Genomic DNA, 71,576 nt, shown 5'->3' with positions numbered 1-71,576 from the left:
AGCTCCTGCTAGTGATCTTGCCAGTTTGTTTACTGTTTATCTGCCTGCCTGCCTGCTCGCCTCAACTAACTGCTGCTCTCCACCCTCCAGAAAAAACTTCCTTCCGCTTCAGCTCATCCAGCCCGCCAGTCAGCTCTCTTCCTGCCCGCCTGCCAGCCCACATCCCCAAAACCCCCCTTTCCCTTCACCACCGCCAACGCCAGCCTGCAATATCAAGAACACCTATAATAAAATACCTTTATACCTACCTGTTGTCCTGTATCTGCATTTGGGTCCAGCCACAGAAACCCTGACGATAGAAATCTATAAGAAATGGACCCTACTTCTCACTTGATTTATTACCTCAGTAAACATTGTAAACATGAGTTTATGGTCTCAATCACTAGTTTCAAGTCTTCTTCAATACAGCATGATGTTCATTGAGTAAATTATGGTCCCATTTAGAGTCAAATAGACAATAAAGAAGGATATGCTTTGGAGGCCTATATGAAAAAAACCTTTGTTAGCTGACATTACTGTCTTTAAGAGGCTGTAGCAGGCCCAGTATTAAAGCTAGTGAAGATACTGATATCATTAGAAACTAAAAACAACTAAGGAATCCATTAGTACCAACCATGTCATATAGCTCGTCGTGAAGGAGGCTAAATAACGCTCCAAAGTTACGCTACATTTTGGCAAGGAAAAACTGGCATGGCCATTTTCAAGTGGGTCCCTTGACCTCTGACCTCAAGATATGTGAATGAAAATGGGTTGTATGGGTACCCACGAGTCTCCCCTTTACAGACATGCCCACTTTATGATAATCACATGCAGTTTGGGGCAAAAGTCATGCAGTTTTTTGCAGCACGACTGCTGGATTCCATCACTACTGTTTTCTATGAACTGTGCAGCAAATCAAACAAACAATTTATATATAAAGGCGGTCAGACTCAGCTGGAGTTATTCGCCCTCTGCAGCTCATCTCACACAGACAGACAAACAGGTTGTTTACTGCAGTCTGCTTCCCCCGATGCTCGAGTCAAGAAAGGAAGGAGAGGATGAAATGAGGAGGTAAAGAGGAGAAGAATATGTAGGGAGGAAGAGGATGAAAGAATGATGAGGAGGAGAGCAACACTTCAAAGTGAACTTATTCAGATGATTGATGGTAAATGGAAAATAAATGAGTGAGATAGAGAGAGCAGAGATGGAGAGACTGCGTGTGCTTCTATCATTGTTAGGACCAATTACAGTTTTAGAGATGGAGAAAAGGACATTTAGGAGAGTGAGGGTGACATTCTGCTCTTCACTTCTTTAAAGGGCTGTTTTACACCTTGCCAACACCAGCGGCTTCAGTCGTCCCTCAGTGTCACACTGGATACGTTCAGAGTGTTAAGTTTGGTTTCAGGCAATGAAATCTGGGGTTCTTCATGCAGACAAAAAAAACGTAAATAATAATAAGTGTAGGCTGCATTTATAAGTTTGGCTAATCATTTCAGCTGTAGGCAACTTGTATAAACTGTTGGGTAGTTTAATTCATAACAAAACATCATATTTTACAAACACTTCATTATGTTTTGTGTGTGGCATGAAAAGAAAAGACTCAAGTAAAGTACAAGTATCTCAAATTTTGTACGTGTAGTTCTTGAGTAAATGCACTTGCACTTCCCCCCCCCCCCCCGTCTTCAAAAGTTATTACAGACTCTGACATATTGAATCTTCAGCTGAACCTGGGTTACCTTCTTTTAGAGTACTGTGATTGACGTGTAATTTATTTAGTCATGACATAATTTAGTGGCGTTTTTTAAATATTAATGAATGAAAAAGTACTAGAATTAATAAATGTTAACAAGCTAATAAAAATGAAAAGTTAAATTAATCAAATATGGAGAAACTCATTTAGTGGTGGGCAAAGTTGAAAGTCATTAGTCTGTGTCAGCTGGTGTCAGTGTGAGATTTACTGTAGATGAAACTTTACATGAAATTCTCCATGGACTCTTCACGCTCTTTCCCGTATGTGCTCTGTGCAGGATCTCTCCAATAATATCAGAAGTGAGAGGACGTATGAAGGGCAAAATTAAATTTTTCTCTAACTTGTAATATTACCTCATAAATATCATCTTAATTTAAGCCAGACCAGTTTCACACATTCACAACAGACCACATACAGTGACTGTTTGATGAAATATTTTCCCGGAAACACACTTATCACTGATGTTTTATAGACTGCTGCGATTCTCTCTCTCTGTGCCATCTGACCTCAGCAGCTCATCCATCACTATACCTCACTCCTTTAGACTCTGCACTGGCTCCCAGTGGCTGCTCCCAATCCGTCTCCAGACACTGGTGCTTGCCTATCATGCTGTGAATGACTCAGGCCCTTCCTCCATCCAGGTCAGGGTCAAACCATACACTACAGCCCGTCCGCTACTCTCTGCTACTGCTAATCAGCTACTCCATCAATATGAAGGAGGCCCGGCTACCGCTCTACAGAGTCTCGACTGTTTGTTGTCCTGGCTCCACAGTGGTGCTACAAACTCCCCACTGACATCAGGAACTCTACACATCTTTGGACTGAAAAATCATCTGTTCAGACTGCTCCTTGGCCCAAAGACTTTCTCTTTCTCGTATTGCTTCTAAATGCAGCACTTGAAGCAGTTCATCATATTTAATGAACTTGCATCACTTTTTGGGGGTTGTAGCAAATCGTTGAATGCACTTATCGTTAATAACTTTGGATGAAAGCGTCAGCTAAATAAGTGTAATGTCGTGACTGAATGTTGCGTTGATGCAAACGTGCGTGCAGCAAATTGCGTGTGATGACAGACAGAGATCATATCATCTTGTTAAAAGCAGGTCGTCCTGATACTCCAGGCCAATCAGCTGGCCAGACCACTGGGAATTCTCCCAGTGCTCCCAATAGCCAACCCAGTCTTTCAGGACTTTATGGGCTGTGTTAGGACTTTTCATGTGAAATCCAGGGTTTGAATAAAAAAAAGTAGCATAGAGTCGTCTGAGGTCTATTTGATTGTGATTGTATATCAATGCAATATAAATAGTGCAGTCTTCAGTGTATTTGCCTGTCAGTGTCCCTACAGCCTCCATCTGTCTCGCTGTTTGTCCCTTAAGTAGTGACTCATAAGTGCACATGTGACTCACCGATCCCTGCTGAACAGTAACTGTCTGTCTGTATGGGCTTTGTAAAGAAAGTGAGACCACAGAGGGGTCAGAGTTGTCACCGAGATTTTCTCACTCATGCATTCATCTTTTTCTCACTTCCTGTCGCTGGAGTATTGAACTGACAGATACTTGTTTTGTTTTTTTTTCCTGTCTGAAAGCTTCGTCCCTGAGTGGCACAAAATCAATCTGTCTTTGGTGCATACAGCACAGGAACATGCAGACACTTATATCGCTGTTGTTAGTTTAAATGATGTGGACGTGCCACTCTTATCTGCTGAACATTGGTTCAATGGTGCCGTGCCACTGTTCCAACGACACATTATTCCGAAACTCCAATAGTCCGAAAAATGTGCGATTGGACTGAACACCCATTTGTCCTACAGCCCCTTATCCTGAAAACAAACATCCAGTAAGAATACACATCTCTCACATTGTTTTTGTGATGGTTGGCACAAACTCAATTCGTAAGTAATCCACGTAATTGTGAACCGGGAAGTATAATGAGCAACGAACGCCATGTAGGGAGGAGGTCGAGGAGGACGGTTGGGTCAAAAAACACCAGACTTTTGCCCCGGAGACCGGTGTCCGTGTCTCGTGCGAAACCACAAGTCAAAGTTGATTTATTAGTCACGTAACTTCCCTACTTAAGCACTTCCAGTGTTATTTAAACCCAAACCATGATCTTTTCCTAAAGCTAATTCTAACGAAGTAGTTTTCTTGGCTAAGTTTAACCAAGCCGATCAATTCCTAAACCTAAGTAGTTTTATTTTAAAAAATACGTAGTCGAGCGTCATGAAAAAAAAGTGTTGAAATTCGTGTCTATGTACACAAATCAAATAGATCAAATTTCGTGAATATTTCACAAACTGCTGTGAGACTGTGTTCTGTGTGTACCTGGAGCGTTTAAGAGCCATCACAAATGTACAGCAAGTCTTTCTTGCCAAATGTTGTAAGAATGCTGAATGCATATACAAACAATCACCCTAATCAAATTTTATTTATTTTTGCTGTATTTATGTTTCTGTAAATCATGTTTGTTGATACTGTGTTTGATCTCCTGTGTTTGTTTTAATTCTATGTGTTGAAGCTGGAGACAATTATCCCAAACATAGACAATAAAGTTTCCAACTAAGTAACAAGTTTCTCTTCCAAACTTTCCTCAACTGTCGTTGAAGTGGGTCGCTGCTTTGTTTTGTCGTGGACAACAGGAAAAAGAAGCAAGTCATTTTCTTTGATGAAGAAATGGATGTTTACTCATAACAGCTGTGACATTTTCCACGTTCCCAGCAGCGTCCAGAGGTGACAAGTGTTAACTTTCTACATGGTGAAAACATGACTTCTGCATCTATAAAACAACTTGAGGTCCCTCAGGTCAGTCAACAAACTCTGCAAGATCTCAGCTTAAACTGAAGTGGACTACTTTAGGTGTATATTCCCAATAAAACAATGATTCGACGAGTATTTTTTTTTTCCTTCTACAAAAAGGATTTCAAAGTTTCCTTAAATGAAATGCTCAATGTTTCCCAACAGAGAGACACAAAAGTCTCCTGGATAGTTTAACAATACAATACATCAATGTTATGACTATCAGATTCAATTATTTCAATGTTGTTTCTGAGAAATAATATTTTTTAATCAATTTGATATGGTGAATGGCTCTAATATTGGCTTTAATATTGCACCTTATTTGTCTTTTGCACATTCCTCTGAAAGTTAAATACGACAATACTCGTAATGCTTCAAGTACCGCTTTCACAATATGAAGAAGTCACTTTTCTGGACATTCGTAGGAAAACGAACAAAAAAAGAGGAATAACTTTTTTGTAAAATATCATACAAACCATTGTTATAACACAGGGATAAAAATACTGGGCCACATTCATAAGATAATACTGAACTCTTTTAAAGTTGATTCAGAATCCAAGAGTGGTCTAAACTGCTGAATGTTTAAAATTCAATATTTTTTTTCACAATAAAAGCAACAAACACAAACAACAGCCCACGTCAAACAAACACACATTAAGTGGGATTTCAATACTTGTGCCTCATACATTTAAAATGGTATTAAAAAATGCATGTCCTAAAACAACCTGACACTTGTCTGTGCAGAAAGTGAACCAGATTACTTAAAGAACCTTGGAAGCCCAAAATGTAGAAAGAAGTCCAATAAAGAGAGAATAGATTTCGTAATTCTCAACAGCTGGTCAGTCAATTTGCTACAAGAGAGACAAAGTGAAAAGGCGATCTTCTGCTTCTAGTTCACTGAGCTTTTACCTCAAATGGCAGTCTTCTGCTGCTGCTGTGTATATCTGGACTGTTAGTCTGATGAATGGCTACACAGGGAGCGGAGCTATTTCCAAGAAAAATGACTAAACATTTCATGAAACCAGTCTAAATAACGCTGCCAGTATGACCCAGAGCAGCATCGTGTCTGGGAGTAAAATACATAATGCAACAGGAAAAACACATAATTAAAAATGTAAAGTGGTCCAGCTGGTATTCTGTTTGATTTATTTATTTGATTTATTATGTAGCACAAAATCTAAACCTGCAAACTGACATACTAGAACACGTGGCGAACACAAACACAAACACACGCAGCAGATATCTCAGGTGTTGGTGGTGTAGGACCACCGCAGAGCGTGAAGCACCGCAGGCTTCGTCTGCACAGCGAGATAAGAGCGAGCGATGCATCTCTGCCTCCCAGACTCCCTCAAGTTCTTTCAAGAGGTCTTACAAGCCTCGGGGCTGTCTTCTTCACTGCCTGTCACATTTCTGGGACACCACACAAACACTTGCACAGTGTTTTAAGTGCTTATATAACATTAGAGACACTGTTGCCTGCCTCTCAACTCCTCTGAAAAGCTCACACATCTGCTGTTTTCTGGATTAAAGTACTGGAGCTCCTCTCTGCCAAGGGCTGAATTCTGAATTATGGCAAATACAAGACCATTTGACGTCACTTTTCTTCTTGTCAACAAATTAAAAAGACCAAAAACAAAGATTTTTTTACCTTTGGACAGAACCACATCTAAACTACCTGGCTGCTTGTCGTTGCTTCATATTTACTGTCCAACATGGGAGTGATATCGATCCTCTCATCCAACTCTCTGCAAGGAAGCGAGTAAGTAGGTGTTGGTGCAGCTGTTCTTCATCGGGTCCTTTGTCGTGCACTCTACCTCCTCCCAGCTCCTCTTTCTTTACTCTGCCTCCTCCTCACCTCATCTTCTCATTCTCTCAATTACCTTCAAACACCGAAGCAACCTGCTGCTGTATGGCAGCTGGATCACTGTAATTGGACTAAATATACCTTCAGCAGCACCACTGAGAGAAGGAACTGGACCCTTCATGCGGAGGCTGGAGTCATTGATATTACTGCAGCAGGACTACCAGCTTTATGATCATTAAACTGTGTGTAGACATATGAGCTTTTACAAGCATGAACTGATTATTGTGATTTATGTGATCAGACTGGAGAGGCTGCAGCAGAAGAATGTGTTGGTCGTATCAGCAGGTCAAGTAACAGCCAATCACATCATCTACTTAAAATGACAGAGAGCTCAACGAATCAGAAGGAGATTCCACGCCAAGTTCACTGGCATGGAAAAATCTGTAAACAGAAATATTTACACAAAATGTTAGCATATAAAACCCCAGACATTTATACACAGCAACCCAAATATTTATGTAGAGTAATGAGAAATGTATGTACAAAACCCCAAATATAACACCCCACATATTCATATACAGCAGCCCAAATATTTATGTACGGCACCACAAATATTCATGTACAGTGGTATTTATGTACAGCACCCCAAATATTTATGTACAGCATCCCTAATATTTTATACAGCACCATAAATATATATGTACAACACCCCAAATATGTATTTACAGCAGCCCAAATATGTATATACAGTACCTTAAATATTGATGTACAGCAACCCAAATATTTATGTACAGCGCCCCAAACACTTATGTGCAGCACCCCAAATATTTATATACAACATCCCAAATACCGTATGTATACCATAGATGTTTATATAAAGAACCCCAAATATTCATGTACAGCACCTCAAATATTTATATACAGTACCTTAAATATGTATGTACAACACCCCAAATATTTATGTACAGTACCCCAAATATTACTGTGTGTAAAATGACTGTGCCTAATTGAGAATTGAAAGTTTAAATTGTAATATTCTGCAACCAAAGCACAGCACCACAAATATTATGAACTACCCTCAACCTACAGTCCTGCAACTTATGGAAGCAAATGTCTGAATGTCTGAGTATCAAAACAAGAAAATGCTTTTAAAGTGAAAAAATAAATAACTCTCTGTTTCCCTCTCAGCTGCAGTATATCAGTGCTGTTATAATATTCAGTCTGTATCATGTGAGCTTGAGTCTCTGACAGCTGAATGACGCTCTGTGTGGCAGATCTGGATATGAAATATCTTTCTGTCACAGTGACAGTTATTCCTTGTCGCTTCGGTTTCCCTCTGCAGCGTCTCAGACTGCAGCCTCGGTGTCTCCAGCCATAAATTCAACAGATTTCCATGTAGCCTACAGTATGGACTTTTCCAAACATACATTTCAAACAACAAACGCTTCATCAGTGTGCTGTCAAAGTGCCTCCTCAGTCTACGCATACGTGCTTTAAACAAACAATTTCTGTCAGAGTGCTTCCTCAGCCTGCAAACACACACACACACACACACACATGGATGTATATACACACAAAAACAAGCTCCTGGAGTCACTCCAGCTGGATTCATCTCTTCTCTCCTCATGTAGAGACATCACATCCTGAGGAGAATCCATCAGATTTTAGCAGGTTTAACTCATCATCTGTACTGATTTACCGAATATATATTTAAACATTTAGAGCTAAAGCTTGGCTCCACATTAGTGTGTTTAATTTGGCCTGTAGCCACACACAGTACGGAGAAAGTGACTACATGTAAAAGTTAATCACTTGTAATAGCTTATTCCTACAGTATATATAGCATGCTTATATTTATATTAGACAGATATTTACAGTGTGTATTTAAACTATGAAAATATGTAATTTAATCATACAGTGGATGCTTTGTGTTACAGGGTTATTACACACTGATTGTTCCTGGTGTTATCCACATCTACATAATCCACATCATTCATGGTGACCAGAGTTTCTTCTTTAAAAAAAATACAAACTGCTTACAACTACGAACAAATGACGACAACAGTACTTGGCAAATAGCCAATCAAATTGCAGCAGGTGCAACAGGTCATCAGCCCCATCTGGTATCAAATTTCAGCCCGTTCTCATTCCCAAGGTGGCTTTGTCACGGCCGTCGGCATTCAGTACCGCCGCACAAGGCACCCCTTTGGCACCACTAAGAAACGCACCGGACGTTCCATTAATTATAATGTAAAACCATCTGCGGTAATAGTAAACACTCTGAGAAATGGCTGTGGGAGTGTGGGTGAACAGCGAAAGACACACACTGGGCGGGTGGGAGGCGAGGTGGATGGGTCCAACAAACACAAGGCTTCCATCCAGGAGACCGCTGTTTGTGTCCTCTGTTCATAACTTTCAGTGTCATTTTCACTGCACAAACGTAGCAGTTTTAAACCCAACCATGCAGTTATTTCCTCAACGTAACTAAAGTGGTTTTGATATCAAGGATAAAGTGACGCCAAGCGGCAGTACGTGTTGCACATTTAAGCCATCCGCTTTCACTAAGGAAGGTTTTAGGCATATTTGCCCCAATTGACCCGTCACCGCTACGTACAGCTCTTTGTGATTCTGATGGTCTTTGGTGGTGATTTTTGATATTTATTTTCTTCTCCTGGCATCTTTCATTTCAACCACCCGCTGGTTTGTTTTGCCACTCGTCGGTGAAGAGTGTCAGGACACACCTTCAGCTACAAAGGGAGATCACAGAGTCCAGCGTGTTACGGGATGTTTACGCTGGAGTGGATGTAAAGACTGAAATGAGTTGCAGACGTCGTGGTGCTTTGGACACGATTCCCTCCGAGGCTGCAGGTTTGTGAACGCGTGATGAGTCGCACATGAGTGTGCAGACAGCTCAGGGTAACAGTTCACAGCATTAAAGCCCGACATAATGAAATACCTTTTTCTTCTCTCCCGCTGCTCTGACAGACGGAGAGCGCTCAGAGCCAGAGAGGGAGCTGTCAATCAAGCAAATGGAGAAGGAGTGTGTGTTAGCTAATAAAACCATCTGCACAATAAACTGTCTTCCTACATTCGTATAATGTGTGTGAGTGTGTGTGTGTGTGTGTGTGTGTGTGGTACAGTAGCATACATCTACAGATACGTTCGCTGCTGTCTGGATGTCGTGATGTGGCGTTCGGCTGCCATGGCAACTGCTGCTGTCCCTCTGCTCCTGACTGACATTGATTGGCTATGATTGGCTGCCCAAATCCTGTCAGACGAGCAGGAAGCCGCTGTAATTGGCTGTGACACGAGAGCTGAGGGAGGCAGGTGGGGCTCTGCTCTCAGTGACCAACGCAAAGGTCAGCATGCTTATTGGACGTGTGTGTGTTCTGTTGTATTTCCATCTTTGTGAGGACCGATTTGAGCTTCAGACTGACAGTGAGGACCTGTTTGTGTGGTCGAGGGTCAAGACTTGGTTTTAGTGTTAAGGCCAGAGTCAGGTTGGGGTTAGGGGGCTAGGAAGCACATTATGTGTGAGGGTCCTTACAAGTATATAAGTGCAAGCGTGTGTCCATCCTGTCTGTACTCACCAGAGCTGGGAAACTCCACACTAATTTACAGCCACACCGGTTTGTCCACCACTTTGGTCCAGACTGAAATATCTCAACAACTGTTTCATGGATTGTAATGATATTTGGTTCAGACATTCATGATCGCCTCAGGATGAATTGTAATAACTTTGGTGACCCTCTGACTTTTCATCTAGCGCCATCATAGGGTCAACATTTTAATGTGTCCATTATACGAGATATATGACCAAATACCTGCAGAACTAATGACATCCCCATCAGCCTTTTTTTTAACTGAGACCATATTATAACTGTATAGGAACCAGTGTGTTTTAAAAAGAGTGTAGAGAGTAAAGAGTAAAGAGTGAAGCAAGTAAATCCGAGACAGGACAACTACATTTAGAATTAAGTTAAGTAAAAGCTTGAAAAAATGCACTCAAATTGATAGAAAACAAGACGTGGACATTAAAATGTGCCAGAAAGCTGAACGTTTTAACAGATGGATGATACTGTCTCCCGGTCTGAGTCCATCTCACTCTCCTCCGCATGCATCCCAAACAACATCGAACGCTGCAGGATGACAGTTGAAACCCAATTAGTTCATTCATTCAGTGGCAGCTGATAATAAACCTTTAAATTATTAGTTCTTATTTCAAACACAGATTGGCAATTCAGTCAGACTACAGGATGAGTTTCTTACACATTGTTTAATTTATGTCTATGTTTTCATGTACAGTACACTCAGTGGCCACTTTATTAGGTACACCTGTGAAGTCTAATGCAATCCAGCTAGCCATAAATTCTACTTTTACAAAGATGATAAATGCTCAGTATAATAATGTTTGGTATAATTTCACTAAATGTTTATTATTGAGGTTGTAGCCTGCAGTGGTGTTGAACTGGACAATATTCAGAGCAACATGCGGCGAGAAGACTATTGAAAACAAATTTCACACCACCTCTAACTACGACCTTAATTAAAATGTACTTTGGCCGGTCTCCTAATCGTCCTCCTCCATCAGCTCTAAAGCTAAAGCCAAATCGACCATCTGAAGCCATTTTGTTCTCCTCTCAGTTAGAAGAATCAAGCTGAATACAAATAGGGGGCGGCAAAAGGTCAGAAAAGGTCAGAGCTCTTATTGAAAATGTCCGTACGTGTTTACACGTGTTTACATGTATTACAGCATGTCAGTGACATTCTTGCCTCCCTTCAGCTCCGTCCACAGGAGAGTTGTTTCTCCGAGACTGAAAACTGTTCATTGGGGATTTTGTGACTAATAGAATCCGCCGAGTACTTCTCTGCAGCGTCTCCGGCTGTATTGTGAGATACGGTCTCTGTACTGGTAACGATAGAAAAGTACCAAGTTCCTGCAATTGACTCCCCTTAAAACCACGTCCACATTTATGTTTCTGTACAGATTAAACAAACAAGATACAAAGTCCTAAAGAAACAGAGATAAAGCAAATAAGCAAACTTTTCCTTTAAATTACTTCAGCATCATAGCGTTCACACACCCCTCACTTCCCTGGAAGGCTTTTATTATGAATCATCCACACATGAATCATCCAATAAACAAACAGAACAGATAAAAGTTAAAAGTTAAATAAGCGGGTGACATTAATAAAAGGCTTTAAAAAGAGATCCTGCAGTTATTTGAGAATCTGTCATTATTTGAAAATCAGCCTTTATTTGATAATCTTCCTTAAGTGCTGTTAAAGCATGAGACTCCGTCTTTGGTTAGATGAAATTGCAGCATTCAAACAGCGTAGAGAGAAAGAACAAGAAGGTAAGAAGGAAATTGAGGAAACAAGGAAATGAAAAAAATAAATATAAGGAAAAAAAGAGACAATAAGAAAGCACAGAAAAAAAGAATGAAATAGAGATATAATATAGAAGTAAAGACAGAATATGGCTCCTGCAAATGCAGTTTTGAATGAAACACTTTCAGAAATCCTTTGAGTCAGAGGCAGCAGATTTCTATCTGAGAGCGAGCGATGACCTCAGTCAGCCTGCTGCTGAAATAGTTCCTTCAGTCTGGCATTATTCAGCCCAATGTTGGAAGAACAGACGGATGTCAGAGGCAGACTGATGGAAACTTCAGGCAGATGATCCCAGAATTTAACAGGCTTTTCTTTCCGATTCCCACCTTGAAAACTGAAGCGTGGAGCTGACTGGAAGTTTATCTTCCCGCAGTGATTCCCTGGAATTCACGGCCACCGGGAGCAACTGTGGTGAATGTATCCTGCAGAAGTGCTGCGTCTGTATGCAAAGCCAACCACTGGAAAACATCCACATTCATACAGTTAACTTGCAACTCTCTTATTCTGACTCTGCTGACACCTCTATGATAACACATTGTATTACTTTTAAAGGAATAGTTTGACATTTTGGGAAATACGTTGGTTCACTTTCTTGCCGAAAGTTAGATGAGTAGATTGATACACTCAGTGTATTATCAAAATGTCAAACTATTGCTTTAGATAACATCCAGTTTAAAGGAACAGTGTAACATTTTGGGGGATCTATCAGCAGAAATGGAATATAATAATCATAACAATGTTTTCTTTAGTGTATAATCACCTGAAACTAAGAATCACTTTGCTTTTTTTAGCTTAGAATGAGCCCTTCATATCTACATGGGGAGCGGGTCCTCTTCACGGAGTCCGCCATGCCGCTCCGTCATGTTTCTACAGTAGCCCAGAACAGACAAACCAAACACTGGCTCTAGTGAGAGTCTTTCGCGTTGTTACATTACCTGAAGGCCGGCGTAGTTCTCCGGCATGCTTGTGAAACTGCGGTAACGTGAGCCGCGGGGTGCTAAACCATGGTACCGTCAGCCGCCGTCTGACTTCCGTTGCTCCTAAAGTAGTGTTATTATGTTAAAGATGGCCTCTGAGCTCCCATTGCCGCAGTCTTGTAAAAGGAGGATTGAGCGGAGGGGTACTCCGTTGGTTGCAATCTGCAAACACAACACTACATGCCATCAAATCCTACACACTGTAAAACCAATTCAAACTAACTCATTTCGACTATGAAGGTTGTTGATGAAGGGTACTCTGATGGAGGTCCATTAAGGTTCCTGCTAGACACGTTCCTGTCAATGATGTTGAATTTGTGGTAGTTGCGATACTTTAAATTGTTCCTTCGAAGGTATTAGGTGCTTGAAGAACATCCTCTCTACTGTCTCAGATACACTTCTGTACTTTGATTTCTGCTTCAGTTGTCACATCATTCCCAATTTGTGAACTTCTTCCTAATGGTGCAGCAGCAGCCATTAATCATTTAGTGGACAGAAATGACTCCTATAGCAGCTGGATGTACTGTAATGAGTCGAGCACAGTATGTTTGAATTTAACAAGTCCCTCTGGGCTTGAGTCCATGTTGCCTCCACCTTCCACTTCATTAGGACCCTGTTTGTATCTTTAAGACGGTCATAAGGAAGGAAACCCTCTGAGCGAATAAGAGATGGCAAAGTGGAGAAAAATGAAGTGGAAATGTACTTCATTACTACGTTTATGTTTCTCCTCAGAATCTTCCTCTCTTCCCAGAAACTGCTCACACACAGCGTGGCTGGCGGTCACATGTGTTTTCACACCTATGGCTCATAAACCTCAGAGACAATCTATCACATCGAGTGACAAAAAGGAATTTTCACCAAGCGGATGTTCGGAAATAAATGTAGACTGGAGGCTTTTTATGTCACATGTGGAAAACCGCGTCCTGTTGTACAGTTTCCAGCAAACTGACCCCCGAAGCCTCCACCAGTTCTATTATAACCCACCAGGTAGCCACAGCGGAGGGCCTTTAATGAGCATCTATTCTGCATTAGTGCTGCAATAACAACACATTGTTCTGTCATTACCACCATGGCTTAATAGTTGTGCTATCACTTCTCAGAGCCATAACTTGGTAAAACCTCAACACACAGAGCATATTGAAACACATATGTATATCATTCAGTGTGACTTAGACTCACAGAGGATCATTATCTCTGAAGTCCATCCTGAATAAATGTCCATAAATCGGCTTAGAAGCAGGGGAAAAATGAAACTCGCCTGAGAACCATGAGAAATAATAATAAATGTGTAATAATACGGAAAGACAGGGTTCAAATGAGGGGTGAAAATGACCCACATACTGTAGCGCTCTGAACAGAATTAATATCACTGATGTTGCTTTAGTCTTGTTAATGTGCTCAAGTATCAAACATAATATTACTCGTTGAGAAGAGTGTGATAAAAATGAAAACCTCAAAAATATTTGTGTTTTAAAGAGCAGCTAGTTTGGAGCATGACAGAAGTCCACAGGACCTTTGCACTTTTTGGTCACTGGCTTCTTAGCTACATAAAAATACTTCAATTAACAGCTTTGTAGTCACTGGAAGGCTTTTTCAATTCTTATTTTAGGGTTAAGGCGTCTGGTCATTTCCTAGTTTCCATTTAATATTAGTGTGTTTTTATGTGGAACGCTGCTGGTTTGAACTCCTGAACCGATGAGTGTGGAGGACCTGACAAGAAGAAATTAATTATAGATGCATTATCAGCAAAATATACTTAAAGTATCAAAAGTTAAAAGTAGTCATTATACCGAATGGCTCCTTTCACAGTGTTATATTATTCTGTTTTTATCACTAACAAATAACTTAATAACTTATTTTAATGTTGTAATCTGTCAATGTGGAGACGATTTTAGATACTTTGTATACTACATGGGTAGAATAGTATTACATGCATTATATCATATATGCTTTTTTGTTTTACTATTATTTTAAAAGTATCTATTAAAGTGTCAAATAAATGTAGTGGAGTAAAAAGAACAACATTTCTCTCTGAAATGTAGTGGAGTAGAAATATAAAGTAACAAGACATACTCAGGTAAAGTACAAGTATGTAAAAATGTATTTACTTGAGTAAATGTACTTTACACCACTGTTTGTATTAGAAACATGAACATGAAGCAGGCGAGGTGTGAAGGAACACAGTACTCACCCCTTCACTCCCAAATTAAATAAAATTTAAAAAAAATGTTTCTAAGCAGACAATTCGTATTTTCACTGTGTGAGCGAGACCATGTGGTCCTCCTGGTTCAGCTCCAAACATGGAGCATCCAAGTCCTCTTCTCTGTCCACACACTGTGATATATACTGTATGCATGGGCTCTTTTTTTTACAAAGCAAAAGGACTGGTTAACTTTGCCTGCAGCGAGATGTGAAATTGGAAACTAGAATGCAAATTAATTTGCCACGCACAGCGTCACGGAGCACACTGTTTGCAGTCGCTGCAGGGAAACTGCTCCCGGCCGGAGATCCCAGATGTGATGCTGATTTATTTATCAAAAACTAACAACCTGGGAGGTGACGGTAACGCGTCGTTTCACTGAGGAAGCTTCCCTTTTTTATCCTTTATGATGCTGCTGTAATGTAGACGTTGCAGATGCATCCTGAGGCTGTTAGGAGAGTAAACACACTGCTCTGCTCTTTCATTTATTACTGCTAATAACCATCACACACCTCTGCTTACTGAACATAAGAGCTGGGTAGACCTCCATCTAGGACACTCTACAAATAGAGCTTCCTGTTCACTACAGTATTGGACCTCTTATGACCCTGATGACAGCCGTTACACATCATGTCAGTGTTGCAACAAGAAAACCGTAGCGTCCTGAATTTATTCTGGGAAAACATGTAAAGATGAGCCACAGATCTCTCAGTTAGTCAGGGTTTGAATACATGTTGGCAAAAAGCAATTTCAGTAGGTCGGGTACCTTTCAACAACTCAGAGTGGTACATGATATTTAGAGTCTATTTACAGCACCGTTGGAGGTCTGAGAGAAATCTGAGATTTATTTAAGAAATAAATGTTTAACACAGATCTTAATACTCACGAAAAAAAACTTCTCTAAAGATATGTTTTCTCCGGATGTATTTAATCCGTCACCACTTTAAATGTATTATCATGAATATGTTTTCTGAATATGTTTTAATTTGTTGTTTGACAGAAATCGTCTGGCCAAAGTAATGAAGCAGTTATAAAGTCAGTGGTTGTGAAGTCACTCTCATTTAGCCTTGACATAAAGTACATGTTGTGCGTGCTGCATGAGGCGGATAAATCCTGCCAGAATTATTCATAAACTCATATATATTCATACTCTGCCTCGTACTAGAGCTCAACCATTCACCCCAGCTGATCCCTCTGTGTGTGTGTGTTGCTTTACTACACAGTTAAAAATAATCATTTGACATTAAATGATGAAACCGTGGTGAGCTGGTGTCAAACTGCCTGAACCTATTCATGTATTTTACTTAAGTATAAGCAGTGATACCACACTATAGAGATACTTCATTAAAAGTAAAAGTCCTGCATTCCACTCAAGTTAAAGTATTATCAGCAAAATGTACTTAAAGTAGCAATACCACAGTAGATATACTCTGTTACAAGTAAGTAAAAGTCCTATATTCAAGATTTTACTTCAGTAAAAGTACAAAAGTAACAAATTATTTTTGATTGTGCACATATAAATGATACCTTTACTCCCAACACAGCGACAGGATCAGTCAGGATCTCACTGTAATTAATATTCAGTGTTTTTCTACACCAGACAGATCAAGCTGTTTCAAACAGATTCCTTCCATCCATCATCAGGATGAGCACAAGATAAGACCATCTGCAGGGTGTTTTTCTAACAATCCAAAATGAATTATTGTTCTGCTGCCGCATAAACTAATTAGTATGAAAGAAAACATCAGAGTTTGAATAAACATCAGTTAATGGTAAATTATTTACAGTTCTGAGGTTAAAATCTAATTTCATTCATGGCAAGAAACCATAGGAAGATATTCCCAGGGAGTAATCATTTAAAACCACAGGAATCCTTCAAACCAGTCTGTCTACTGAGAGTGAAGTCGGCCAGTAGTAAACTCAGGTCTGTAGCTGAATGAGAAATACAGTATAAAAGTTGCTGTTAGTGTTTAGGCGGCCACTGATCATCTCCTGACAGCTCACAATCCAGCGCCACTCACATTAATCCTGTTTGTCAGGCTGTTGACAGAGCTGCAATCAATTCAAATGAGTTTCAGAGGATCCTCCTCAGCTGCTCGACCCAAACAACACAACGCTGATGACTTATCGACGCCTCTGCATCGATTAGCACACACACACACACACACATCTGATCCTGTCGGCTCTTAAACTCTTTTTACTTTGGACAGATTATTCATTCTCAGTCTCCTGCTGGCAAACACGACAAAACAGATCCCCAATCGTTGCATGAGAAGCATCAACATGTTGCACTGTGATTTACAGAGAGCTTCGAGTGGTGATATTACAGTCTTTTGTTCATTGTTGTGCTGTGGCAGAGGGATACTCACTGGTATAGTTGTCTGTGTAGGATTAGCTTCTTCATTTGTGTAGAATTGTGTTACCCCATCTATAAATCCTTGACACATGAGGCACATGAGAAAAGCATGTCACTACGGCCCCAAATATGACATGTAAACGCTATTACGCTATTATTGGGCCACTGTTGTTGTTATTGTAACCATGACGACAAAGGTCCCCAAAGTGGTAATCTTTAACCAAAACCATTAACTTTCCGTAAACCTCAAGTTAGATGGTGCCTTTAAATGAAACAAAATTGTGGACACACATCAACATGACAATAGAGAGGAATACATGCGGCAAAATATAGTAACTCAAACTGCATGCAAATAACACAAACCAACAAAATCAACCCAAACAAATACAAATATTCAACTCAGCTAATGTCTGCATTGTGACAGACACATACTGTAAACAGAGTTTCAGAGTGAAGAACCCGGTTTGGTTCCTCCATCCTGTACAGCTCCTCCTCCTTCAGATCCTCGCTGCTCTGCGGAGCTTCCAGACGCCTCGGGGAAGATGACTGACACTCAGCGCACCGCACAGCGGTGGGTCTCTGATAAAGCATGAAAGCACTGAATAAGCATCCAACTTGAGCTTTACAAACTCCTGCAGTCAAGTTAGAGAACACAGACTGTAAGAGCTTTTTTATTATAATGTAAGTTCTGCTGAGATAGCAGGAATTTTACATCAGGAGTGAAGTTGAAACCCTGTAATGCACACAATCCTACAGTGACGTGAATAACAAAAACACAACCACTGAAAAGTTTGTAATCTTCCAGTATAAAAGCTTGTTTGAGTCCAGTCAAATGGCTGAGAGGACTAGGCTACTCTATATTTTAGGTTGTAGAATGTCCTCTTTACAAATAGATGTTATTTTGTCTGAAGGGTTTGTCTTGTACATGGAGAACAAAATGCTGTACAACGGTTCAACCAGACTGACAAGTGAAAGGGCAGAAAGAGACAAAGATGCCTTCTGAGCAACAGCTCAATAAGAATAGAAGAAATCACCAGTCATTGGGAAAAGAAACTGGAAGAAACAGGCAACGCTTTGCTTCTAACCTCACAATAGAAATAGCAGGTTATTCTAGGGTTAGCACTACTGGAATATCAGCTATTGACTGACAAATCACAGTTTAAACCTCTTCAATCTGAGTAGACGGCAGCAGGACCAAAGAAAAACTAAATAGTTAGAGCCCAATGGTACCGTTGTGGTTCATTAATGATCGAGGGTCAGTCAAATTCGCAATCCAAGTTGACTAAATGGAAGTTTGCATCATTTCTTCTTTTTGTTTCAAATATAAGTAATACATTTGGTGTGTGAATTACACAGTTATTATCTCTGTTAAAATATAAAGGAAGGAAGAAAATCATCAATATAAGAGCTGAGTATATGCGTACACAAACCTTATTCCTCCTTAATCTATTATCTCCTCTTCGTGTTCCTCTTAATTGAAAAGTAGAGTTCAATAAAAGTGAATGAAGAAGGGAATGGAGTCAGTGAACTGGCTGATAATAGCATGTAAAAACCCTCAGGATTCTTAATAGATGAGACAGGTGAACATCTATTATCCGTGTCATACCCCCGAAGCCAGATACGAGGGCAAATTACCCGGCGAATGTAAAAGCCTCTCGTCTCCCTCCGGCTCCTGCTGGTAAAGTGATAGCATGTTATTTGATTAACATGGTGGAACATGTCATTAGCAGGCTGTGCTCAGAAAGGAGCCTCTATCCATTTACCATTTGCCCCAATCTGATTAGTGGAGCATGCTGCATCAAAGGCTTCATGACTTTGATAAGATGGCGACATCCTGTTCCAGCACAGTAACTCATGTCACCGATCACATCACATATTCCCTCGCTCCAGTTATGGGTGTAAGTTAAATGTTTTTTTTTCCCTTTTCTGTGCTTTCTCTTGTGTCTTTTCAGTTTCGTCGTCTCTCACGTGATGACCCGTGATGGATGCTGTGACTCAGATCAGTAGTGGAACGATGCCAGCGGAGGCTCAGGTGTAAAACTATACAACAGGGTCCAAATCCAAGTGTTCATCCTGGCTCTTCTATTTCTACAGACCATCTGTTGGCAGTCTGAGCACACAACTCACTACAGTATTCTCAATAGCTACCTTTTTCACTTGTGGAGTCTGGAGTGTTCCACTGGAATAATCACGGTGTTAATTATAATCAATTAATAAATTGATTATTTTGGAAAAGCAATTATAAATTAAATAACTTATTTTGCATTTAAATTAATGCATTAAAAATGTCAAATGTCAAATTATTAATTCATCATTTAAAGACAGAATAAGGAAATTAGCTAACTGAATTGTTAATGAATCATTTATATGCAAACATTTAAAAAGTCTAATTATTCTGTTGGCACTTTCCACACTTCATACATACGAAAACAGCCTTACTGGAAATAATCACCAAACTCATTAAAGGCAGTGTAGTCGCTATTACAGACAGCTAATTGTTTTTTGTTCTCAATTGTTTTATATGTTGTTTTGTTGCACTGTTGTTGACTGAAATATCTCAACAACTATTGGATGGATTGTCTTGAAACTAAGTAAAGATGTTCATGTTCCTCAGCTTAGTCATCAGGTCAACATTATAATTTATCTAATACTTTGGTTTATGACCAAATACCTGCAGAACTAATGGCATTCCCATCAGCCTCAGCTGTACTTTGTGTTTAATACTAATTAGCTCATGTTAGTATGCTAACTAGGTTGGTGAACATGGTGAAAACATTATACCTGCCAAACATCGGCATGTTAACATTGTCATTGGGAGCATATCAGCATGCTGACGTTAGCGTTCAGCTCAAAGTACCACTGTGGCTGAGTACAACCTCACAGAGCTGCTAGCATGACTGTAGACTCTTATGCCGCATTTCCACTGCATGGCACAACACAGCTCTACTCAACTTGACTTGTTTGTTCGCTCGCTCGCTCATTTTTATTTTCCATTTGCAAAAGTTGTGGATAGTACCTGGTACTTTTTCCTCGGTCGAGGTTCGAAGCGAGCCACTGATACCACTGATTGGTCGTAGAGAATCGTCACTAGCGCGACACGGGATAATGCACAAACCAGCTGTTTTTAAATAACCCAAGCTATCGTCAATAGCAACCGTAATATTTGTATTCCCTCGACAGGGATTTTTAAAAATGGTAGCTTGCAAAACTACGTTGCACAATTGACAAAGTGCAGACGTTCCTCTGTTTGGTTTGGCAATGAAGTGTCACATTGATGATGATGTCATGGCAGTTCCCACCTATGAGGGCGTACTATCTGCAGTTGAAAACGAAATAGAGAAATGGTTCTGGTACCACAAGCGGGTCGAAAGTTCCAGGTCTGTTTCAAGCCGGAGGGGGTTGGGTGCGATCACAAAATGTGTGCTCTGTTACACTTGTAACCACAAAGTGATGTCACAGTGACCTAGAGTTCACCTGGACATCACTGCAGCCAGGTGAGAAGTTGAACCTCTGGAGGCAGCAAAAACAAGATATTCAAGAGGTGTTAAGTTACTCTGTAATACTGTATGTAGCCAAGACTTTAGTATTGACGCAGAGTGATTATCCTGGTGAAATAAATAAAGTGAAAGTAAACTGAAACGGATAAAGTGGGTCACCAAGATGGGTGTTGTAACCAAAATCCAATATTCAAATAACATTCCTTATCTGATCAATAGAGCCTCATTGCCAATATAAACAAAACAGTTACAACAGTTACCACTAGTTGTTGAAAAAGAATATAAATATAGATATAATATAGAAATAACCAAAAGATACTAATTTGATGGCAGAGGTGTTTCTGTTTCTCTAGTTACACAGTGGAAGGTTAATCAGGCACACACACACACACACATTGTTATCATACTCCCGGCCATTAGCAGCTTATTGGATTCTGCTTCAGTCTGATTAAACTCACAACATCCTGACATGTACTGACAGACGTATGACTGGCCCTTCCCATCCATCACGTGTGTGTGTGTGTGTGTGTGTGTGTGTGTGTGTGTGTGTGTGTGTGTGTGTGTGTGTGTGTGTGTGCGCGCGTGTGCGTGTGCGTGTGCGTGTGTGTGTGTGTGTGTGTGTGTGTGTGTGTGTGTGTGTGTGTGTGCGTGTGTGTGTGTGTGTTTGAAGACAACTGTTCACTTCACTGCTGAGGAAACTATGTCACAGCTGTGTAACTGATAATGATCGATACCCTCTGGCCAGTCAGAGTTAAATATTCTCTGTGTCCATGGTGTAAAACAGAACAATGTACAAAGAACTTACAGAACGCTCCAGCTTCTGTGTGGTTAATCAGGAAATGTCCATTCATTATTCATATTCTCATTAGACACTTGTGTCCACAGACGTGGTGGTCAGTGAGGAGATGCTGTCTCCAGATGGCCTGGAGAAACCCACACACAAGCAGGTCAAACATCCAGACAGGCACAAACCGACAGTTTATTGATCTTAAATCCATCAGCTGTTATTTTTGAAAACTGCCGGCGGGTCATTTGGTAGAAAAATTTGAATTCAGTGCACACTGAAATCATTTTAACGGAAGCCAAACTTCTTGAATATGGGTCTGACTTTAGGAAGTATAGAGAAGTAATTACTGTTATAGCATATTTAAAGTGATGTACAGTTATACAGTGACGCATGACTGGTGTCAGTCCCTCATTGATTATTAAAGCACACATTATATCTCAAAATACCTCTCCTGGCCGGTCCTCTATCTATCCTCACTTATAAATTATGCAGAAATATTCAAATCCGATATATGACCCCCGCAGGGATCCATCATTATTTCATATTTTGTGCAGCAAAGTCTATTGATTCTAATCACTGAAAAGACTTCAGAGGCCTCTTCTCTGTACTTTAACCGTGAGGCACCAGGTTATCTTAATTTAATGCTATTTATTTTTAATAAAGATGAAGCAAGTATAGAAATATGGCTCGAGGAAAGGTCATGTTGTTATCTGAGTGCAAAGGTTTTATCTTGAATGGCGATCATTTTAGGACATTTCAGATTCTGCATGGTCAGATTTTACTTTCATCCTACTTTGTCAGCCTCAGCGGTACCTACAGTAGGCTGAATATGTTCACATCTAGTATTATAGTAACATCTAGTACAAAAATAAATAAAAGTACAATACAATAAAATCAATACAAAAATAAAATGTAAATAAAACAAACCTTAAAAAACATAAAATACAAGGATAACAGATATAAAAATAAAATAAAAGATACCAATATGTACAAAATAAAATACAATAAATATATAAAAATAAGATAAAATAAAAAAAATTACAAAAATAAAATAGAATAAGATACAAAGTAAATTACAATAAAAATATAGAAATAAGATACAAAATTTAAAAATTAAAAAATACACAAAAATAAAGTAGATTAAAACAGAATAAAAATAATTAATAAAATAGAATAGATAATAAAAACCTGTTTCTCCCTCCATGTTGCAGCCCAGTCAAGGCTACAGATGGGACTGCAGGTGAAGGTGATAGAGTTAAAGCTCTCACTGAGGAAGAGGAAGCATTGATTAAAGAAGCAGATAAGAGGAAAAATAAAAAAAATACCAAGAGTAGTGCTGAATATCAATACTATGCACATACTGCCAAGTACTGAAAGCATCAAATGTAATATTTATGGTCTTGTTTACTGATTCTTTGATCAGATAGTTTCTGATTTAAAGCAAAAATATTTCAAGTTTTGTCGAGAAACATGTTTAAATTCCTCCAAATAAGTGAACGAAAAAAAGGTTTAATTTTGGTACCAAACCTCAGGTGGTATATCAGCACTAGTAATGACACCCTTCAAACAATACCCAACACTCTAAACAAAAGGTTCTCAAAGAAGTGAATCTCACTTATTTCCACATGAAGTAGAGGTCCACTGGGACAAATTTGACAAATCTGGCTCTATTTCACAGTTTCAGCATCAATACATGTGTTTCTGTGTGTCTCTCTTTGTGTAGTGCCAGCACACGTCACGTCTGTCACAGTGAGGCAACACAGGTCATTAGATCCCAGAGCCTCGGAGGTCAGCAGGTCGACTGGCTGACTGGTGAATAAATCTGCATAAACACACACAAGAAACAAAGCCGTTAAACACTGTGAGAAATCTGTTTAAATCCCCAGAATGAACTGCAACAAATCAATCTGGTGTTTATCTGCATCCTCAATCTTTTTGACAGAGACATCATGCAGAACATACAAGCTTGTTATATAGACATAAAGAGTGTTTGAACATGAACATGCGTCATTCTGTCACATCACTACGCTCACAAACAGATCTGTAAGAGTACATTAATCTCTCCAATCAAAGTGAGCTCCAGTTTGTGACTGCTGGAGTTTTCTGATGTTAATCAGATCTGCTTCATAAACTCTGATCACAGTGACGGGCCTCATAAGAGAGAAAGAAATCAGGGAATTCAAGAATTATATCATAATATTACAAGAAAAAAATATCATGACAAATAAAGCGTGATGTTAAAGTCATAGTATTATGAGAAAAAGTTACAACTTTTTCCTCAAGGATTTCTGACTTATTTCTTTACATTTTACAACTTAATGCTATTCTGTCTTAATTCTCAAACACTATGATTTTTTTTCTCATCATATCAGGACTTTATTTTCAAAATAATACTATGGTTTTATTCTCAAAATATTCCAACTTTATTCTGGAAATATTCTAACATAATTCTCAAAATATTATGATTTTATTCTCAAAATATCAGGAAAATATTTTCAAAATAATACCATTATTTTATTCTTAAAATATTCCAACTTTATTCTGTATATATTCTAACTTAATTCGCAAAATATTATGATTTTATTCTCAAAATATAAGGACTTTATTTTCAAAATATTACTATGATTTTACTCTCAAAGTATTCCAACTATATTCTCAAAAATATTATGACATTGTTCTCAAAATACTTAAATTCTGTTTGCATCTTTTTGTTATAAAATTGTTATTAAAAAATAAATAATACTGATTTATTAATCTAGATAGAGCAATTCTCATTTGCCAGTAGCTCAGTCCCACAGTCCAGGAGGTCAGAGGTCAGGTACAGACCAGCAGTCTTGAGCTGATAAACGTTGCTTAAGGGTACTTCATCAGGCTGGATTTATCCCAGTAGAGGAATGTACACACATGTCTAGTTAAAGGACACTGAAGGCCTTCCACTGCCGATTGAGAGATATAATGAGCAGGAAAACAGCAACGTGTGACAAATTCAGTTTTAAATGGAATCGTGCATGGCTGCAGGCTTAACCATAATGATGCTGAGAGCATGGGTGTATTTGAGGATGCTGAGTGAATATAATCTGTTTTTTTGGGGGGTGGTGGGGGGTGGTGGACGATTTGAAGCGGTCTAATTTAGGAAGCAGCTACAGAGACAGACAGGACACAAGTATTGGTTTACTGTGTTTGTATTAATAAATCATTTACAATCCAGATTCTGCTCTGTGGACACGGTGAGGGGGACGAAGACTGCCGAGGAAACGGATGATATTGGGAGCAAAATAGAGGAGATGGAGGCTGACGGAGAGAGAGGCAGGTGGTGTAAAAACAGAATAACACATATACAGATAAACAAAGACAGGCTTTATATGGGAGAAATGAGGCTTTTCACAAAATGTAAACACACAGGAGGACAGTACAGTAATTTACCTGTCCAATGTTTTACTGCTTTAAGTGCTTCTTCTTTTGAAAAGTGGTTGCCAATGGTTACAGGTGATGATGTTTAAGCTACAGTCAGCTACAAACAGGTTATAAGAGATGGTCAACATTATGGCTAAATGGCATGTTGGACATCTGATTTGCAAAGCTTTCAACAACTCTGTGTTGAATTAAGTGCATTTTGGAGGGACTTAACTGTCTGGCCAAAAGGAGTTCTCCAATGGTGGAAAATGTTTTTTTGGCCAGGCAGGCAGCCTTTTACAGCAACGTTTAAATACTAGATTTTCCATCATTCTTAGTCACTGCATGCCTGCCATGTCTGTCCTCATCTGCTTGACTTCTCGTCAGATTGTTTCACTTGTCTTCATCATACTACGCTCATGCTTGCACTGCGCTTGATGTGCAGGCATGGATCAAATCCAATCAAAATCAAAATCAGATAGTTTGCAAAACATGTTTTTGTTTTTCAGTAAGTGGAAGAAGTACTCCGAGCTTTTGCTTAGGTAAAAGTAGTTATTCCACAGTGTAGAAATACTCTGTTACAAGTAAAAGTGCATTCAAAAATTGACTTAAGTAAATGAATATTTAGGTAAAGTACTCGTTATGCAGAAAAGAAATAATACAGTGTATATTATTGGATTATTGATGCATTTATGTGTAAAAATGATGCAGCCAGTAAAGGTGCTATGGTGCTATTTTTACTTTATAAATATTGTTGGTTAGTATCTCAAAATTGTAATACTTGAGTAAATGTACTATTCCTTGGATTATTTCCTTTGTCTTACTCATTTTTGTTTTTTATCATCTTTTTAGCTGCTTTATGTTTCTGGTTAAGGGACACTGGCACATATACAGCAAAGTTGATCAATTTCTTCCTGTAAAATATTAAAAATAGAAAATAAAAAATAAAATCTCTATATGGACGAGGGAATCTCTTTGCATCAGCCAACTTGGAGCTCACACCTGTGCCTGCCGGAACTGGAGTGAAACACAGGTAGGCTATAATTAGAGCTTTAAAAAATATGGCCTATTATAGATTTAAATATCTGATGACATGCTTTATGAAGAAACATAAGTTGCTGCTTATGTAATTGGCTTTTCCCTCAAAAATGTCTATTTTATTTATGTCTATTTTTCATAGAAAGAAAAATATGTATGATACTTTCTATATAGATTCTATAGATGTCACAAAGAGCAATAGTGCAAAAAAAAAAAATCAAATATCAAAACATAAGTACTAACATAAAAGTTAAAAGTAAAAAAAATCATGCCCTCTAATTAAACATGTATTTATATGTAAATGTATGTAGGTATGCAAAATAAATGTAGTTATAATTTAAACTCAAAAATTCAGAACAACCTTTTTTTCTCTTGTCATACACTAATAATTCGCCTACTTGTAAGTAATAACCACGGTCTTATTATACATCCAATAATAATAATAGCCTATCCTTAAATTAATAAATAATAAATAGCTGTACTGTATTTTTCTAATAAACACCACTGCCCTCTAGCGTCTGAACGTACGCGTTACGTCTCGGACTGACGTCACCACGTACACCCTGACGTTGTTGGACTCTGGACGCTCTCTCTGCTGCACCACCTGCCAGCTGGGAAGTTAGCAAACCAGTTCAGCACAAGTTTCAACCAAATACTGTGATTTAACAAGGTATGCACTGGAAATTATGCTTCTAGTTTGTTTATTTGCTTTGTCACAAGTTATAAAGTGCGTTAACTTCAAGTATCCACCCTTAAATAGCAGCTAACAACACACAAGCTAACTTGACTTGCACTGTACGCCAAACTCTACTCAAAATATGACTATTTAAAAGTTTCTTTGCTTATAAATTAAGCTCAAACGTTTTTAAGAGTATATTTATACATTTTTTTAATTTGGAAAGATGTTTTGAGGAATTCGGCATACGTGAAAAGTGTCTTGTGAACATACAGGCTATTAACTTTAGTGTTTAGTGAAGTTTAGCTACTGATTTGCAACCTGTTTGCAGCTCCACTCTGCCTGGTTAACCCTCACCAACTTCACTTTGCTATGTTTACATGCAACTGTAATGTGTGCACATTTACAGTGTTATAAAGCTGTGCAGAATTAGCTAGTTTCCTCACACTGGTACTGTTATTTTACAGGTAATGTTATTACCTAAAACAAAAGTTTACACTGCAAAATCTGCCTTGACAAGGCATTTAAACTATTACTGACCTAAAGTGTATTAATCCACCTGTGGGACAGATCATACCACTGGTTTTACTATACTATGCACTATATTTATATTCCATGTTTTTCTTTTTATTCAGTGTTCAATATAAGCTTTATGCACAGTTTGTTAAAAAAATCCACATTGCACTTTGCTCCTGAGGTAAAGGATGTGCACATTACTGTTATGTGACTCTATATATCTCAAAGTATTAACACTAAATCAGTTGTTGCATTTAATGTTTCTTGCAGTGTCGCTGCATTTTGTATGTCTGACTACAAAACTGTATGTTTAGAGTCAGTTGGAAGTCAGATAAAACACTGTAAACCACATTAAATCAGTTGGAACAGCAGTAGTATTCAGTTATTTATCATTTTACTAGGTAACGATATATGCACTGATAATTCATACTGTGCAATATTTTCAGGTGGAATTTCATTCATTCTCACTGTGAAATATAATTTTCCACTTGTGCAATTTTTTAATGGTCTGTTTATTGTCAATACTGTATATACTACTCCTATTTTTATACTTCCTTCTATTTAAATGGTTCATATTTTGTTACACTTTCTTTAGCTCTTTTTTTTACTGTGTTAGCTGATGCATCTTGTTTTTTGCTCTATCCCCTTTGCTGCTGTTCACTGCAAATGTCCCCACTGTGGGACTAATAAAGGAATATCTTATCTTATCTTATCTTAAAAGACTGTTCTCATTGTGCTCTTTCTACAGATCAGACATGGCCCTCACACAAGTGTCCTCCAACAAGTGCGCTGGTGGCTTCCAGAAGGTTTTCGAACATGAAAGGTGAGATCTCGGCTGAACCTTCAAGTGTGCTAAAAGCTCAAAAGTCAAAGATCACACCCACACCTTGACACACACACACGCACACGAACACACACTTGTGAAGGTATGAATTCATGTATGTTTGTGTTTCCTCCATGCAGCACTGAGCTCAAGTGTAAGATGAAGTTTGCAGTCTACGTGCCTCCCAAAGCTGAGACGGACAAATGTCCCGTCATGTACTGGCTCTCTGGTGAGTGTGCAGCTTCATGTCAGAGCTTCACCGACTGTCTGCTGATAAATGAGTTAATTCATTTAAACAAAGAAATAAAGGTCTACTGTTGCACTAACTCTCAGCCCACATATTCATATTCCATAATAGTAATATAATGTAACATTTAAAGCCTGTTGATGTATTCATCCTAAATTAAGATACTCTGTTTTTCTTGAATTGTCCTTTTCTCAGTGTGTGTTAGCTCTCAGTTGACTCCAGCTCATCATCATCAGTCTTCATTCTGTGTTTCTCTGCAGGTCTGACGTGTACGGAGCAGAACTTCATCACCAAAGCTGGTAGTCAAGTCCCTGCTGCAGAGCACGGCATCATCATCGTCACACCGGACACCAGCCCACGTATGAAACACACACACACACACACACACACACACACACACACACATTTTTTATTCCACACATTCTTCTTCCTTGTCAAAACCGGGTGCCTACATTACCCACGAAGCAACTCGACTGCTGACAGTTCTGTATTCTGACACCCAACTGTTTCCCATCCTGCATCAGGTGGCTGTAACATCGAGGGGGAGGATGAGAACTGGGATTTTGGTACTGGAGCTGGTTTCTACGTCGACGCCACACAGGACCCCTGGAAGACCAACTACCGCATGTACTCCTACATCACTGAGGAGGTGCGTTGGATTTATGTCACCTGCTGACCAAAAAACTCACTTTTCAATTTTACTGTAAGCTAATTAGTGTTCTCTCTCTCTCTCTCTCTCTCTCTCTCTCTCTCTCTCTCTCTCTCTCTCTCTCTCTCTCTCTGTCTCTCTCTCTCTCTCTCTCTCTCTCTCTCTCTCTCTGTCTCTCTCTCTCTCTCAGCTCCCCAAATTGATCAATGCTAACTTCCCCACCGATCCAGACAAGATGTCCATCAGCGGTCATTCCATGGGCGGCCACGGGGCGCTCATCTGTGCGCTGAAGAACCCTGGGAAATACAAGGTACTCATCACACTCAGTTTGTTGTTTATTGACATCATTTTTATTTTTAACAAAGACAATTCTTCATCCAAAACTTTACTTGCAGTGTACGTTAACAGGTCGAAATACCAATAGTATGCAATTACATTATTCAATGAATTCCTTACTCCTGTAAATTGTTCTGTATGTAAGTACATTGAAAGCAATGCAAAAACTGGAGTGAAATTCCTTGTATGTGTGCACATACTGGGCCAGTAAAGCTGATTCTGATGCTGATGTGTCCGTGTGTGTCTCCTGCAGGCTGTGTCTGCGTTCGCTCCCATCTGTAACCCGATGCAGTGTCCCTGGGGACAGAAGGCCTTCTCAGGATACCTGGGCTCTGACAGGTCCACGTGGGAGGTAAGAGCTCTGTGCACTGGTCCTGTCAATAACTGGAATAATTACACACTGAGCTTCTCATGGTGACAACTGTGGAAGGAAAGTCCTGCCTTCAAAACTTAGTATTTGCGTCAACTTAAAGTTCCAAAAGTAAAAGTACCCATTATACAGAACGGACAATTTCAGAATAATATATATTATATTACTGGATTATAATTATGCATTAATGTGTTCATCACTTTAATGTTGCAGCTGGAAAGGAGAAGCTTAGTTTTTACTATTTATATATATACTGCCGGGTTGATTGAATTTCACCAAAGGATCAATAAAGTTTCATCTTTATCCATAATATTACATCAACATGTATTTGTTGATTATATTTTGTATTAATAATCTGAATCTGCAGATTAACTAAAGTTATCAGATAAATGTAGCACAGTAAAAAGTACAATATTTCCCTCTGAATTGTAGTGGAGTAGAAATATAAAGTAGCATAAAATGGAAATACTCAAGTTCAATTTTGAGGTACTTTGTACAGTACTCGAGTAAATGTACTTAGTTACCTTCCACAACTGCTCAACACACAAATGACACTGATCTCTACATGTCAGCACAAAACAAATAATCATTAACATGAAAGTGAAGTTGACAACCATTAATACTCCTAATAACATCCGTATTCTTTTCTATGGGATTAAAATGAGGATAAACGTTTCCTATTTTATGCAGCAGAATAAGAAATTTTCCAAGTTAATGTTCCATGTAATGGCTTCTTTTATATAACCTGGAGTAGCTAATGTGGCATTTAAAGAGTCAGTAATGTGGTAAATTTAGTTTGCTGTCAACAGTTTTCACTGGGACTATTTCTTCAGTATAAAGTAGTTCCAAAGATGCTGCTGTTAAATGTCATCTTTCACCACAAACTAAATTCCATCGTCCTCCATTGTGTTCAGAAATCTCAGAGCCAGACGTCTCCAAAGACGGACAAATAAAACCCAACAACCTGATATAAGATTGAACTTTATTTATCCCGAGGGAAATTGTTGTGCAGCAGTTGCAATATAAAGTAGGAAAGAGTGCAAAGGAAATAAAATCTGTTGAAATCTTTCACTTTAAGTTTCCAAACTATTAGTGAAAGATTGAACCTGTTTCTGGTTTTAGCTGTTTGAGTGTTAAAAGGTCACACGAGTTCTCCAGCTTCCTGTTCTCACACACTCTCCTCTTTCTCTCTTTCAGGCGTACGATGCCACCGTGTTGGTGTCGTCATACTCCGGTCCTAAGATCGACATCCTCATCGATCAGGGCTGCGATGACCAGTTCCTGTCAGCCAGCCAGCTGCTGCCCGACAACCTGATCGCCGTCTGCTCCGAGAAGAAAATCCCCGTCGTCTTCAGACTGCAGCCGGTCAGTTCCTTTAGTCCCTGATTCTGATTCCTTTCTACAAATGTCTGAACACTGATCAACATAAGAGCAGTTGCATGCTGGGAGAAGCACCTCTCTGTGACAGGTTGTCAAGTAGCTATTTTTTATGAGGGCTGCCACTTTATTTTCATTATTAGTCACTGTTCTGCTTTATTTTATTTTTTTAAACTTAAAGATGAATCATTTAGTTTACTGTAATGTCAAATATAACATATGATAAGTTAGTACAAAGTGATGGTTGTTTTGTAAATCCAAAATGTGCACAATATGTTCAGACATGTGACTTTGACGTTGCGTTTCCTCCTGCAGGGCTACGACCACAGCTTCTTCTTCATCTACTCCTTCATGAGCGATCACATCAAACACCACGCCAAGTTCCTCAACGCCTGAACTGCCACCAGAGGAGAGGACCGTTCAGGTCGGCTGCTTCCAACTGTTTCAGACACGTCAGTCCAGTTCACTTTGACCCTGTTGCTCTGCTCTCCTGACATCAATCACAACCCGATGTAATTTTTTTTCCCGGACTTCCTGCAGAATTTAGTACAATAACATCACCTGTTCCCTGGTAACCAAATCCTAAAATAAAACAAGACGGAAGCCTTTCTGCCTTCAGTTTAAACAGCACTTACTTACTATTATTTGATTCTGTGTTTTGGGTAATTGAGCCACAGGAAATAAAGAAATGTTTCCTGTGACCCGACAGTGACCATGTGGATTTTGCCGAGTCATCATTTTGTCATTGAACAGTCACAGCTGTATTTTTCTGAATAAAATCCTCATTTATTCACTTTAGTGTTTTGTTCTTATTGAAGTTTGTTGACCTGCAGAGTTGTGTCAGCTGGTAATGGAGCTCTCAGGTCACAGGGGTCATCCTGGCGCGTCTTCCTGTGGATCCCGAGACTTTCCTGATACTGCTGGCCTACTATGGTGTATTTATGACTTTTTTGACATACTATACTATGACATTTTAGATGACATTTGTCACAGCCCGTCTCAAAGGCTGCGACAAAGATGGGAGACCAGGCAAGTTTCAACATGATGAATAACCATATTTATTTACAAAATAATAATACAGAACAGAACAAACATGGTAGTCATTAAATCAGTCATGTAAGCATGTATGGATGTGTGAAATGTCTGCAGCAAATTAAACCCAAACCAGCAGCTGTGTCAGCAACCGCACCGGCCCCAGGTGTGCTTCATTGAGGTAATAACCAGCCAGATCCTGCAGCAAAGGCTTTTCCCTGTGTGTTTTCCTTGTCTCAGTGTCAGATCATCAGCATCTCACCCAGTATGTAACATTCTAGCTGATATTTCCTAGTTTTCGCAGTGCTTAGGATTTCTAGTTTATTCCCCGCCACCAGCATTTTGGATTTACCTGTTTTCCTTCTACCAGCTACCTGTTGCTTGTCTGCCATTACCTGCCTGCTTGTGTAATTCAGCTTGTAAGGCATATTCTTCTATGGTGACATGCACACTGAAAAACATAATGATAAATTGTCCCTGTTGCACTATATGTCAAATCAAACAAACATTTCACTTTAAAATACATCAACAGTGAACATGTACAGAAGAGATAAAGATTTGCTTTTGAAGGTTTCTACATATACACATTAAAATAATGTGTATGTTTCCTTCTTCTACTGATATTGGATGTTTTGTGTAACTGATGTAAAATGAGAGTACAGATAAGGTGTTCTTATCAGTTGCTTTGATTGTTTTGTCTGTGCATGTAGGTAGAAATAAGGCGACTTAGTTTGATCTGATGAAGATACATCATGAATTAAAACACAGTACACACACACACATTGAAATCAGTAGGGCAGTACCGAATGTCTTTTTTTAACATATAGGGCTTCTATTGAGGTTTTCAAATGAAGCTTCAAATGTCTGTTGCCATATTTTATGCCATTATCACCCTAAAAAGTTATTTAAAAAATCCTCAAACAAACTTCTCAATTGGAATAAAGTGATTTATCGCATTAAATGAGTGAATCGTTTTTTATTAAATCAACTTTCTTTAATGAATATAGCTCGTCAGTGCGTGACTCCCTTTATGTGCGGCAAGAGAGAGAGCAAACTGTTTTTTTCACCACAGTGAAAATGTTTTTCAAGTATGGATCGAAGCAGAATATTTCGTTAGATATGCACAGCATTCGTCTGTTGATTTAGAATTTGTTCGTTCGTCACCGTTATGAATGAAGCTTCAAACTATTCGGTAAAGCCCAACGAATCAGCCCAAAGTTTCGATGACTGTTTGATTGACCTTTCCTGAACCCCAACAACGACGTATTTGACATCCACATTCTTAAAAAATCTCTCCGTGCACAGCTCTGCCCTCAAACATGTCACTGCAAAATATCTGCGTCTGTCAGAGAGATACTCTGCTGCAATAGGCTGACGTGGGGGTAGGAAGAGGAGGAGGAGGATGATGATGATGATGATGATGATGATGTCACTGTCACTGTGTGCTGATGTGGAGCCATGTTGGGGCCTCTCAGGAGCAGAGGCGAGGAGGAGGAAGAGGACGAGGGTATGAAGGGGAGAGTGGCAGAGATGCTGTGTGCTGCTGACATGTTGTTGAGGAAGCTGTTGGACTGCAGCAGCGCTGAGCTCTGTCTGTGCTGACTGCTGGAGGTGGCAGCTGAAACACAAGTAGCAAGTGATGAGTAGCACTGTCTGCTGGCCCTCAGGTTATGGAGAAAAACATATATTTCCTTATACATTCCATACTCTTTAATTAACTACACTGAATCTCAAAAAGTGTCTAGTTTTTCATGTGAACATAATTTCTTTACAAAATCTGAGAAGGTATAATCCATGCTCCAAAAGAAAAGAAAACTAACCTGATATCACTCCCAGATTGATTGTATCAGTTTGTCCTGTCAAACTCTAAACTATAACTACATATTATATGTATTATGTGTTTACAAGCCCTACTGTCAAAAAGGGTTTACAGGGTTTCCCCCAGGATATTCCTTAGTAGAGGCGGTACGGGTGGGAAATAGGTTTTTCTTCACACATCCATCTGAAGTGAGTTATTGTTGAGATGTGCAAGACTGAAATGATCCCTTATCGTCACCTCCTGAGCCAAATCACACAGATTGTGACACGTCTCACCTTGTGATCAATTTAGTTACTAAATGACAACAATAGCCACTCTTATATGTGACCTTCAGAAATGGGATGTTTGGCATGTTGGAATCAGAATTCAAAACTTGTGTGACTGAGGAACGACACAGGCAGGTGACGACTGGGACAGAACAGTTGACAACAAAAAGCAGAAGGAAGTCCAAGGTGTCATCTTACCACAAGTCACTCTGAGCGGCTGATGCTGGCTGCTGATGGGGAAGCCGGTTTGAGAAAGACCTGCAGCGCCACCTAGAGCCTAAGAATGAGCAAGACAAAAAAGACTTCTGGGAAAAGGTTCCTTCTATGTAAATGATACATGTGGGTAATAGTGAGGTCTAATAGTGAGGTCTAATAGTGAGGTCTGTAGGTAGCAGCTTACTAGTTAATTATTCAAAACTAAACCATGTAGCGGCTACTGTGCAATTAGGTCATGTATTGACCATGATCTGCTGCTATGTTAGTGAAGGTATCACTTACTAGCTTGAGTGCGGTCACTGACAGCACTCCAGTTTAGTGTGACTCCATATTAACATCTCTAATACAGAATGAACTAAAAAAATCACTGAATGCTTCATTTAAAATCAGTCAAAACACAGACCCCCTGAAAAAAAGGAATCTTCATGTAAATCAACCTGAACGAGACAACTGTGAGACCTAGAAAGGTCAATGTCCTACAGAGAAATGCTTACTAATAGGCCTTTTTCACAGTAGGAAAAAAGCACAGGAGCAAATAATGAAATTAATGATGGCTGAATTCCATTTAGCTGCTTTGATATCAGGGTCCAGGTATCAAGTCAAAATGTCTGCTGTGATAATGGCCTATTAGGACACTTCCTTGTGTCAACGATATTGTCTTACTCTACATCATATCCTCCTTTCTGTGACTTAGAATAAGCCAAAGTCATTACTGACCTGATCCTGATTAATACAGGCCTGGAGTTTCCTTTTTGCCCTCCATCTGGCCACCCTCAGTCTGGTCTTCTCTCGACGGTCTCGCACCTTCAACACAACAAAATCAGCATATTTTACATTAAATAAAGAAAACTGTAAGAAGACACGTTGATTGAAAATGCCACTTTGAACTCTACAATCTTTAAACTTTTCAATGTGTTTACGTCAAACTATTACCTTCTTTCCTTTAATAACGACTATTTTAACATAAAACAGTATAATTCAGACACTTAATGTAATATTTAGATATAAAATAATTTTGGCCCCAAAAGAGGAAGAATGAAGTCAAACTTAAAAAATCTGCACACATTTTATGCTAAGCTTCCAGTTTCTTTTACCAATGACTGGTGATTTCTTCTATTCTTGTTGAACTTTTGTTCAGAGGCTCAATCAAGCTTTAGTGTCAGGCGATTCCAAACTTTTGAAGGGTAGTGCATGTAGAACAGTTCTGTAAAGACAGAGTTTGCCGTGAACACTAATGTTAACTAACCAGATCTGCGAGCAGCGGCTGAGGCAGTGTCTTCTCCAGCTCTCTGCGTCTGTTGATGCTTCGCCTGCGGAGCTCATTCCTGCGTAGTTTGTATTCCTCATAAAGACTGAGGTCTTTAGTCCAGGGCCGCACCGCTTGGCGAGGTGGGATGCCGGATGGCAAAGCTACCATCGACTGCAGGGAGGCCACCGGCTGAGTCATCTGATCTGAGCACACACATGGAGAGGTTTGCAGTGGTGAACAAATGAATGTACAGATTAGAGGTAGATCTATATATATCAGGCTGCTGATTTATATAATCCATGTTGGCCTCCAGTTATCTACTCACAGGTGTTTGGTCCGGCTGAGCTGAAGGCTGCAGTGTGATTTCTCTGGCATGCTGAAAGTCCTGACCACTCTGTCACTGACCTTTGACCCTGAAGGAAAAGACAGAAGCATGAATTCTCTTCCACAGATCGTTCTGAACTGTAACTCTGCCGGAGTTATCTGGCATGAAGTATCTTTTCCCTTAGTTAGTTTTTTTTTTTTATCCTAAATCAGAACTCATCCTGCCCTGTGGCTGCAAATGTTAATTTCCCACTCCCATGGGTGGAGGATTGATTTGTCCCTGTTTAATTGTTGAATGCTGGTGCAAAATAGTTGCTGCAGAAAGAAACTGACACTTTTTTTCAGAGGGACTGACACAGTTTTGTTGAGAAAATTCAAAACAAACTCTGCAGAGACAGAGTTTTCTGTTCTTCAATACAACATTCTCTTCTCAACAACTTGGAAAGAACGCTCTCACGAGAACTCCAGTGCTGACTTGGTGTTGTCAGATTTGATATTCAGCTCCAGCCTTACCTCCGACTCTGCAAGATGACCCTGCTGCACCTGGCAGTCCCGCAGAAGGGTGGCCATCACCTCCTCCATGTCCTCTGGCTCCTCCTTGATACAGATCACCTCCTCCTCCTGCTCCTGCTGCTCCGGGGCTTCCTGCTTCACCTGCATTACAACATAGGACAACAGGGACTTTAGGAAGCATATGTTACCATTCAGCTGCCATGTTCTGAATCCAGGGGGATTCAGTTAACAATGACATAAGATGGAGAAAAGCAGCACATCCTCATATTTGAGAAGGTGGAACCAGAACATGTTTAGAATTGTTGTTGATAAATGGCTTAAACACTTAATCATTAAAATGTTGCTGTTTTATTTTCTGTTGATTGATTGTGTATTATTTCAGCGCTAGGTTTAAGTGAATGCAAACAATCTTTGAAAGCACTTTTTTTCTTTTCTTCTGAAGTGTGTTGTCACCTGTGGAGCAGAGGAAGGCAGAGTGGAGCTATCGGCCTGGGTGGAACCATCAGGGGACAGAGAGCCAGCGGCTGACTGCTGCCCTGGATCCACAGCGAGGGCCTGGACAGGAGGAGGGACAACGACAGCGTCCACACCTTCTGTATGTGACTGCAGAGTGATGGCCCACTCACAGTCGTCCTCCTGATCCTTGATCGGAGCCGTGTCCCGCTCTGGGGTACAGAACAACACTGCACAAACATAGACGTGTTCAAGGGATACACCGTGACAACATTAATGTTGTCAATATATATGCAGCTGACTCTCCAGAGTTTCATATTCTCCATTCAGTGTATATTCTGACACTGTAAAAGTGTTCAATGAAGACATTGTTTATAATTTAACTCAAACTTATTTTTACACTTCTTTACTTTAATTTTGTGTCACTTGTCAGCCAACATGAACACCGATACTACCCTGCAATAAGCTTATATCAGCCTAGATATATTATGACCAATTAGCATTAGTTGTTGGTGACTAGAGCCTGACCAGTAGTGAATTTTTGAGGCAGGTGCTAAAACAGCACACACACATCCCACTCCCGACCCCTCAGCTCTGTACCTGTACTGCTGTCCAGAGATTCTGTTGGTGTGTTCACAGAGAGTGAGACGGGCAGCAGCAAGTCAGACGTGTCAGAGCCGGCAACTCCCACATCTGAATGACAGCGCACTCTGATGGCACGCCTGCTCGTGCTGTGTGGAGAGGTGCATCCTGGGAGTACAAACACAGAAATGAGTAAGACTCATTGGAGTGGACCATGGATGTGTAATAAGAATTGGATCGAGTCGAAAAAAGCGATTTTAAAAAATCGGTGACGTCGTCACAACGTAAAGTTTATGGGTCGAATGGGAACTCGCGGGTGGGGCAAGCAGGAGAAACACTACTGCACATATTCAGTGGATCGCATACCACGAAGTACACCCAGAAGCTAGAAAACTTTTATGGCATATGTGTCAGGCAAGCAATTATTCTGAATAGGTGTCATCTTGGGAGTCATCCAGTTCTTATTATACATCCATGGAGTGGACAGCCAATAGGAGTCGGTCATTTCGGTGGTCATCATTACCTTTATTGTTTCTCATCAGTGGTCCATCAGAGGTCCTGCTCTGAGACGAGCATGATGGAGAGGCCTCGGTGGAGGAAACACCTGCAGCACCTCCCTGTGTTTGAAGATAACTGGGCGGGTGGATGCGGACCAGAGTGGAGGCAGAGGCTCTCTGCTGCAGCTCCTCCTCCACTCCTTGCCTGTAGTACTTCAGCTTCAGCTCGGTGTAGCGCAGCTTGGCCCGAATGTTATCGTTCTCCTTCTCTTTTTGGGCCTTTTCCCTCTGCAGCAACGTGACGTCCCTCTTCATCAGCGCCACTTGGGATTTCAGCTCCTCAAATTTGATTCCGACCACTTTGAGCATCTCAGCCAGCACCATCTCCACCGCTCCGTTCACTGCTCGCTCAACCACGGCACCCATCTGGCCTCGAATCAGCGTCACGGCAATGCTGACATCCATTTTGAAAACAGCTGGAGAAGGTTCTTCAAAGTTTTACCTGCATGCACAATCACAACACAGTTTAGAGATGCAGTTTAATTATTCAGCTCTTTGTCTTGCCTGATATCAGACAGAATTGTCAACACGTTACTCCAACCTTTCGGTGGAGTGGGCGAATTCAAAGGCCTGGACCCAGGCAACTCTTTGTCAAACATTTTGTCTCAAGTTTTTTTAAAGTTTCTATAATCGGGATTCATAGCATTAATATGTGTATGTGATAATAATATGTAAAGATATATAAGAGTAATGTCTACCTGAGCAGAGAGTGAAGTCGCTCTCCCTCTGTGTGTATTGTAATCCGAGCTTCTCTGTGCTTTGTTTACGTAGCCAGGCTCAATACCAAAACCACACTTTTATGAAATTACTGCATAATACCGATACCAGTTATCTGTTTTTATAGCTCCTCAGCACTCATACTCATAATTGTTATTATTTTGTTTCAGATGTCACAACCACTACTTCACAGATATGTGTTTGGGGCATTTCCACTGTGAAGACAGACTGTGGACAATCTTCACAATAAAGAAAAGAAAGTGATACAGCTTTGTCCCACATTGAGTGTCGTGATTGTAGAGGGAAATTAAATACAATGTTGCCCATGTTAGACCTTATAAAACTGCTTAAAGGTCCCATATGGTAAAAAGTGAGATTTTCAGGTCTTTTACATTATAAAGCAGGTTTAAGTGCTTTATAAATACTGTTTAACTATCAAAATGCTCAATATATATTTTAGTATAGCTCCTATAAATAGAAGGGTATAAAAATATATATGTATACATCCTTTTCTTGACGCATGTGTACATTTATACACATTTATGTACTGTATATTTGTTTTATCAACTTGTCCTACCATTTTACCACTTCTATTCTTATTATGATATGTTCTGTGATGTTCTGTTTTAGCAGTTACCATATCTTTTACTTCATTTATCTGCTTTTATTGTCTTGTGAAGTACTTTGTAACATCTGTTTTGAGAAGTGCTATATAAATAAATGTATTATTATTATATCTATATCAGCATGAATAACAACAAGCATCAGATTGATACTCTGTATTAGTTAACAGGCCTTTGTACACTTTGTATTTGGATCAGCTTTGAATAATGTTATTAGTGCACATCACCAGTTTTGTGACAACAGCATATTAGTGACTTCATTTCTTCTGAACACACTGTAAATAAACATGATGTCTCAACCAACTATCAACTCATCTATAATGCATGACATGATAATCAGCCACATGGAGTTATAAAAGCTGCAGAAACAGGATGTTGAATGTGGACAATCTTTATAATAAAAAAAGAAAGTGATACAGCTGTGTCCCACATTGAGTGTCCTGCAGAGTGCAATTAAATAAAATGTTGCCCATGTTAGATCTAATAAAAACAGCTTAAAGGTCCCATATTATAGATTTCCAGGTTTAAGTGCTTTATAAATACTAATACTATCAGTGACTTACACACTGTAAATATGTAGGAACATGATGTCTGAACTCATCTATAATGCATGACATGATAATCAGCCACATGGAGTTATAACAGGTGCAGAACCAGATGTTGAATGGAGCTTATGAAGGTCAGAGAGAGAACATGTTACTCACCTGGATGTTTGTTTGTGATGAAACAGTTTAGCTCACTGCTACCTTTATCACACCAAACCTCTAATATAACGTTACTTTAGCTGATGTTTGTTGGGCACAGCATTCGTAACAGTAGCTAGATATCCTTAGACGCTGCTCAGTGTTATTTTTTAACTACATAATCTCTAGTTTCTTTATCAGAGATGGTTTCTCTCAACATAAACATGGGTTGTGCTACAGCTACGCTACATGGAGAAGTATTTCTGGGTGGCGAAGGTAAGCCCCGCCCTACTCTGCCTCTGATTGGCTTACCACGATATTCTTACCCTGACTCTAACCAATCACACTCCTCATGCTTGCCTCTAACCAATCAGACCAACGAAGCCAGCGAGTACTAGCCAATCAGAGGCAGAGTAGGGCGGGTCATGCCTACGCTGTAGCAGAGATCGTAATGAAAAGGAAAGATGATCACTCTGTAACGAAAATTGGTGCCTCTTTTTCTGTTTGGGAAAAAAAGCCATGTCAGGTATTCAAAGCATGCACTTCTGCATGTATTCAATCTGTGGGCTAAAAAGTGCATCTATTTTTCATAGTTATACAGAATCATAATCAATCTGTTTATTTGTTTATTTGTTTTGCACAATTTAAGACTATACAACATAACAAAAAAAATAAATGAATAATATAAAGTGCAGGAAGAGGCAAAAAACCCACTGGGCTTATCCGAAGCCTCCACATACAGACAAGATTAATATAAATAAATAATATGACTACATAATAGTGATAACAAAACAATTAGGACAAGATATATATAATAACAACAATAACAATACAGTAAATATATAAAAAAAGACAAGTGTGTGTGTGTGTGTGTGTGTGTGTGTGTGTGTGTGTTTGCGTGTGTGTGTGTGTGTGTGTGTTTGTGTGTGTTGCATGGAAGTGTATGGTTAGTGTTTGTGAGGAGGATATTCATTTAAATATCTATAAAGACTTTTTAAAACAACATAGTGAGTGGGAATCATCGTTACAACCAGCTTTTTTTGGCCATGTAAGTGTGCACATATAAGGGATTTTACTCCGGTTTGTGTAGGCTACTTACACAGAAATAAGCATTAACAGCTAAGAACAAGGACGACAAAGCTGGATAAGTAGCCAGGACTATTATGTACACGAGTAAGTAGGCCCATGTAATATATAGGCCTGCATATAGAATAGAATAGAATTCCTTTAATGTCATTGCACAGAGTACAACGAAATTAAATAGCAACCCTTACAGTGCATACACCTTTGTAGGAGTAAAAAAATAAATAAAGAAGAGTAAAATAGAAGATCTATTATGAATAGAAAATATATATTTGCTTGACCTATAAAAACAGTTAGATATTGCACATCAGATTTTATTGCCCGATGCTGAGCTGCATTGGCTCTATATACAAATAATAAATAAATGCAGGAATAAAAATGTACAAAGGAATAACTAAGGTGCAGTTGGAATACAAAAAAAACAGTGAGTAAAAGTGAAGTAAAGTGAGTCGGGGTCGTACTTTGTAGCATTTTCTGGGGATCGTGTCTTCATTTTCTTTCGTGAAATGTATATTTTTTTCTTGTTTTATTTTGGCTGACTCCTGAGGTTATTATCAAATGATTGAGATCACCTGCTGTGCAGGGTGTGGGGCCTGGCTCCTGACTGATAGTTGGGAGCAGCTGGGTGCATTTCCCCTTTGGCCAATCAGATGTGACAACGCCCTACTTGAAGGCATAAATGAGGTGGAAAATGGGGACACCCAGGGCATTCTGAACTTGCAAAACACTATTGCAGACCTCAAATGACACCGCTTACATATTGACAGTGGTTAGGGGAAATGGGAAGTTGCCTGCTATTAGGTAAAGCTTGTTGCTATTGTGAAAGCATTCTCTCTAGACAAACATTAGCTGAGCACTTGCAGGCTTTATTTTGTTCATTTATTTTCATTTGTGCACACCAGCATTTTTTTTATGTATATAAACGTGTCCTTTGAGAATATTTAATTTGGGGAAAAACTTTAAAGAGAGGAAAACAGGAAACTGAAACAACATTTAAGTAACTTTATTAAAACTGAAAAGACATTTCTTTATTAAAATTGAAGAGGCATTTGTTCAATAAAAATAAGGAGGCATCTTGTTCATCATTTCCCCCCAAATACGATTTTGTTTTTGTATTTTTATGTAGCTGGGAAGGGTTCTCAGGCTTTTTACCTTGGGCTGAAGTCTAGGGAATCAGTACCACCACAACTTATGTAGTACTTGAGTAAATGTACTTAGCTATATTCCACTAGTTTTGTGGTGCATACTAATAACCAACCAGGCCTACCGGTAAAATAAAAGTGAAAGAGCTGTTGAAAATGGAATTTATGGTACAGAGTTTATTGAACACATGTCAGAACCAGCATCACAAACTGAGTAGCCCTCTCCTCACAATGGGCAAAATGTCCTTGAGAGCCTGTAGTTTTTTTTATTAGTTGCATGTTTTGGTCTCCGCTGTGGTGCAGTTTGTTAAATTTGCTCTTTCAGGATAATGAAGACGATCACATGACCGCTTCCACTGTAACAACTGCAAGTAACCTCTCAAAAACAATAGCTACGCCCTCAGAGGTCATTACACATATGCCTATTGATCATTTTACTGAGGTGTGAGGTATTTGCTTAGAGAAGCATCCCATGAGGCCAACACACAGTAGCTGTTGGGTCATACAGTAATTAGCTGTATGAAGTGTGGCTGCAGCCGGCCCTGTTCCCTGAGGCCTGTGGCACACTGGGGAGGTCCCAGTAGACCTAATGACACTCATTACAGGATGCTTACATCACCTCTGGGCTTGTGTTTGGCTCAATGCTACTGAAATTACCTTATCCAAATAAGTCTGAAGTTGGGTTATTTCACATCACATATTTCATCATACTGAGGAGAAAATTCCTTTCAATCCATCGCGCTGACTCACGCATATACACACACACACACACACACACACGCACACACAAATCAAAACAATTCCTCATCATTTTTAGGATGCATTAATTTTTATATTATTACACAAAATCTATCAAAGTATAGTTAATACCTGACTAGTAAGGCCTCTAAACCTAGTATGAGTACACTGTGTATCCCGAAAGATTAAGTTCAAAGCCTCAATTTATGGATAATTAAATTAATAATTATAATACACCAAATTTTATTTGTTCTTTTTTTGTGAGTGAAATCTGAATCTGCAACACAACCAGTAACTGTAAATGTAGTACTACAATGTTTTCCTCTGCAGTAGGGGTACACAGTAAGTAGTTGAGTTGCATATTTCTAAGTGCTTTGGGAGCCTTTTGTTAGTTATTTTGGGTACAATTAGATAGAATAGTAACATAATTCAATACTTTTCATACCTAAACATCTTAATAAATCTATAGCTGTTTGTGTAACTGTAAAATCTGCCCCTGCTTTTTTTTCCCATGTGTGTATTTCACTGGTCTTTCTGGCCGTGAGTAGCTGAGACTTGGGTGTGTGATGCAACTACAGTATGTCATGGCAGGTGTATTGCACCAGATGAGGAGTATGGATGTGATGAGATGCTTGTCTCCCATTTGATTTAATGAACCATTTCATCAAACAAATATATTTTCCCACTCATCCATCATGATCTCAAACGGAGGTTAAAGGTCAGGGGTCGTGGTCTCAGCTTTAGTTGGATTTAGACCCAGTAGCTCTAACAAAGTGAAATAAGAGTAGACCCACGGCCTGGAGATACCCTGAGTTTTCTCCAGACCTCCAGCCTCCAACACGAGACCCCTTTTAAAGGCCAACTGCTGCTGCAACAGCGCCATCTGTCTGCAGGAGGACAGAAAGAGAGAGAGAGAGAGAGAGAGAGAGAGAGACAGAGAGAGAGAGAGAGACAATCATTTATTTCTCATTTATTTTAACTTGTTGGAGCTTCCCTCCTCCAGAAATGTACATCAGAGGGAATGCAAAAAAATACTGCAAAGTAATGTAAAAGTATTGTGAGAGAATACAAGGTATAATGCTTCTGAAACATGTGAATATGAATATGTTTAAGGGGACAAAGACAGACACATGAATATATGTAGCCCTGTTAAAAATATGCATAAATAAATAGTTGTCTGTGATAAATAAATAGATTTTTATTTTATTTCTAAAAATATTAATAATAACATTATTATTATCATTATTATTATTATTATTAAATAATAATAATAATAATAATAATAATGATAATAATAAGCTTCTAATTGGATATCTTTCTGCGTATAGCGTTTGCTTGTTGATTGGCGGACGTGCGTGTGCACGCAGCGAGGGCGTGAGAGCTTCATATACCTGGCGAGCAGCTCCGCCTGCATCCTGGCCTCCTCTGCGGCTCGCATGGCAGCCTCCTCCTCTCTCCTCTTACGCTCCTCCTCTTTGTTCCTCATGTTCTCCTCCTCCTGCTCCTTCCTACAGAGGTACTCTATCCTCTCACTCTCATCCATCTCCTGTAGCTTCTTCCTCTCCTCCTCCTGCCTCCTCTCCTCCTCCAGACGCAGATGCTCTAGTTCAACTGGAGGAGATAAAATTTCATTTACAGGACATTAAACTACTACCAGCTTACTGTTTTTATTATTGTTACGGTGCAAATATCTCCTCCCTCTCTCACCTTTCCTCCTCTGTTCCTCCTCCTCTCTCATCCTCTGGAGTCGCTCCATCTGCCGCCTCCTCTCCTCCTGCTTCCTCCTCTCTCTTTCTCTTTGCGCCTGTTCCCGTCTCGCTCGCTCCTGCTCCTCTTCCTCGCGCTTCCTCCTCTCCTCCTCCTCCGCCAGCTTCTTCAGCCTGGAGATAGAGATTAAATGTTAATGAAGTTGTTCTGTCCTCTGTTCAAGTCCTTTACGGACTGAACCTTTATAATGTTAAAGAAAAAGTATGACCTGAGCTCCTCAGCTCTCTTCCTCCTCTCCCCCTCCAGCTCGCTCTTCATCTTCTCCTCTGTCTGCTCCCTCTCCTGCTGCTTCCTCTCCTCTTCCTCCCGCTCCCTCCTCTTCCTCTCCACCTCCTGCCTCCGTCTCTCTGCTCGCTGGGTCCGACGCAGAGCTGCAGCCTCCTCTTCCTCCTCCTTCTGAGTCTTTCTGGGCCTGGAGAACTAAAACACACACAGTCCAAAAATGCACAATGAAAATAAAACATTATTTAATGCAGACACTTTTTTGTGTTCTTTAAAGAGCTTGGCCAACCAGAAGTTGGCACAATGCATTATTTAATATATTAAAAGGGGAATTGATTTATTATGAACTATGAAGAACTGTGGTATTTTAGAATTACCAATAATTATACCAGTAATAATTATATAGATCAATGATGTTAAACTATCATTAGAAAGGTTACAATCATGTAAATCAAACATGTGAAAAAGTCCTGTATATTCTGTGTGAGTGCTTCCTACCAACCTCTGGCTTTACTGGGTTCAGCATCAGCTGTTCCTCCGTTATCATGACAGTTGAACATGACGACAGGCTGACACGTGATGAAGTGAGACCCATGGCGCCGGCCGCCACTGCCCCCTCACAGGAAGGGGCAGCAGACTTTCTGGAGCTCCTCTGGCTGAACTGGGATGCAGCGGCGACGGACCTGAGCGAGCTCACTGATCCGACGCTGCTGTGATTGTCAGCGTTGGAGGGAAGATCCTCTGCGTCTGTGCCCTCCTCTGAATTAGTTTTGTTATTGTGTCTTTGTGTTGCAGAGGGGCTTCTGGTGGATATTTCCTGGCTGATTTCCACCTCCTCGTTCTCCAGGGGGTCCTCATGGTTCCCTGTGGGAAAAGGAAAGAAAAAGGAAAGGAAAGTGAAAAAGACAGGACAGGAAGGCACCTGAAAGGTGTCCAGCTATCACCATTTGAGAGAATTTTAAATGGCAGTTGTTGTTTTGCCTGAATTTTGCTTACCAACCACTAACTCTTTGTGTTTCAGCCTTCCTCTCCTCCTCTTCCTCCCAGCAGACGCTTCCTTCTGCCTCGCCAATTCTCCTCGCTCTTCTCCCTCCTCCTTCATCTGCACTTCTCCTCTCTCTTCTTCCCTGTCTGTCATCCTTTCTTTCTGGAAGACAGAAAAGTAACTGTAAAGCTGAATGGCATCTCATTTTATGCACTGCATTAGATAGATACAGGTGTTCCTATTTGTAACACATTTGACAATATTTAACATACTTTATAAACGATGAATGTCAGCAGTAAATCAGTCAATACTCACCACAGAAGGGAGAGCAGAAGTCTCTACTGCTTCTCTGTTGGTCCGCTCCTCTTGTTTCTGGCTCCTGATTGATCGAGCATCACCTCCTGTCTTTTGCTTCTGCCTTCTTCCTTCCTTCTTCATCCTCGATGTCTTCTGATTTTGCACTTCTGATTTTGCACTTTTCACTGTTTTCATCTCCCTTTTCCTAAATAAATGGAGGACATGTCAGAGTTTGTGCAGCTGGCTACTTAAAGAAGTCAAAGTGTCTGTTATGTTTGAATCTCATAAGAGTTTGTTAGTATTCCTAGTTCACCCTGTGGTTGTTGCAGCTTCCTCGGCGTCCTTCCTCTTCGTATTCTCCCTCCTTTTGTCCACAGCGTCCTCTGTTGGTGCTTCATCTGGGATGATGTTCTGCCGGCTACATGATACATCATCTTTTAAACTGCAGCTTCTCTCAGGATGAACGGACAAACTCCAGATGTTTCACATTTCCATTTTAGCAACAAACATTTAAATTGTGTCAGCAGACCATCAGTTGTGGGATCCTGTTGATTTGCAACATCTCAAATATGAGGAATTACTCTCAATGTGTTTATTTCAAAGAGGTAAAATGATTTTAAGCTCAAACTCAACACTCACCTTGATTCTCGGTCTTTGAAACTGAGGGAAGTTCTGCTACTGAGGGAATTTGACAGAGTCATACATTTCTGTCTTAATTAACATAAAGTCATCAAATTAAATTACACCAACCCTGGCTGATGGGATCCAGACAAATGGCGAGTCTGTCCTTTACTGTCCAGCTCTTCCTCTTCGTCCTCCTCCTCTGCCTCAGTGTTGCCTCCTCCTCCTCTTGGCTCCTCCTTCCCTACCTGCTCCCTCAGTGGAGGCATCCTAATATTGTTTTTAGCATCCTTTCTCCAGATTTTCACCGCTGCCTTTGCACCCTTTGTTTGTTTCTTGGTCACAGCCGCTGGAACGACAAACAAAAGGTTTGGATAAAATTCATTCAAATTCAAATTATGATAAAATGAGCAGCAGAGTTTTACCTGCGTGGCTGCTGGGTGAGCATGCAGTAGTCTCTGTTGATCTGTGAAGATCTAAGAGCTGGTTGGAGAACAGAATTAAAAAAATAGTGAGATATATTGTGTAAACACTATTGTGTAGATGCTCAATGTCTAAATATTAAAATCAAATCTTGGATTTCTGTTCGTTTTTCTATAGGATTAGATCAGTCAGCATGATAGCAAAGTTTGGAATAGATGATATACTTTGCAGCATTTGTTACAGATTTGGGGCACAGATACAGCATTTCATTCTGATATGTTCAAGGTAGACTAGCTGTAATACGGCACCCTCTGTTGAAATAGTTAGTTGATAGCTTTGATACTGCTATCAAAGAAAACAACACCATATCTTAATGACAACGAGGTGATTAAACCTGTAATGACAGAATAAGAACTTATAACAGGATAAAAAAATAATACCAGAATAATAATTCCCCACCTTTTCCAGTGTTCGTGGTGAGCTAGGCAAACACATGCTGGACCGTTAAACCTTTAAAAAGTCAGTCAAAACACACCGACTCACCTTGTGCACAGACTGATGGTGCTGTACGTCGCCCACAGGAACATCTGTGTTCAGCTCCACCTCTCCCTCTGCACACATATACGAGCAGGCAATGGTTAACAAACACAGCCAGAGTTGGCAATTCTAACTTGGTGGATGTATGACAGCAAAAAGAATTCAAGACAGAAGAAAAATACCACATCAAACAGAATTTTTTTTTGTCAAAGACACAGCAGACTAAGCTGCCAATCTCAATCACATATAGAGAGAATGAGAATGGTACTGTGTTCTGTTTCCAAGAAAGAAGACGTTTCTAGACGATACAACTATCTAACGAAAATACAACACAGATGTGCTTTATAAACACAATTGTTTGAACATAATGGTGTTAGAAAATTGCAAAGGGAATTTAATATCAAGCAAAAACTAGGTACAACTAATATAAAGGAATTTTTGAATTATGTGTTATGAAAAAAATTCTATACACATGAGCCAATTTAAGCCAGATGGCGTGACATTCAAACCTGGAAAAAGCAGGTTGCAAGCTACATGTGTATTTACTCAACCTGTCCCAAATCAATTTTGTGATGGACACTGGAAGTCCACCCAAGTACCTCAATAACAAAACAAAGTTTCCACTGCAATCTACGCAGACGGATGCAGAGGGACGGACACAGACTGTTTCATAAGAATGAAATACAAGCCAACAGAGAGACATGGAGAACTTGTTAAACACGTAAAGAAATCCACTCCTGAAGAGCATCAAAGAGTGTTGCATACCGCACCTGCCCCTCCAGCTCTACAAATGACCACAAGAATGTGTGTGTGTGCAGACCTGTATGTGTGTGTTCAGGCTGCAGCATAATAACCCAGGGTAACTCCTCTCCATCTGCAGACAAAACCTGCAGAGCTGAGAGACACAAAGAGTTAGTTATTGATAATTATATTGTTCTAATGTTTTATTCAAGTATACAAGATGAAGATGAAGTGTACAGATTTTGGATTTCTTGAAGATGGAGGTTGTGAAGGTCTCATTGAGTGTACCTTGCTCCTGTGTGTCACCATCATTGTGAGATGGGTCCTGGCTGCTGTCGTACAGCGACAGCTGAATGATCTCCCCATCAGGACCCAAGATCACGCTGCCAACAGATTTGCCGTTCTGCAAATCTGACAACACACAACAACTATGAGGAGCGGAGACATGGACACTTTGACGGGTGAATGAAAGTGAAACCTCTCACCCGTTGATTAAATTCTACCAAGTGGTCGGTGAAGTTGAGTAACCATATATGCATGATAACATTTTAACAATATGATACATGGAAAGACAAGGTTCACGTCTGTTTAACCAATAATAACATTGTGGGTCACTTTCACGTTTAAGTTTAGGGTGAAGGCAACAAGTTATCTTAAAGCACCCAAATTTGGTGGTAGGACTGGTTCTTGCACGAGGCCCATTGTGTCTCTATGATTCACACTATTACAAGAGACAGAACAGAAACAAAACAAGGATAATTTGGGACTTGGGACATGTATTTTTTTCAGGACAGTTTGCATCAAAGACACACTCTGGCTATCGTCCATTCTTAAATTTAATCAGTACAAAGGAAGACATAGTTTCATGTTGTGTCACAGTGGTTTAGCTTCCCATACTGTACCTCTCAGCTCCAGAGGCAGAACGCCTCTAACCACGCCTCTGTTATCATCGATTGATTCGCAGGGATCCTGGAGGTCAAGCAGTCGGTTCTGTAAGAAGGCCAGAGAGCTCTGTTTGCCCGGGCCTTTCCGTCCTGAAACACAACCCAACACTCCGACTGGAGGAGGAGGCTCTGAAGGAGAGGACGCAAGAATAAGAGAAGACAGTGTGATTGACACGAAGAATGTGGTGAATCTTTGCAGAAAATATTCTCCAACTGGAGTGTATCGCTTGTGGACTCAGTGGAGGAGTTTGTGCTTTAGTGTTTAATTCCCAACATCTTCACCTCCTTACAAGTAACTGAGATCATCTCACTGAAAGACTCAGGGATGTCTCAAAAAGTGTAGAACAAACTTTGCAAAGGAATGTGAATATTATTGTGTTTGTAAATCGATCATTTGAGCATTGTTTGTCAGGGGATGTAGCTCAGTGGTAAAGTGTGTCCTTTGGATGTATAAGGTCCTTTGTTCAATACCTTGCATCTACACTTCTTTAAAATAAAGTTGAAAGATCTTTAGAAAGAGACACATGGATCACAAAGTACAAATAACATAACACATAAAGAGGTAAGAAAATAGAATAATAAAAACATGAATAACCAAAATCTGGGACGATTCTTTAAATATATGTGCCTTGTAATATTCTGTGCATGGTTAATGTAAGTCTACTGTCTACTGACTTGTATTGATATGGCAGGCTGCTTCATTGGAATTAAATTTTGGGATCTCTTATAGATCCATCTATCAGACTGAATTTATCGTTTATCACATCGTAACACCAGCTTGTAAAGTGTATGTGTGTTGTACCCTCTCCCGGCTCCAGCAGAATCACAGAACCTTTCTCAGATGGTAGTCCTCTTCCTCCTCCTCCTCTTCCTCCTCCTTCCTGCCCTACTGTCTCTCTTTTATAGTATTGTCTCTCTGTTTTTTCTCCTCCTCCTCTTTGCTTTCCGCTTAACTCTTCTGAAAGACAGAGGGAGAAGAGAAACTAGAATATATAACACAGCATCTTTACATTGGGAAATGAAGCCGAGTTACTAAGCCTAGTTATAATGTCAGTGTATACAAAGTGGACATTGAGTCAGTGTGTGTGTAGTCTTCCTCTATGTGTGTCTTTGTTACCCTCCTTCCCAGGAAACAGCAGAGGAAGAAACAGGGACTGCTGATGGAGTCTATTCAGATGTTCTTGGGATTGAAACCCAACTCTTTCTGCCTTTGGTTGGGCGTCCTGTTGGTTCTGAGCATGGACTCCCCGGCCGGAGGCGACGGTACGACTCTCTGATATGGGAGGTAGGCATCGTGCGTGGTGTTCGTCACTGCTGAGGCCTTCCCATCTCGGCTGAAACATTCAACAGAGGCATGTCTGCTACAGTACTTGGAAATTTTCCTCTCAGATAATATAATGGCATGAGGGAAATGAGGATTTCAGTAAGTATTTTCAATAAAACCAACAGGCCTATTGATGTCCTGAGATGAGAATATACAAAAAATGCACATGTACCTTAGCCTATTTCCATCTGTACAGTTGTCAGAAAACATTCTACTCTGTTATTTCAGTAAAATATAAAGGGTGGAAGTAGTGGAGTAGTTCCAACTAGAATTACCGCCTCACAGTTGCACCAGTCAAGTTGCAGTTTACATCCATGTCTGTCCAAAATGTCATCACTTCATCATTTTATCCTATTAGACATTTGTGTGAGATTATGAATTCTTGAGCCCAAAATGTGTTTTGTGAGGTCACTGTGACCTTGACCTTTGATCTTCAAAATAAAATCAATTCATTCTTGAGTCTAAATGGACTCTTGTGCCAAATTTGAAGAGGCGTTCCTGAGTTATCGCGTATCATGGAGTTGGCTTTCACCTGCTGGCAAACAACGTAACCCTAACCGCGGTCAGGGGGCGTGCGTTTCTGGTTTCGTTGAGCCGGTTTCGTCTAACCCTAACCCTAACCCAAATTTGAATGTTGTATTTACAAACTGCAACCGACAAATCACTCCTTCTGTCTTTAAGCAAACAATATCCAATAAGAATAAGAATTACACACTCCTCTTTTGAGGTTATGTATACAGATAAAAAGTTAAATTATCGGTGAGAAAATACAGTTTTCTCAGTTGCTCAATAACATGGTATTTATAAGATACAAGGTTTCCCCTGGGCAACAACAATTTACTGGTAAAACTTTCTGTTGTATCACTACAGAAAGCTAAAGCACCACGCCGTCTGCTAGCTTGCCTTGTTTCACTGGAACCTGGGTGAGCTACTGTAAATAGTTATATTGTGGTGAATATTAAAATTTGAAAATATGTTAATCTTAGCAACACTGATACTCATGTGTTTTGGTCTGACAATAGTCTAATCTACTGTCTTACCCTGTCTGTCTTCTCCAAGCGGGATCCGTTAGAGACTGAATGTCCCACTGTCAGAGGAGGAAGGAAGCCTGTATGTGGGGAAGGCAATCAGAGCATCATGGTTACCAACATGTATATGTAGAGGAGCTGTACGAGGTAAAGGTTTGGTGCAGTCAGGAAAATACAGTTTGTAATTGATGGACTGAAGAGGAAGGTGAGTACAGATAAGATATCTCATTCCCATTCGCTTAGGACATTATTTTTTCCTATTATGACAGACAACACACAAACCTATCCTTCCATGTCTGTTCCCACTCATCGATCTTTCATAATTGCTTTCATCGCCGGTCGTTCCACTGTCTTGAATGGCACAGCCTCGATCATCTGCCATGTCGTGGACCCAGTTCATGTTTGGATGATGGAGCTCCTCTTCCATACTGTGGTGTTTTATTTCAGTCTGCTGTGAACTTTCAGTATGCTGCAGACTGGAGACTTCGCTAGTCTGCAAGACATTTGGCCAATAAATCAAACAACATAGCATCATTACAACTATTCACATACATTTCCAAAGATAAAGGAGATCTAATAAATGTCAATAGATTTAACTTCAGCCATTAGCATGTCACCTGAGGTTCCTCTGGTTCTTCTGGGGTCATCGCTACATAGTGTACCCAGGGCTGAGGCTCCATCTGTGGAGTTGGAGTCCTGGAGGTGCAGGGTATCTGGAGGAACAGATCCAGTCGGACCCTCTTCCTGCTGCCCTGCTCCTCCTCTTTATCTGCGAGAAGCTTCATTTAGGGATCTAACCATACTGGGCTGCTTTCAATTGGTTTGGAAGAGTTGACTTGGTTGCATTCTTCCACTTGGTTTATTTCAGTAAAAAGTAAAGCAGGACTTGCAACAAAAGCCACATGACTCCCAAATGGCTTTACTGCACGGAAGTTTGATAATTTGTTATTCTGCCAGAGTTTCGTATATTAACACTAGTTAGAGATTGAAATTCGTTGCTATTCAGGCTGAATGTTGGGTTATTTTTACATCAAATTTGTTCCATTTTCCTTGCATCATAACTATAAAAGAGTTTCTGTCTGTCCATCCTTTACCTTCAGGTTGATTCTCTAGTTGTTCAGTGCTTCTTCTCTCTGCAGGAGAGTTGCACGGGGGGTTCAACTGTACAAGCAGCTCTGGAATGGGCTGCTCCTGTGTCGTGCGAAGGGGTGGAGGACTGGGACGATGAAGGTCTGGAGCAAGAGGGAGATGAAGAGGAGGAAAGAAGAGGGGAGCGAGTCTGGCGGAGGTGAACTGGAGGGAAGAGAAACATTTGACTTGCATGAATCAATTTATTCTGGCAGAAGAACTCCAACACAAGCTGACAGATACACAGGTTCAACATGCTATTGCCTTATAAAGTTGTTAATTAACAAGCTAACAAACATGTGTCTATTTTCACATCCAGACATAGAGCAACACAATCATCCAATTAAACATCAAGGTTATGTTGGATAATGGAACTTCACTTTTCCTGAATCATTGGTTTACTTAAATAAATAAATACAATAATTGATAATGTCAATAACTAATGTCAGGCCCTCATTATATTGAATTATCAATTCAACTGTCTGAATTGTCTACATGAACATCATACATACAGTACATCTTGGTCTATACCTTAGAGTTGCCGTAGCTCAAAATGGCTGCTGTTAACTCCTTGAGGGTGCTCAGCCGCTGTTCCACTTGTTGAGTGTACCGCCGGACAACCCGCTGCTTCCTGTCTCTTGTCTCTGAGTAACGACTGGTTTCCATAGTAACCAAGTCCTGGAGACAGAAAAAGGTCAACCTCAGTGGGCTACCTCCGGGTCAGTGAAATGTGAAGCCAATGCTGAGAAACTTGCATTCTTTCTAACAGCCAGCAGGGGGCGACTCCTCTGGTTGCAAAAAGAAGTGTGATTGTATAGAAGTCTGTGAGAAAATGAGCCCTAAATCTCACTTGTTTTATTACCTCAGTAAACATCGTAAACATGAGTTTATGGTCTCAATCGCTAGTTTCAAGTCTTCTTCAATACAGCATGATGTTCATTTAGTAAATTATGGTCCCATTTAGAGTCAAATAGATCATAAAGCTTTGTCCGGTGTGGGAGTTGTGCATGTTTTCAACTTAGAACTTTAAACCTTTCACAGTGTGTGGCTTTTGCTTTTGCTTTTGTTCGACCCTTCTCAGCTACCGTACACTATGGATATAACGGTGTAGTTACTTGCAGAAACACACACAGATACCTGGGAGTACAGTAGAAGTGGCCCTCTACGGGTGCTGTACGTCTTTGGAAGGGATGACTCTGCATCCACAAACAGACGGCCGCTGTTGGACACTCGCAGGAGAGAGTCCTGGGACTTCCAGATGTAATAATCCTGTTGGTGGATTGATGGATAATAATGGAATGATTGATCAATTGATTGATTACAGTTTTTCTCAATCGCTTTTGGTCATTTATTGAAACAGACTTAACATCCTCTAAACTGTAACTGCAACTGTCACAGCTGTTTCCTGGGACATCACAATTTAGCTCGGACTAGCATGGGCTGATGATGCTGAGGGACCATAGGGCTGACCCCCTTTTGGTGAGTGTGTGAGTACCTCCGGTGTGAAGCAGACATCCAACCGTCCATCTTCTCTCCCCGTGTTTCTGTTGGACGAGACAAATCGACCACACCCCCGACTCAGCAGGGACAGAGGCAAATCCTTCATGACGTCTTATCGTCCTGGAGGATGGCAGAGTCGAGGAGGACAGTGCTTAACTAGGTTATTTCATAGATTCCAAGGTAAAGATAACAATGATAGTGCTACATCCGGATGATACTGACTTGATTTGGTGATATAAAGTTTGACTGTTAGGTTTAGATTTGTGTGGAGTTTTCTTTTTCTCCCTGAGTCTGTGTTGGTTTGTGAATTCATGCCTGTAGGTGTGACTGTAAGTGTGATTTAGGTTGGATCATTTTAAATGTGTGTTGGTACTGTGGGAGACTGGCAACCTGTTCAGGTGTACCCTACTTCTTCTCATGCAACATGTGCTGGGTTAGGCTCCAGGCTACTGCAACCATAAGGACATAAAAGGACATGGCTGAATCGGGAGAATGAGGAAGATGCATGCAAGTTGATCATTACTAAGAATAAAACTCCAGTTAAATACATGAAGTGTAACTAATTTTGCTTCTTATTCATGTGTTTTCTGACTGTAAATAAAGCTTATTCTTACTGTTACTCTTGATGTATGAACTTGATATCCATAAAAAGCACAGTTCATTATCTCAGAATGTTACTTTGTTACTTCTGCCTTACAATACTATACTATACTATACTATACTCTACTATACTACACTATACTATACTATACTATACTATACTATACTATACTATACTATACTATAACAGGACAATGCATTCAATGCAACAAGCAGATAGCACATGGAACAGAAGAGGCAAACTTCCAGTTAAAGTCATGAATCATTAAGCTTTCAGTTTAGCTAATCTTCATTCAGACTGATGATTAGTGAATAAAACAACAGAATAAGCTTAATTTCCTCAATCACCAACATTAGGAGTAACCAGTGAGGTCAAGGATTAGAGCCCTGAAAACATTCCTGAGAAAGAATCGCCTGGAAAAAAAAGTAAAGTCAGTACAGGAGATTTAGATGTTTCCTGTCTGTATATTTAGTTTATCAGCTCCTCGTCAGATCTTCTTGATTTGTATCATGTTTTATAGCTGGAATAAGCATTAAAAGACAAAACACTGGACGTACCTGCTGTCCCCCTTACAAATACCGCCCTCTGTGTGTGTGTTCAATCCCTGTTGCTAGGTTGACCAGAGTCGGTACTTTGTGTTTCTGTTGCCGTGGCTGCAGTCAGTGACATATACTGGAACACACACACACACACAAAGGAAAATAAGACCTTTAAATGTTGCCTTCAGTCCATTTTACACAGTCCATCCTGGCACACAGAGTACTTCTGAAAAAAACTCATACAAACTAAGGCATTGTTAAAGACGTGATAAGTTAAGTAGTTCATTTTGGTCCACATGGGTGTCAAATCCTTCATGTTTACACTGTCTGCTGTAATAATATTTCCCACCAATGCCCCTGGTAACATTGGTGTTTTGGACTGCAACTTTTTCTCTGATTGTTTAAGTCAAACTTCAAGTAAAGTCAAACTTTATTTGTATAGCACATTTAAAAACAACCACAGGTGACCCAAAGTGCTGCACAGGCACAAGATGTAAATGAATACAAAGCAAACAACAAGAAGAACAGAGGAAAACAATAATCATAATGTGCACATAATAGTAGTAGAAGAATTGCAGCACAAAAGAAGATTAAAGCAGCAGTAGGCGAGATTGGAGCAAATGTGATTAAAAAAAGGTATCTTTATAAAACGGTCGCTATTTCCTGACAGTAGTGCATGAGACAGGTAATGTGAAAAAAATCAAGTCCCTCTGTGTCCTCCGGTGTCCTCCGGTGCTCCTAATGGCATGTGCAAAATTTCACATACCAGAGGAAAATAACCAATCAGAGCTGATCTGGAGTCTTCCGTCCAGCTACCGTCTATGAGAGCCGGCTGTCAATCACTCGCGAACTCCGATCAAACGGTCAAGCTAGGCCGCGCTGATCAAATATGAATCAATATTATCTTACTGTAATGTCTATTTCTCGCCTCAAATGTTTTCAGAAACATCTTGTAGTGTACTGTTTAGCTGTAAAATGAGAAAGTATGCAGAAATTATATAGGTGAAAATAACATTTGTACTGCAAAAAAACTGCATGGTTTTGCCCCAAACTGCGTGGGATTAGCATAAAGTAGGTATGTCTGTAAAGGGGAGACTCGTGGGTACCCAGAGAACCCATTTTCATTCAGATTATCTTGAGGTCAGAGGTCAAGGGAACCCTGTGAAAATGGCCATGCCAGTTTTTCCTTGCCAATATTTAGTCTAACTTCGGTACGTTATTTAGCCTCCTTACCAACTAGATAGCATGGTATAGATGTTTTCATATGATACCATTAAATACACTTTAGCTCTAAAACTGAGCCTGCTACAGCCTCTGAGAGACAGTAAGGTCGGCGCCCTCGAGGAGTTGAAAAGTTTAAGACTTTCTTTTGATGATGGTGATTGGTTTAATATTCTGCTTGTCATGCTTGTTTGTCTGCCTGAACATTAGTATAAAGGGACAGAGACTGCTTCTGTTTGTCTCAGTAGGGAGGGGACGTTATAGCAGTCTTCAGTTTGCAATGTTGTGAATTTCATCTGTGATATGACTGATATGGCAACATGGTATCACATTCACGTGGTTCACAAAATCACATAGTTGTTTTGAACTGGCTCTCACAAACATGCATTCATCTTTGCAGTTCTTTTAATTTCTATTTACAGGTTTTTTGGACATGCTGTTTGTGTCTCATGGGCAGATGGAGAACTCGACACAGATTGTGTCATTTCTTCTGGCTATGTATGGTAACATGGGACAATTGAAGTACTTATATTTCACTCTGGCATTGCTATTTTACATTTCAGTTATTTTTGCCAACACAGTTCTTATTGTTATTATTTATGTGGACAGAAATCTGCATGAGCCCATGTATATATTCCTGTGTAATCTGTTTGTCAATGAAATATATGGCAGCACGTCTTTGTTGCCCTGCTTAATGGATCAAATCTTGTCAGAGACTCATGAAATTTCTGTTTTTTACTGCTTCCTTCAGATATTTAACATTCATACATATGTAGCTATTGAATTTGGAACATTGACAATAATGGCATATGACAGATATGTATGTATTTGCAAGCCTTTACATTACAACGTCATAATAACTAAACAAATAGTACAAAAGGTAATTATTGTCATTTGGATAGTTTCTTTTATAGAAGTTGGAGTTTTACTGTCATTCACTATTAGTTTAAAGCGTTGCGGGGCTGTTATTAACAAAGTATTTTGTGCACATCACCTTGTAGTTGAACTCTCTTGTTCATCAGACAGAACAGTGTCACTTATTCATGATCTTGTGTTTGGTCTTATTTTCACTGTTGCTGCTCCTGTCAGTTATATTTCTTACACGTATGTAAAGATTTTGTCCGTGTGTTTAAAAGGTTCCAAGGAGACCAGGATGAAAGCTTTTGACACCTGCACTCCACATTTAGCTTCACTCATTAGTTTTGTCTTTGCCTGTTTTTATAGTTTGATCACTCAGAGATTCGACATGTTGTCTGTTCCTTATCCGCTCTGTGTTTTCTTGTCTATGTATGTAGTGATCATTACGCCTCTTCAAAATCCAATCATGTACGGCCTTAAACTGTCAAAAATTAGACATGCTTGTAAACATTTGTGGTCATTAAAAACATTGCAATTCTACATTTTCGTGGAGAGTTTTTAAATTCTAGAGTCCGTTATTAATGAAGATGATACAGTACAGTTTAGATTGTGAACATCTGTTCTGTTGACATGAGAGAGATGAATAAGCAAGGCTCATTGTTATGTCATACTAACAACAAACCAATACATTAATTACTATATCATCATAAACACAATCACTCAAGTGTTTGACTTGTAGTGACTTTATTTATGATGACATAGGATGGTAAGCTTCTAACACTTTTAAGTTTCCCATAAACCATAATTTGACCTTGTGTTGAAAAGAGGGATAATAAACAGTTTAAGCAGATTAACAACAGATGAACAGAAAATCTACTTATTTTAAATACACAATACTGTACCATCTCTATTATTTAACTAAAATATATTTGCATCTTACAAACACAAATCACAAGATTTCATGATTAACAGTTTAATTTATTATCAACAGCCTTATTTATGTATTTATTTATTTATTAATGTTGTATAAGTTTAAGAAAAATAATATTCTCTCTGACAATAAAACGGTATTGAAATCGATAAATTATCACTATATTAGCATTGTTATTTCATTGTTAATGCATCAGACAAAGTAGCAGCAAGTACTGCATTCAGTTGTGAGAGGAGGAGTTTTTAGTAATAGTACTAGTAGTATGTAGTATGAAGTATGTAGTACGACTTCTGTATATACCTTTTGTCCGGGGCTTTTCATTGTTTGGGCTAGTCTCCTTTGTTTGATGTGAGGGAAGTCTTAATGCAACAGCAAACAATTATGATTAAGACAATAGTATGCTTCCAATTTTGTGGCAACAGTTTGGGGACCCTTTCCAGGTTAAATATACAATGCTCGCATGCACAAAGCCAGGTCTATAACAAACTGGTTTTCCAGGTTTGGTGTGGGAATGTATTAATTCCACTGAGACTTTTGCACAAAATCTTTAAATAAAAAAACACAATTCTATGTAAACACCATTGCTTGTCATGCAAATCACACTTTAACACATTAAAAAGAATTAACATCAACATAGCTTATAAGATACCTGGTTGCTGTTGCTAAGACTATAACATTACTGTGCATTTGACTTAAGAGGCCCCTGAGAAGCACCAGCATACTGTGTCATGAATGATATAGATATGCGTATGTGTTCTCATCCCAACTCGTCACATACTGACGCTTTGTCAGACTCCTCTGCGTCACTCTTTTCAGTCTCAGTAAACAAATGCTTAAAGTTGTGAAGTAAACAAAAACATGTGCTTAGATTCAGGAAATAAAACCACCATAGATAGGTTTAAGAAAAATGTATACTGAGCACATTCACGTACACCAGGTGATGAATTCATTCCAAGACCACGCCATGAGGTTTGTCTTTGCACACAAGATATATTTTCTTTAGGTTGAAGTTTTTAGTGGACATTTATGGAAGGGATGAGCCATACTAACTGTGATTGTGACCTTCTGACCGTTCCTTTATTGCCTTCTGCAGTCGAAAGAAGGGGGACATTTTCTCTTGGATGTGACGTGTGATACAGGAGACCAGGGTTCACATCATAATTAATATCACCAGTCATCAATGGTATTTATGAATTTATTATTTGTCACGTAAGCTACGTACTTAAATAATGGCACTTCCGGAGTTATTTGAAGCCAAACCACGATCTTTTCCTAAACCTAACTAAGTAGTTTTGCTGTCTAAATGTAGCTAAGTAGTTTTGTTACCTAAACGTAACCAAGTAGTTTGTTGCCTAAACCTTACTAAGTAGTTTTGCTGCCTAAACGTAACTAAGTTGTTTTGTTGCCTAAACCTAACCAAGTTGTTTTATTGCTTAAACCTAGCTAAGTAGTTTTGTTGCCTAAACGTAACCAAGTAGTTTGTTGCCTAAACCTAACTAAGTTGTTTTATTGCCTAATCTGAACCAAGTCAATCTTTTTCTTATCCTAACTAAACTTAACTAAGTAGCTTTCTTGCCTAAACCTACGGAAGTTGTTGCCTGTGAAGACGGAAGTTTTATTTTGAAAAGATTGTGTGCATGCAATGAGCGGAAATTGACACGTGTTGATGGACATTCGTAGGAAAACGAACAAACGAAAAAGGAGGACTAACTTTTTCGTAAGTTATCAAACGAACCGTTGGATGAGAAGTCGTTGATCGTAGTGGTGCACAAACAAGCTATTTTGTTGATCAGTGTAGAGGATTTGTTTGAAAATGATTGGCCTTTTTAAAATACATTAGTGACCTTGTTGTTTTACTTGTTAGTGGAAACCTGCTGTATGTTTGTTTGAGTGGATGCCCGGACTGGCTGTCCACAGTGGTGCAGTTTGTTTAATTGGTCTCAAAGGATAATGACATTAATGACATGTTGACCGTTGAGACTGTAATGACCATATTGTGCATCTGACTTTTCGGCAGAGTCAACAGTTATTCTTCACAACTGACACAAAAAGACAGACACTAAATGTGACATATTGATTCTTTTTTCAATATATTTTGTGAATTATTTGCTTAGAGGAACATCCCATGAGGCCAACACACAGTAGCTGTTGGGTCATACTGTAATTAGCTGTATGAAGTGTGGCTGTAGCAGCTCTGTTCCCTGAGGCCTGTTCACCACTGTAGAGGTGGCACACTGGGGAGGTCACAGTAGACGACCTAATGACGAAGCTTACACCACCTCTGGGCTTGTTGTTGTTGCTATTGAAATGACAGTATCTAAATACTGTTATTCAATATGGATTGTTACATAACGTGTATTTCATCATTGTGAATGGAAATTTCCTTTCAATTTATCCCTGAAACACAAATCAAAAGATGAGATGCACTTACTGGTCTCACAGTTTGTAGTTATACCTACAAAAAGTAATGCACGGTACTTCATATATATCCCACACAATCAATTAATGTGCAATTCACATAATCGTAAACCAGGAATATATAAACAGCGGCAAACGCTGCGTGGAGGAAGTTGGGGTGAACGAGTGGGTCAAAAAACACTGGACTTTCGCCCAAGAGACCGGCGTTCGTGTTCCGTGTGAAACCAGAAGTCAACGTTGATTTATTTGTCACATAACAGTGACGTTACGTTCGGAGTTATTTCAAGCTAAATCACAACCTTTTCCTAATCCTAAGTAGTTTTATTGCCTTATCCTAACCAAATCGATCTTCTCCTAAGCCAAACTAAGGAAGTTGTTTCCTGTGAAAACGGAAGTTTATTTTGAAAATACTGTATGTATGTATGTAACGCATGTATGTATCGCATGCATGTAACGAGCGGAAATGGACATGTGTCGCTGGACATTCATAGGAACGAAAAAAAAGGAAACAAAAAAGGAGGAATAACTTTTTAGTAAAATATTGTAAGAACCGTCTTTTTGTGTCCATTAATTATATGTGGCTGTCATTTCATTCACAAAGTCACTTTCACTTACCGTTACACCGATTAAATCACCTCAGCAGCATAAACTGCCACAAAATGAAATGAGTACAGGGAAATCAATCTTTTTCACTTGCTATTTACTATTTGTTTGAATTCTCCAACATCTGGCAAAAAAATAGTTTTTGTTAGGTGGTGGTCAGTTGAGATATTGATTCAGGATGTTCAAATGAGCAGGGTCGTAAGACATCTGGCCATGTCCAAAGGCAAAAATGTAGATTTTAGAACAAAAAGCCATCAATCATAGCCTCCGGCTGGCTGCATCCCACTGCCTCCCCAATCTCTCGCCAAGAATTTGATGTCTTTAAAGTGTTGACAGAATAAATTGTGCTTTCAGACAGTCTCTCCTCAAAGGCCTTCATGGTGTTGCACTCAGTTGTACACACAAAAACAGACAGAGGTAGAAAGGAAAAAATAGTTCTTGAGAGAAAAGTTCAAACACTGCCTACTTTCACACCTCCTGCACATCCTACAAATAAGTGTGTGCAAAGTGGGTGTGGGGTTGTCGGTTTTGGAAAGTTACAATAATTGTTGGACCCGGTTTCAGACGTTGTGTTTTGATCTGAGAAGCATTTAGTCTGAAGCATACTGAGGCCTTCAACTTAACTTAAAAGTCATAGAAGCAGGGAAAACAGCAAGTCTACACCAAAAGAGGTTAAATACATCTTTCAACACTTCAGCTGTTTTGTTTACACGTTGTGTTTTTTTCACTGATACACCTTAATATCACCTGGGTTTTGTTCAGAGCTGCAAAAGTGTGAGAAGTAACCAGACAAGCAACCAGGTCATGGCCACTCCCCTCTGGTCACCACAGAAAACAGTATAGATGAAACTCTGGTGTGTTTCTTTACAACAGCCACTAGATGGAGATGCAGTAGCACCAATGAGTCTGTGGCCATGGATGGATAAAGAGACATCTGTAAATCAGAGGATCATTTTTTATTTTAGGTAAATCAAATTCCCAGTATGAACACTTAAATAGCCCTCATTTAAATCATTACGTCTTAAAAATTGTAAACTTCACACATTTGAATCCAGAGTTATTTTCCTCGGCATAATGAACGTGAATCGGACCCACAACCTCTTCTACATCCATGGTCTGCGGTCTATTGGATATCGATTAATGGAGGGGTCCTTGACATGAAAAAGTTTGAGATTTCTCTCAAAATCTGAACTTCAATTTATGTGCATAGCTCACTTTATGCTCCTTTGGGAAGCGGCCGGGCAAAAAAGTTTAATAAATAAATGAGTTTGTTTACATCCGATGATACCCAGACCCATGGCCGTTCCAAATCACGTTTTTGTGTGTTAATTACTGCGCCATCATGCGGCCAATTGGAAACATATTTCTTGGGAAGCACTTAGAAATAATTTCAAGTTTTTGGGCCAAGTTTGACGTTTGTAGCTCATTCCAGCTCACAGCATTTTGAGCTGCAGCACAAGATGACAAATAATAATACTGATAATAAACTGACACAAACTCAATAGGGTTCTACCCTTCAGGGTTGGAACCCTTGTCATTCTTCAACAGTTAAGCCATATAGGCAACAAACTTGCTCTAAGCAAGTTAGTTTAACTGAGCTGCCTTGTTTCCAACACTAACATCCTGCTGATCATACAACATGGAATTACACATTAACAGAGAAATAACATAGATATGTTTATGGAGTTTGACAACACTTTCTCACCTGCAACAAAGCAAATGGTTAGTTTTAGATGAACACGGGCATAACAGCATGTGGCTGCTTACAGCACCCATAACATTTCACAGTAGATACTGCTACCTGCTGGCTGTAATTAGTATCACACTAGAGTTACTTAAGATGAGAGTAGGTGAGCTTTTTAGTAACTATGTACTGTGTATATATATATATATGTATATATATATACGCTATTAAATATGACATCATGAAAGCTCAGTGATTTATTTCGGTCCTTATTGATAATTTTCCCAAAATATTGCACATAACAATAAATGAATAACAAATGAGGCATTAAAACCTTTCATACAATAATAATAATAATCATACCTCAGTTTTGTATGTGTTTACCACCTTATTTTCTTTAATTTGCAAAGTGAACACATTTTTAGTTCCTTGTTTTAAACATACCTATTCCCCTAAATTCATACTGGCCTTCTCTAATTTCTAATAACCTCTGAATACAGTCAGGAAGCAGATTATTTTATGCATTATGTACGTAGATTTTTCTTAGGATCTTTCTTATATTATATATCTTTTTAAATAAATAAACATTAACACTTCAACACTAATAGCATGCATCTTTTTTTGTTATTTTATATCCACTGCTGACGCTATTAAATATGACAGCTCCTTCTTTGTTCACTTCCTGCAGAAATACCTCCACTTCAGAACTATTGAAAACGTTGTTTTTTTTAGGTTTGGAGTAGTAGTAGTTGTTGTTGTAGTAGTGATTTATTTCGGTCCTTATTGATAATTTTCCAAAAATAATTCACATAGTAATAAATGAATAACAATGAGGCATTAAATTAAATGGAAAACAAAAAAATATTGTCTGAAAAGGTGTAGGCTGAAGCTTAAACTTATTATACCTACCCAATAGGCCTTAACCCTTTAACTACTAGGTTTACATACACAAAAACAAAGTTCCAAACATTTCATACAAAATAATAATCATACCTCAGTTTTTTAAAAATGTTCTTTAATTTGCAAAGTGAACTACACACTTTTAATTCCTTGTTTTAAACATACATGTAAGTTAATAATTGGTTGGTTCATAATATTGCGATCGATTTACAATTCTTATGGCTCTCTTTTGTAGCATGAACATGTGATTAGTGTTGGTTTTGTATGTGTTTCACCATACCTCCACACAGTAGGTAATGTATGGAACTATGAGAGAACAATACATTCATTTTCATACACTCTTTCTGTTTCAATATCATTTATCATGATTTTGACTTGATCATTGATTTGCCGATTACTAAATATTATAAACTTTGGTCCTGGGCACCACCCTTTTCACACTTTCTTTTGGCCATTTTTGATTTAATTCTCTCTTAATTTCTGTGTGTGCAAACAGAACTGCAGTCTCATGCCCTTTTTACGGGGCTTGGCTGGGCATTTACCTTTGCTAATTAGGATCAACTGGCACACACCTTCAACCTCTGAGGAAATGGGAATCATCATTAAATGATCACATGTAGGAACAATTTTGCGGTTTAAGAACACTTTGTGAATCAGATGTAGATTTTTCTTAAGAACAAATAATAAAAAAAAAAGATATTGGTGAATGAGGCCCATTGGGATTAGCAAGCAGTCCAAAAATCAGTCCACCTGTTTAATGGGAGAAGAGTTCAGGTACTCTGTTTCTTCACATCACTGCACACCACACACACAACACAGAGAGACTAAAAGAAAGCAAAGATTTGTCAGAAGAAGTCAAGCAAAATAATGTAGCAAAGCAAAGAGATGTGATGCCAATAGCAACTGAGACAAGCTCCCTGAATGTGGCTGTAAGAGAAACGTTGACTTTAGAGAGCCTGACTGGAGTTCACCAAAACATGAGTGAAGAAGCCACCAGATGAACATATGAGATCAGACACATTGAGCACACCTCACTGTCACTGATCCATCATCTCTCTCTATCAAATCCTTATCAGTAAATCACTCGTCACTCTTTGTCACAATCCATGCTCTTTAAAACTCCCACGAAGTTTTCATGTGTCACTCAAAATCAAACCAAACCTCAACCATGATAATGACCCCGACAAATTCAGGAGACATGACATGGATTTGTATATTTTAACACAATTTAATCAGTTTATTCTGAGACGCATAATCTCTCTCTTGCACTTGACCAGCCTCTGTTTAGCCCAGACCCAGCCAGTTGGCCTTTTTCACAGCAGATATTTTGGTTTTAATATTAGGAAAAGCACAGGTGTTACTAATAATACTAATACTCAAGACCTGACATGGGGTGAAGGAGGTGCTAGCATGGACACTGCTTCAGTAGGCCAATATATTACATAAGGCAAGAGAGTGTCCAAGTTCAACTGATTATAGGCAAAAGGGTACGAGTGAAACGCTCAATCAACCCATCTAACTGTAGATGGCAAGGGGATGTGTGAGTCTTATGAATTATGCAAAAGCCTACACAATTCTTTAACCAGTGTAGACTCAAAGTTGCGACCTTGGTCTGAGTGGATACTGCGTAGTGCCCCAAAGCGACAAACTCATTCCTCTGTCAATTCTTTTGCAATGGTGCGTGTTTCCTGATTGAGGAGCGGAGAAGCCTCTGTTCACTTTGAAAAATTAACACCAACAACCAGAATGTATTTGTTTTTTACGAAGGGTCTCGGAGAGAGGGCCAAGAATATCAAGTGCCAGCCGTCCAAAAGGCCTAGAAGTAGCTGACGGCTGAAAAGCTGGTAGTCTGGAGAGAGCATCTGCGTTACTGTGTAGCTTGCCTGGACGATGAATTATCTGATATTGAAAATTGGCTAGCTATTCTACCCCTCCAAGCTTTGAAAACCGCGGTACAACCATCGCAGGGAATTATGGTCGGTTTGCAAAAGAAACTTTCTTACTACTGAATAGTGTTTAAAGTGCTTTGTGAAGGTCACAATGCTCAAAAGCAGTCTTTTGGTAGTGGCATATTTACACTCTTGTTTTGTAAGGGCCCTGCTAGCATATGCAACAACTCGCTCTAGCCCTTCCTCCTCTTGGGACAACACCGCCCCAATCTCCACATCACTCGCATCTGTGTCTAATGTCTATGGTTTACTGGGGACATGCCAACACAGGGGCCATAATCAGACTATAGCCTTGAGTCGGTAAAAAGCATCCCGACGGTCCTCACGCCATCAGAAGCGCCTCCGTTTCTCTGCGAGCTAATGCAAAGAGCGAGCGGTGTCCGCAAAACCTTTTAACAAAACACCTATAGTATGATGCTAGCCATATAAAGCTCTGAACCCCAGTCTGACTTTTTTAGGAACACACCATTCCCTAACTGCCTCAACCTTAGCAACGTCTGGCATCACCCCTTTCAAGATTGGCCTGCCAGAGTTTTTGAAGCACGCCGTCCAGGCGCATTGGATGTTCTTGAAAAGTCAGTAAGCAAAAACGCAGATGTTAATGTGGTCTCAGAAGACCTCATTGACCAACTCCTGGAAGACAGCAGGGGCCAAATGGTTAGACCAAATGGCTTAATAAGTCATATAGTGTCCACTAAGGGTGTTGAACGCTGTCTTCCACTGATCCCCCTCCCCTAAATGTGGTACGTCTCCCTAAGATTTACCTTGGAAAAGTAGATCCTGGTAAATCTGAGGACAGGTCACGCAATAGAATTTCAATAAATTTACATTTATTTTTTTGTTGCTTTGTTTTTTGTTAAAACTATAATGACTCAACAGAGTTGAGTTTCAATCCACAAGGTTCAACTAAATGTATTTCATCACGCTCCCTTGGAGTTATGGGAGAAGAGGGAGGGTGCGATGAATCGGCTTTATGACGGGTAACTTTGGACAGAAAGCTGCCAGAGCTCTGCAGCCTCTCGTCTCCTTTTCTCCCTCTCATGATGGAGACACTGGATGAAGCTGAACTCTGCTTTCTACAACTACTCAATACCTCCTGCAGGAAGCCAATGCGGCATCATGCTGAGACCATATTCCTTTACATCCTGCTGTCTTGCATGTCTTTTCTCACTGTGGCTCTCAACCTGCTGGTCATCATCTCCATCTCCCACTTCAGGCATGAAGAAACTTACAAGCATAACCTAGAATATTGTTTTTTCTCAATATCAAGCACTTGATTTTATGTGTAATAAAATACACATAATGTATTGCATTCAGTCTTACTTGCATAGTATTAGTACTCTTACTACTACAACTAATAACTCTGCAACCAAAAGAGAATGCATTAATGATATTAATGTTGGAATCCATGCTCTCTCACCTTCTCCTCCTCTACTAGACAGTATTGAAAACTGGTACATGCATTGTTGTCAAGTCCTATGATGAGCACATCCTAGCTATTTTTTTTACAAATATTACTTCATGTTCTATACTGCAATGCATCTGGACATATTTGTGCATCTGACTATTCATGCTATTACAAATGATAATGTTTTTGTTACTTCTCCAACTGTGAAATACAGTAAGTATGTTCAGCGATGATATTCTTTCTCTCCAGGCAGCTCCACAGCCCCACCAACCTCCTCCTCCTCTCCCTGGCTGTGTCGGACTTGCTCGTTGGCCTCCTGCTGATGCCGATGCAAATCCTCCTCATAGGGGGGTGCTGGTTTTTGGGGAGCTTGATATGTGGACTGTTTTACTATGCCTCTTTTATCCTTACGTCCGCCTCAGTAGGAAACATGGTGCTCATATCAGTTGACCGACACGTGGCCATTTGTGACCCTTTGTGTTATCCCACCAAAGTGACTCAGAGAAGAGTTAAAATCTGTGTTTGCCTGTGTTGGGCCTGTTCTGTGTTCTATAACGGTGTGATACTGATGGACTTCCTGAAACATCCAGATAGATATAACTCCTGCTATGGAGAGTGTGTAGTTGTAATTAACTCCATAACAGGAGCTGTTGATGTCATGTTGACCTTTGTCGGCCCCATTACTGTCATCATAGTTCTGTATATGAGAGTATTCGTGGTGGCTGTGACTCAGGCTCGAGCCATGAGGTCTCATATTGCAGCTATTACAGTTCAAGGTGTGATTAGTGTCACCGCTAAGAAGTCTGAGAGGAAAGCAGCCAGGACTCTCGGTGTTGTCGTGGTTGTGTTTCTAATCTGTTTCTGTCCTTATTTTTATCCCTCTCTCGTGGGCCAGGACATGTCAACCAGTGTGACATTTTCAATTTTTGGAGTCTGGCTGCTTTATTGTAACTCCTGTCTAAATCCAGTGGTATATGCTTTTTTCTACCCCTGGTTTAGGAGATCTATTAAACTCATTGTTACACTTCAGATACTGAAGCCTGACTCCTGTGACGCCAACATACTGTAGAGAGATTAAAATGATGGAAAAGTTTGTTGCCACTACTTCACCAGCCAACTGAAGCTACAAAGGACAAAATATGAAAAAGCAACTTGGCAATACAAACTGATGAAAGAATCTGCTCTTCGTTAAGCTATCTTTTAGCACAGAACCTTTTTCAGGGTTTTTACCTGGTAAATACAGAACAGATTCTTCAAGCATGTCGTCACCAAATTAATTTTAAGTGGAGACAGTTTTTTATTTTACAAAAGTGGAAATATTGTCTTTGAGTTACTGAATCCAACCAATCTTATATGAACTGCATAAGAACAGAATTTGTTTTTCTAAAATACCCTGAACTTGTATGTGAACATTATCATGACTCCTACATTTATTCCGTGTATGTGAACTAACCTACATGAAAAATGATGAATTGTTTTCTTTTCATGTTGTTGAAGTGGCCAGCCTGGTCCGTAAACATGACTTATAGATTTCAATCATTGTTTGAGTTTAAAACACCACCATATTCCATCCTGTCGCAAACAGAGATACATCACCAGCAAAGACACTGTTTCATATTGTTTTTGTCATTTGTTTCCATTAAAATGATACGGGTAAACACTGAAAAAAATTCATAGAAAATTGTGAAACACTGCAATCCCAATAAAGTGTAAAACTTTAAAACAATGTTGTAAATTATTTATTGATTGAATTGATGATAGACCTGAGATAGCATTTCACCGTCACGTTTTGCCTCACCGAGGTGTGAATACATGTGTGTGAAGGTGCAATAGCCTACGAACAGGGGACAACAAAACTCTCATAGTCAAAGCTCTAGTTCCCGTTACAGTATGTAGCTCCAGGGGCCTCATTGCAGAAAATTCCTAAGTCTGAAATCCTATCTCAATTTAGGAAGACATTTAGGACGTTTGGTATTACAGAAACATGTTTCCTAACTGAATTCAGGAAAAAATCCTATCGTATCTTCAGATAGGAATTTAGCATTACAGAAGCGTCCTAACTTAGAGATTTCCCAAGTTAGGAATCCTAAACTAGGATGGCATTAAACCCTGTCTTGAATTCAAAATAACTGCCAAAAATGGCAGCAGAACTGCTGTCGGTGTGTATGGTGATGACAGCAAAGATGTAGAACAACATGAACACTGAAATATAATGATTGATAGTTTACTCAAACCTCACGGTGACGCTTTAAATTTCCATGTATTAATGGGTATATATGAACTGCAAAGAAAATTAATTAATTAATCAAATAAGGTGGGGTTTTCTCTCCTGCACCGACACGATTAGGGCCTTTGACTCCTCGTAGCAAATACTGAACGCCCACCTTTTTTGTCCATGGTAAAAAGCTAGCCAGCTGTTGATATTATAGCATGTAGCCTATCTAATCAAAGATACAGACATGACATGACGAGTGATTGAAGAATCTAATTTACAGTTATAAGGATTTCTCAAGTTAAGATAGCAGGTCTGACATAGGATAGGACACAGTCATGCGTTTAGGAATTGCTTCTGTAATAGAAAGATTTTACCTATCTTTGAAAGTTATGTTAAGATGCCCCAGCCATGATGACAACCACACACACAAACTCACAAGGTGAAAACAATACCAGCGTCGTTGTTGCGGCTGGTAAAATAACACTCTGCCTACCTTCGACCTAAGCAGATGTTAAAAAGGCAGAATAAATGAAAACATCTGTGTTGGTGTGCAGGGTCACTATGACTGTGTCTTTGTTGGCAACATTTTGCTCAATGGAAAAGGGCCTTAAAAGAGAGATTTTGAACATTAATGTAGCAGCAAACATCTATTTGCTGTGTAAAGATATAGTGGAGTAATGGCATCCTGAGCAGAGAGTAAAGTCACTCTGCCTCTGTATGTGTTGCTGTCCGAGCTTCTCTGTTCTTTGTTTTGGTAGCCAGGCCGTATGCACTATAAACTAATATTTGCCAGTTAATGTGGGGAAATTAATACCATAACTGTAATGTGTTAAGGTTAGGGATTGATAATTTGGATTTTATTGATTATCAATCCAGTACTCTTGTTGATTCCATTTGATTACTGTGCACAAAAGAAAAAGGAACACATTAAGAACATAATTTACATTTATTTATTGGAAAAGCAAGTCACAACATCACTGATTGAACTGGAATAAAAAAAAAAGTGCCAGTAGTCTGAACTAGTAGCTGAAATGCATGTGGCCTTATCACAGGTAACATATCCTAGAATTATAAGCAGATAACAGTGAAGAGAATATTTGTTTTTAAAATACTGATACACTGTGAATTTCCTTACTGTACCCTGAAACCAAGTCTCCAATCTGAACTTAGTTTTGATCGGCATCCCTATATAATACATGTCTTTGTGTTGCCATGAAAATAAAAGCAGCAATATGTTTTGAAAGAGAAGATATTCTTGTTTCAGTCGGTCTAACGGGATGACTGGGATGATCACATATAATATACATGTGAAATCAAAAACAAAAGTTCAATAAAAGAATCAGGTTGTCTTTGGCAAATACATACGTCATTTTGCATTATATGAACATAGTTATTTTCTTCATATTCTATTTAATTGTCCTGACTTTAGGTCGTGTAAATTCAGCGCATTGACAACAACATGAAAAATGATTTCCCCTTCAGAGAGAAATAATGGTTTTGGTCTCTCCATCACTGTCTATCTCTACAACACGTTGGCCTCACAGGAGCCAGGCTTCACTATCTGAAGTGTAACAATGAGTTTAATAGATTTTCTAAACCAGGGGTAGAAAAAGGCATAGATCACAGGATTAAGAGTGGAGTTGAGATAAAACAGCCAAATCTGACTGGCTACATATGATGCCTCTATCAAGTTGCTCTCAGCCGCAAGACTGTAACAATAAGCTGGACTGAAGCACAGAAGAAACACAACTACAACCACACCAAGATTCTTTGCTGCT

General features: G+C 39.5%; 5 protein-coding genes across 6 annotated transcripts; 3 read left to right on the top strand and 2 right to left on the bottom strand.

Moving 5' to 3' along the window:
• The first annotated feature begins 26,478 nt into the window (after window positions 1-26,478).
• esd (esterase D/formylglutathione hydrolase) lies at window positions 26,479-31,755 on the top strand. The gene is made up of 9 exons (XM_037790096.1): window positions 26,479-26,633; window positions 27,904-27,978; window positions 28,119-28,207; window positions 28,486-28,584; window positions 28,750-28,874; window positions 29,065-29,184; window positions 29,464-29,562; window positions 30,778-30,945; window positions 31,273-31,755. The coding sequence occupies exons 2-9, from the start codon at window positions 27,911-27,913 to the stop codon at window positions 31,351-31,353; spliced, it is 849 nt and encodes a 282-aa protein (XP_037646024.1). The 5' UTR covers window positions 26,479-26,633; window positions 27,904-27,910; the 3' UTR covers window positions 31,354-31,755.
• A 242-nt stretch (window positions 31,756-31,997) lies between these two features.
• si:ch211-67e16.4 lies at window positions 31,998-41,708 on the bottom strand. 2 transcript variants are annotated; one of them, XM_037790094.1, is made up of 10 exons: window positions 41,536-41,708; window positions 37,935-38,410; window positions 37,430-37,579; window positions 36,830-37,059; window positions 36,377-36,517; window positions 35,865-35,952; window positions 35,537-35,742; window positions 35,008-35,094; window positions 34,273-34,351; window positions 31,998-33,607 (listed from the first exon to the last, which is right to left on the bottom strand). In XM_037790094.1, the coding sequence occupies exons 2-10, from the start codon at window positions 38,371-38,373 to the stop codon at window positions 33,312-33,314; spliced, it is 1,716 nt and encodes a 571-aa protein (XP_037646022.1). In that variant the 5' UTR covers window positions 38,374-38,410; window positions 41,536-41,708; the 3' UTR covers window positions 31,998-33,311. The 2 variants fall into 2 exon arrangements, with proteins under 2 accessions (XP_037646022.1, XP_037646023.1); XM_037790095.1 differs by lacking the exon at window positions 41,536-41,708 and adding an exon at window positions 40,013-40,266.
• Window positions 41,709-42,373: 665 nt separating this feature from the next.
• LOC119499726 (uncharacterized protein KIAA2012) lies at window positions 42,374-55,722 on the bottom strand. Its single transcript, XM_037788878.1, has 25 exons — window positions 55,630-55,722; window positions 54,467-54,591; window positions 54,109-54,240; window positions 53,503-53,649; window positions 52,938-53,136; window positions 52,461-52,612; window positions 52,126-52,336; window positions 51,856-51,923; window positions 50,609-50,825; window positions 50,294-50,449; window positions 49,450-49,620; window positions 48,836-48,958; window positions 48,627-48,701; window positions 47,813-47,880; window positions 47,265-47,329; window positions 46,976-47,200; window positions 46,865-46,900; window positions 46,539-46,643; window positions 46,244-46,430; window positions 45,940-46,090; window positions 45,446-45,807; window positions 44,930-45,141; window positions 44,662-44,834; window positions 44,346-44,565; window positions 42,374-43,841 (listed from the first exon to the last, which is right to left on the bottom strand). Exons 2-25 carry the CDS (start codon window positions 54,575-54,577, stop codon window positions 43,667-43,669), a joined length of 3,741 nt encoding a protein of 1,246 aa, XP_037644806.1. The 5' UTR covers window positions 54,578-54,591; window positions 55,630-55,722; the 3' UTR covers window positions 42,374-43,666.
• A 1,567-nt stretch (window positions 55,723-57,289) lies between these two features.
• Window positions 57,290-58,478, top strand: LOC119500833 (olfactory receptor 4K1-like). Its single transcript, XM_037790777.1, has one exon. The coding sequence runs from the start codon at window positions 57,290-57,292 to the stop codon at window positions 58,250-58,252; it is 963 nt and encodes a 320-aa protein (XP_037646705.1). The 3' UTR covers window positions 58,253-58,478.
• An 8,740-nt stretch (window positions 58,479-67,218) lies between these two features.
• Window positions 67,219-68,652, top strand: LOC119500557 (trace amine-associated receptor 13c-like). The gene is made up of 2 exons (XM_037790335.1): window positions 67,219-67,391; window positions 67,833-68,652. The coding sequence occupies exons 1-2, from the start codon at window positions 67,219-67,221 to the stop codon at window positions 68,650-68,652; spliced, it is 993 nt and encodes a 330-aa protein (XP_037646263.1).
• Window positions 68,653-71,576: the final 2,924 nt, after the last annotated feature.

The sequence above is a fragment of the Sebastes umbrosus genome, chromosome 13, assembly GCF_015220745.1.
Source record: "Sebastes umbrosus isolate fSebUmb1 chromosome 13, fSebUmb1.pri, whole genome shotgun sequence".
Classification (NCBI taxonomy): Eukaryota; Metazoa; Chordata; class Actinopteri; order Perciformes; family Sebastidae; genus Sebastes; species Sebastes umbrosus.
This window is presented reverse-complemented; position numbering and strand designations above follow the sequence as displayed.

What these genes read in the sequence shown, in the direction of transcription:
- LOC119499726 (XM_037788878.1), bottom strand. Translation starts at nt 54,577, where the DNA reads ATGAAGGATTTGCCTCTGTCCCTGCTGAGTCGGGGGTGTGGTCGATTT. An exon ending in TCTGCCTCTGGAGCTGAGAG is followed by an intron (nt 48,959 to 49,449) that starts GTACAGTATGGG and finishes GTGTGTTGTCAG; the next exon opens with ATTTGCAGAACGGCAAATCT. An exon ending in ACACAAAGAGTTAGTGGTTG is followed by an intron (nt 45,808 to 45,939) that starts GTAAGCAAAATT and finishes CTTTTCCCACAG; the next exon opens with GGAACCATGAGGACCCCCTG.
- LOC119500833 (XM_037790777.1), top strand. Translation starts at nt 57,290, where the DNA reads ATGGAGAACTCGACACAGATTGTGTCATTTCTTCTGGCTATGTATGGT.
- si:ch211-67e16.4 (XM_037790094.1), bottom strand. Translation starts at nt 38,373, where the DNA reads ATGGATGTCAGCATTGCCGTGACGCTGATTCGAGGCCAGATGGGTGCC. An exon ending in CTCAGCCGGACCAAACACCT is followed by an intron (nt 35,743 to 35,864) that starts GTGAGTAGATAA and finishes GTGTGTGCTCAG; the next exon opens with ATCAGATGACTCAGCCGGTG. An exon ending in GCCGCTCAGAGTGACTTGTG is followed by an intron (nt 33,608 to 34,272) that starts GTAAGATGACAC and finishes CTTGTGTTTCAG; the next exon opens with CTGCCACCTCCAGCAGTCAG.
- esd (XM_037790096.1), top strand. Translation starts at nt 27,911, where the DNA reads ATGGCCCTCACACAAGTGTCCTCCAACAAGTGCGCTGGTGGCTTCCAG. An exon ending in AGAACCCTGGGAAATACAAG is followed by an intron (nt 29,185 to 29,463) that starts GTACTCATCACA and finishes TGTCTCCTGCAG; the next exon opens with GCTGTGTCTGCGTTCGCTCC. An exon ending in TCGTCTTCAGACTGCAGCCG is followed by an intron (nt 30,946 to 31,272) that starts GTCAGTTCCTTT and finishes TTCCTCCTGCAG; the next exon opens with GGCTACGACCACAGCTTCTT.
- LOC119500557 (XM_037790335.1), top strand. Translation starts at nt 67,219, where the DNA reads ATGGAGACACTGGATGAAGCTGAACTCTGCTTTCTACAACTACTCAAT. An exon ending in ATCTCCATCTCCCACTTCAG is followed by an intron (nt 67,392 to 67,832) that starts GCATGAAGAAAC and finishes CTTTCTCTCCAG; the next exon opens with GCAGCTCCACAGCCCCACCA.